This window comes from Bombyx mandarina, chromosome 15 (genome assembly GCF_030267445.1).
Source record: "Bombyx mandarina strain Sakado chromosome 15, ASM3026744v2".
Classification (NCBI taxonomy): domain Eukaryota; kingdom Metazoa; phylum Arthropoda; class Insecta; order Lepidoptera; family Bombycidae; genus Bombyx; species Bombyx mandarina.
In genome coordinates this window covers 13,826,692-13,887,639 of record NC_143221.1, presented here as the reverse complement: position 1 = coordinate 13,887,639, position 60,948 = coordinate 13,826,692, and the positions used below count along the sequence as shown (strand labels likewise).

The following is a 60,948-nucleotide window of genomic DNA, read 5'->3' as shown; positions in this document are numbered from 1 at the left end:
CATGGACTTCAGCAATGCCAGGGGCAGAGCCAAGCCGCTGCCTACTGGTAGCAACTAAGGTACCACCATTCCTTCTATTCAAAGTTTAAAGAGCGTAACAGAAATCTAGATTTTGTTAATCACATTGCACCAGATCGGCCTTGAACATTTTGGCAATTTGCCAGTTTAATACCTCCAATAGTTGAATAGATAAATTTTACAGCAAGCTCTTAATGAACACGTCGACTTCGGTGTGACTTGAAATGCACGACAAACGCTCGCGGAATACCACCGGCTTAATTAGACAAAGGTGTGGGTAATCCTTTAACACTAGGGTTACCATGACGGGCTTTGATCTGTTTTGAGATTTCAAGTTGAAACTCAATGTGGTTAAATTGTAAGTTTATTTAAATATTTATTTAAATATTTTGAGCTGTTCTAATAGTCTTTTGTCGGTAAATAAAATTGGAGATAATTGTAATTACTTGTAAATGAAACCGAAAAGTCCTTAAGGCACATTGCAATGCATTCACTATGCAGCATAACAAAAGGACATGGTTTGCCGACCACACATAATGCGGGTTAAGGACAAGATTGTTGTACTGAGCTAAGTAAGACCTTAGAACGCATGTCTCAAGGTGGATGACGGCATTTACGTTGGAGATGTCTATGGGTTCCGGTAACCACTTAACACCAGGTAAACCGTGAGATCGTCCACCCATCTAAGTAAAAAAAGAACATTATTATAATACTTGTACACCTTGTTCTAATCGACTTATATCGTCGTCATTGTCAGTCAAGTTTTAGCAGTAATGCGTTTCGTTTTGAAGGATGGGGCAGCCAACTAGTGTTAGGAGGTCTTATGAGTCGGCACGGGTAGGCAGTACGAGTATCACTCTGCTTTTTTCTGCCGTGAAGCAGTTAATGGGTTCGGATTCCGCACGAATTTCGGAATTCGGATTTCGAATTTCAGTTCGGATTTCAAACCCTTCCGTTTTGGTTACTATTTACAAATTTCAAACTACCATCATGCTTTCTTAATACAGTGTTATAAATTCCAGAGTTTTTTATATATTAATATACATAGTTATATAATATATAATTTCACACACTTAAAAAACTTTAAATTCAAGTAAATTTACTAGGTCCGTTTTATTCGAGCTTTCGCCTATTTTCCTTCCTTCAGTACGAAGAATAGATTGCCAACGTCAAATTAAAAATTTAACAAAACATAAATTTTAATGGGGGAATATTTTATAGGTTATGCATATCACGAAAACGAATTTTCTTCAGAATAAAAAATCGAAAATGAGAAAACAAAGTTGGGTATATACCAAACTTAATTTTAGTGAAGTATTTGTACGTACATTTTATATAACGTGAATGTAAATTAGGAATAAAATAAAATAAAAATGTCAGTTTGACAGGGTTCTTTAAAAAAATAGACGTTTTGTGCATATTTATTTTATTTTTATTTACATATTTACATTTAGTCATTTTCGTTCACAACCCTACAAGTTTTAAGATGCACGACGCGCAGACTCACTAATTTATCGGAAACAGCAATGGATTGAAGCATGTCATGTACTTTTCCTTATCTATGTCATTCGGTTTATGCTTAGTAATAGGTTTACATTATTTTTAGAGAAACTCAGTTAAAAGTTCAATTAACACAAAATGGAGTGCAAATATACCTTGTATTGTTTTCAATACAACTAAATGAAAAAATGGTGCACGTGCAACTGAGTCCACATAAAAGAAGTCAAACTTCTTTGGCAGTGTGTAGTATTGTGGTTTTCTTCATTTTTCATCCTTAAATCAAATTTCTCTTGTAACAGGGGATACTGTGTATAAGAGAAACGACCTCTTCAACATTTATGTATATTTTAAATCATTTAAAGAAAAATAGATAGGTATTATTTTAATCTTAATGTGTTATGTGTTTAATCTTAATCTTAATGTTTACTTTTAATGAATAAAAGTAAAATATAAGATAGTTTATATGTTGCTGCCATCTACAGGAGCAATGAGAAACTAATAACAAGCTATCTAGTGGCCGACGCCCGTAAACAGAATGTGTATAAGAGAAACGACTTAACTCGCATTGTCCTCTCCCTTTCTCCACGGTCGAGTGGTTTGCGAGACGCTCTCTGTATTTTCTCACTCTCACTCTACCTAAATTGGATCTTTTCTCTCTAGCCGTAATTAATCTGTTCCGAGTTAAATTTTACTCTCAACGCGCCGAAAAAGTTACAAAAAGTCAAATATGTTTGCGTGTCTATGGTCAGACACTAAACCGTCAATAGAAGTGTCAATTAAAATTTCAACTACCCTCTTCGCGCCGTTTTGTGACAAGAATTCATTAAAACGTTTGTGTAAAGTATGCAGCTACTAAATAAATCGTCGCCATCCACCCCAATTACTAATTGTCTCCACCATAGAGCCCGTATATCTAATTACCGGTATAATTGTGTCGCAGGCAGGTGTAGATAACGTTGGTACTAGTGATTATTAGATTTGTAATTAAGACGGATTGCTTTCATTAAATCCTATATAAATAGAACTGAAATACGTTCCAGGAAGAAATTGGGATGTCGAATGCTTAAGGCGTGGAATTTTACGTTGAAGCTATTAGGTGGCTTCTGGTAACAGATGACTCTTTTATTGCTTTAGTAGGGTAGACGAACTAACCGCCTACCTGGTTTTAAGTAACCGGATGTCTTAAAATTCCGACCACTATATAAGTTAATGCGGATTAATGCGGAAGTCGCAACAGTATAATAAAGGTTATTTCCTTCATGTCGTAACCGGACACTTCGCGGCATTAATAGGCAACTTATCCGGTTTTATAGCACATCCTTTTTTCGGGCGCCAGGGGCCAATCCCTCTTTCGGTACTGCGCCAAGGGAGCGCACAAGATATGTGGGACTAAACGGCTCTTGGTCTCACGGTCTATGGGCTTCAGTAACCACTTAACACCAGGTGGGCTGTGAGCTCGTCCACCCATCTAAGCAATAAAAAAAAATGCGGTTACTAAATCTAGAAAAGTCGTCGTGGCCTAAAGGATAAGACGTCCGGTGCATTCGTATGTAGCGATGCAACGGTGTTCGAATTCCGCAGGCGGGTACCAATTTTTCTAGTGAAATACGTACTCAACAAATGTTCACGATTGACTTCCACGGTGAAGGAATAACATCGTGTAATAAAAACCAAACCCGCAAAATTGTAATTTGCGTAATCACTGGTGGTAGGACCTCTTGTGAGTCCGCACGGGTAGGTACCACCACCCCGCCTATTTCCGCCGTGAAGCAGTAATGCGTTTCGGTTCGAAGGGTGGGGTAGCCGTTGTAACTTTACTGAGACCTTAGAACTTATATCTCGAGATGGGTAGCGCATTTACGTTGTAGATGTCTATGGGCTCCAGTAACCACTTAACACCAGGTGGGCTGTGAGCTCGTCCACCCATCTAAGCAATAAAAAAAAAAAAAACGCCTCTGCTCATCTTGATATAATAATATACCGACTTACTACACATGTCACGTGTGTTCAAGGTAGGAGAATTGGATTGCAAAAAAAAAAAGATGGCGTGGTTAAAAACTAGTGAGTAGATAGAATTAGTATTGCTCATTCAGACGTCTATTTTAAGTGAGATTTTTTATTATTATTAATTATCAAATGAAACAACAAAGGAGCATCAGAATCATTGTAATTCTCCACAATTACTTATGACAACTTTCGCTGAAACCGTTCCACTCTTACTGCCGTACCTCTCCATCTTCTTCATCACGTCCAAGCCAGAGATCACGTGACCGAACACCACGTGCTTACCGTCCAACCATTCTGTTCTAGAAAATGTGAAATCATTAATAAGACTCTGCAAACGCTGTGAGATATTTTTGATGAGAAACATAATTATTATTACACTAGCGGCCCGCTCCGGCTCCGCTCGGGTCTTTAACAAAAAATTCAACGATATTTGAGGTTGTTTTATTTTTTAAATAACACTTATTGCGGCATAACTACAATAGCTAGACATTTGTAATTAATAATGTGTTCTACAAAGTCGTAGTGCATTATTTTATTCTGTCATCAATAGTTTTCGCAGGGCACGCGATGTAAAGAATTTTTTAGGTAATTTTTTTACACCTTGGGTTAGATTATTGGAGTTTTAGTAAATATCCCTAATTATTTTTCAAAACATATTATGGCCTATGTCACTCGGGAATAGTGTAGCTTTCAAACAGTGAAAGAATTTTTCAAATCGGTTCAGTAGTTTCGGAGCCTATTCAATACAAACAAACAAATCTTTCCTCTTTATAATATTAGTATAGACAAAAATCGAAACTGACAAGGGCAATAAGAAAGAAAAACTAATAATGTTACTTACTTTGCTGTACAAAGAAAGAATTGTGATCCATTCGAGTTGGGTCCGGAATTAGCCATACTTAGAACCCCGGGGCCGGTGTGTTTTAATGTGAAGTTTTCATCTTCAAATTTTCTGCCGTATATAGACTTTCCCCCAGTTCCGTTGTGATTCGTGAAGTCTCCTCCTTGACACATCTAGGCTTTTAATTCAGGAAATCACTTTTTTTTTTTTAAATGAAAACTTTTTTAGCATCGTTGTGATTCGAAAGTTGATGAAACGAAAAAGCGACAGTAAAAAGAGACAGACAAATAAATTCATAAGATTTAACGTTGGAGAAAATGAGATAGACGCATTATACAGTATTTCTTATATTAGTGGTTCTCTTTGTGCTCTGCTTCGTACATAATATTGGTACTTAATACATTCTGAATAAATATATGTAATATATACGAATAAAATGTAAAATAATTATCAAGCTTTGTATCACTTGTAGCCTACAATTTATCCTCTTCCCGAAATTCTACATTCGTCTCATTATCTCGAAACCAAAATTATTGAAAGGTTCAATTCTACCACGTGTGGATTGCACACATGTTTTTTTTACTATATATTATGAGTCAGTAAGAGAATTTTAAATGTCTGAAAGGCGCAGTAATCAAATCTAAATTCTAACGTGGAATTTAATAGGTTGGGGAAAAGTTTCTTCGCATTTTTTAAGAAAATTCACAACATTTTTTAATATATTTTATTTACATTTAATTAAAGTATGTAGGTAACATTTTGTTCTATAACTTTTAATGATACTAAAACCAGCCAGATACAAATAGTATAGCCAAAGAGAATTTAGTACAAGTTCATTTTATTTATATACATATAAATAAAATTGTTTATATACATATAAATAAAATTGGAGTGTCTGTTTGTAATATTCAAATAACCGCTTTTTACTACATGCATATTTGCATATTAATATATATACGGTACATACACCAAAATAACATTTTTAACAATTTTTGTCTGTCTGTCTGTCTGTCTGTCTGTTTGTTCCTGCTAATCTCTGGAACGGCTGGACCGATTTTGACGGGACTTTCACTGATAGGTACCTCGCTGATGCTATAAGGAGTAACTTAGGCTAATTTTTTTAGACTAGCTTCACCTCGCGGCTTCACTCGCGGTACGACAATAACCGCGGTTAACATCGCGGGATTCAGCTATCAATAGTAAAATTTAATGTTTCCGAAGCGAAGCGAGGGCGGGTCGCTAGTACACACTATAATGCGAAAAGACTTTTGCCCTACCTATTATTACACATCTATGCATATTTTAGAAAATGACTAGACCAATGTTTATATGTTTGAAAAGGATACAAATTCTGGAATGATTCGATGAAAACTACTGCCCTGGTAACCGAAACCTTTCTCGTGTGTACATAAAGATCGAAAATTCTCCGCTGTTTTTGGAACGATGTCGGCTCGAAGCATCATAATTATACGGCCTATCTCTTGTTTGTTCACACTTATGTCGAAATACACTTGGGGATTGCGTTTCTCTATAGGTTTCGATGGTGTGACCTGAAAAAGTTTAATTCTAATTATAATTTCAATATTGGTTGGATCTGAATGTTGGGCGACGAAAGTAAAGCATGAAAGAGGAGCGCACGCGGCAGAGATGCGAATGCTGAGATGGATGTGTGGAGTGACAAGAATGGACAAGATAAAGAATGAGTATATCAGAGGAAGTGTGAAAGTAGCCCCGGTTATCAACAAGCGGACGATTAGCGCGGTATGGACATGTGATGCGTAAGGGTAGAGGTATGTGACTAGGAGATCTATGGAAATGGTATGGAAAAGGTAGAGGACGAAGAGGTCGACCGAAGTAGACATGGTTAGAGTGTGTGAACGACGATATGATATGAGAGAGAGGAATCAGTGTTGAGATGACGGCTGATAGAAGAAAATGGAAGAGAAAAATTTGCTGTGCCGACCCCACCTAGTTGGATAAGGTGGAGACAAAGACGAAGAAGAGAAGAATTTCAATGTAAATTTAGACACTTTGTTTTAGTATATTCATAACATCACTTGAAAACAATTTAATGTATGTGCTAACTCAATAAGCTCTTGACTGGAAAACTGGAGACAATACGAAGACATGGAGTGTATTATAGAACAAAAATTTATCATCATAATTTCACTTCCTGTGAGGTGAAGTTAAGATAATAGATATTTTAAAAATCAGACTTGTAATTAACTGACATAATACCAAATTACAAGCCAAACGTTTGACAGAGTTTATGTTATCTCAAGAATAGCAGTAGCTTTAACAGTACGGTAGCTTTAATGGTAGTCAGCAGCTTGGCTCTGTCCCTGGCATTGCTGAAGTCCATGGGCGACGGTAACCACTCAACATCGGGTGGGCCGTATTCTCGTATGACTACAAAGGCAAAAAAAAAACTATTACTAATGCTAGTGACAAAGTTATCACACCCCTTACCCAGAGTCTTTATACATTTGCTTTAAACGCTTTAGGCCTTATATTATGCATCCTTAAATTCAATCATCTCTATCAATGTTTCAGATAATATTTATTATCCTTTCACATGTTATGTCCAAATCATAACCATCTTACTTCTTAGTTAAAGATACGTTAGATTTCTTACACTGGCAGTTTCCGTTTTGTCTTTAGTTTCAGTTTCTTCACCGTCTTTGCTTAGTTGAAGAGTTTCCCCAGCATGTTTCTGCAGCCATGAGTCATCCGACCAGACAGGTCGTGTGGAGCCTTCTTTAATGCGTTGCGGAGCTGCTATGTTCACTCGTATTGTTCTACCAAATAGTTCTGAATCATTCTAGAAATAGATAGTTAGATTACAATTTAATATGAGAAAATATTACTAAACATGCTTAAAATTGGATTGCATTATTTTTTAATTATGCATTCCATAATATGTCTATATTTTTAGTGTCATCTATATCTCTATGGATGTCATTCTCTAGTAGATCAAATCTATTTTATAAAAGCTTATTTACTGTGTATATAATTTTTTTCTATTACAATATTTTACACTTTAGTTATGAATGGCAGTTTGTTAATGTATTAAGCTAATATTATTATATTAAACATTTTAGTGTTAGTTTAATTAAATAAATTATTTAAATAATCAAAATCTCCAATGGAATTAAAAAAAAACCTTTTACAACAATATATTATTTACTATAATAATATGTATTACAAATATAATTATAATATCAGTAAAAAGTATTTGCCAATGATGAGGTTTAAATTACACACAAATAATTTTAATTCTCCCTTCAATACTTTTATATTCAGGGGTGAAAGGCTATTTGCTTTAAGTGGCTTTTTTTTATTGCCGTATAGGCAGACGAGCATGCAGCCCTCTTGATGGTGAGTGGTTACCGTCGCTCATGGACGTCAGCAATGCCAGGGGCAGAGCCAAGCCGCTGCCTACAAACATTAGGGACATATTGACATTTTTGGAACTTAAAGGAATGCCATTTAAAGTTTAAAATTTGGAAAAAATACCATAAGAAATAAACTTCTTCAGCTTTTTTAATGGAATAAACTCAATTGAAGAGCAATTAAAAACATCGAACTGTTGTTGCTAATACCAAATAAAACACACCTTTAATTATGAAGATGAAGTTGTGTATTAAGCAAAATGTTGCTTATACCAAATAGCATTTCACTCTTCAATATAGATTTCTTTAGCTATGGTAGGTTTTGCCTGTGATAATTATGTACAAACACATGGCACCAGGTTTATGTAATTACAAGACAACAGCCATCAGAATGTGAATGAGACAAAAAACCCACCTTGAGACATAAGGTTGTAGTTTCAATTGTGGTTATTCCACTGGTGATGGCTACTGTGCCAATCAGAAATCATAAATAAACATGTTGGTGGTACCTACCCCTTGGGCTTACAATATACCCTACCATCTGTAATGAAAACTCTGGGACTTCCGAGTTATAACAACAATAATAACACTTCTTCACCTCTTACTATATTCGCTATGGACATTTAAGACCGAAAAAATGTAAGAATACAAAATGTCATATTGTAAAAGTAATAAATATAGACTTATATTTTTTTTGTCCAAAAAATAATTCCTGAATGTAATTTCACATTCTTTAACGATAAACAAAGATGTGTACCCTTCGTTTGTACCAAAATTAGCATTTTGCATCATGCCTACGGGCTAGAACTGAAAGAACCCATGTCCAGCATCTGCCGTGTATTTAGTTCACTGTAAAAGTACTGACCATGTTATCAATCGCTGCGGCAGCATCCTCAGCGTTTTCGAACTCTATGAAAGCGAAGCCCCGATGCTTCTCAGTCTCATAATCTAAAGGTATTTGAACATCAACCAAATCCCCGAAAGGAATGAAAGCAGCGTTTAAAACTTTCTCGTCGACCTCCTCAGCTAGTCCTCCAACATATATTGTCCGCTTAGAATTAGGCTTACTCGACATTTTCACGCGTGCTTATATGTTAATATATTAATTTATTCGAAATTTAAATGAAATTTAAGTAAAATAAGTATGTAACTATTTGTTTAAAAGCGGTTTGTTTATATCAAACACAACCTCAAAGAGAATGACAATGACAATTCAAAAAGTCAAATGTCATTTTGTCAAAGGAATTAAAATAAACAGCATAATCACTTAATATCTTTGGATTCAATGATTTTCAAATAAACAGTTGATTTTTACGTAATTTAAGGTAAGCTCAGAGTAGCAAATTACACAACAGATAAATATCTCATTCTCAGTTTCAAGTACGATACAATATTTTCCTATTCAATAGTGAGATATGTAACAAAATAGTTTTCTAGTTGTTTTTTGATTTAAGCTAACAAGTCACGAATTCATTTATTGGGAATATCGGCATTTCTCCTTTTTAAATAGGAATTTAAGATTGCTCTACAGCAAAAACAGATATAAGAGTTCGCCATTGGCGCCGTCTTGCAATCTTTGTATTTGCCACCAGTATATATCAAACAAAAGCAGTGATAAGAAATTAAACGTGAGGTAAAAACAAAATCCGTTCGTAAAGACGGATGGACATTATAGAAGTAAAATGCAAGGGAGCTGAAGGGGGCTGGTATACTTTTTTTTTTTTTTTTTTCTTACCACAGGAGAAAATCGCCGGATCCCCACCCGCACGGCAGGTGGGGTATGTGGGAGTCGAACCTCACTAAAAACTCCTGCCGCTCACAGCCGGCGCCCTACCCCGGACCGGGCGGAAACCCAGTCGGAGCTATTGAGACGGCGGGACAGGGTTTACGCAGAGCACATTACATCCATCCCGCCGTCCCCCAGACGCCGGACCGGCGGCCGCAGCAACATGACCGCCGGTTCCCTCGGTCGACGGGCCAAGAGCCCGATTGATAGTGCCGCGCTACACCTTCCCCCGGAGCGGTCGGGGGAACGCGACCTACCACGCCGCCCCACGCCTAGGTTCCTCCCCGCACAAAGCGGGTGGAGCCCGAAGCTCTTAGGGGGCCGGGTTACGGACGGGACCACGGTCCCGACCCCCTGCTCGGCGGCGGCGAGTTTCTGCATAGTGAGGAGAGCTTTGCCTCACTCGCCCCGCCGCCTCCTTCTGCGAGTGCACCATCTCGTGCATACTTACTGGTTAATATAATTTCAACTAGGTATACAGTTTAATTACAACTAAATAATCATTACATTACCTTACCAAAAGCCCTGTAATATTTTATAGCAAAAAGGAAAGGCAGTGAAAACCGTTAAGGTTATCATTAGGAAAGAGTTATACTGTGCGATTCTGACCTACTCAAACTCAAAATTAAATATCTCTTCGGCAGCTCGTTTCTTTTTTAAATACTGTGTTGGATAACAAAGGAACCAAACACCGGAGTGTAATGAAAAAAAATATATTTTGTATTAGTAATACATGTGAATGAAATTGAACGAAATATAATGAAACAATAAGATGGACCGCAAAGTTTTTCAAAAAACTGTCAAATCTGACGGTTTTGACAGATATAGTCTAGTCCTTTATGGTACTCAAAATAATCCACAGTTAATAAGTATTACACTTCTTATGAAAACAATCTACGAAGGTAATGAACGAATTCTTAAATGCCTCTAGAATTTCCATCTCTTCTTCAAACCTTATCCACCTAATGCTGAGTATAGGTCTCTTCAAATGCACTCCATTATTCTAGGTCTCTTGCCTATCGCATCCAGTCCAGACCAATAATAATCCAGAATGTCCATCAAGAACGACCAACTATTGAAGGGATGGCCCGCGGAATATGACGCCCGGTGCATTCGGATCGAGCGCTGCGTCCATGCCAGTAAAACTGTAAGATCTTATAATAAAAATCAAACCCGCGAAAATTATATAATGCGCAATTACTAATGGTAGGGTGACTTATACGGCCACAAGAGTAGGTAGCACCGCTCTGCTTTTTACTGCCGTGAAGCAGTAATGCGTTGGTTTGAAGGAACAGCCGTTGTACTGTAAAAATTTAGACCTAGAACTTATGTCTCATAGTGGATGGCGGCTTTTACGTTGTTGTTGTCTATGGGCTCCGGTAACACATAACGACAATTGGGCCGTGAGCTCGTCCATCCATCTTCAGGCTGCCTGAAGTTCAGTTCAGTTTAGTTTAGATATGGCACGACTGCCATTCTCGAGTCGTGCCATAAGAGCAAGTAAAGTAAAGCCTTCAGAGGCATCAAAAACGATTTACTGTAAGTCATTTTACTTAAATAAACCTCAACTCTTCAATATAACATCAATTAAGTGAAAGACAAGCGGAAAGCAACTAACATTAATGCGTACGGATGTTGACAGGCTATTCTGTATCTATTAACCGTTGGATACGGCTTTTTATCTTTTCTAAGTACATACGTACAGTCAAACACAAAATGACATTTAGTGAACATTGTAAGCGATGGCGATTAATCTCAATCCCAAATGTATCATGTATGTCGGCGCAACGTCATTAGGGATTTGGTTACCCAAGATTAATTAAATTTAACTGTATCCTTAATTTTACGCATGTAAACATCTTTTTAAGACAGTATTCAAGAGAATTCACGACTAAGTTACTCCTACTACTGTACTGTATTTATAATACGAGTGACTATTGTCGCACAAAACACACTTCGATAAAGCGGCACGACATGAGAATCCTCTCATCGTGGCCGCCGGAAACTACATAGCCGATTCTGCGGACCAAATGGTAAACAGTCGACGTCGCCCAAAACACGTCATTTCGGATCCTCCCGATCCACTAACGGTGCTTTTAGGTACCACAAGCACCGATCATCGCTCTCGTCGAACCCGTTGCTTACGACGAAGAGCTCGGCGAATAAATTAGCCCACAGACACAGCCCACTGAGTTTCTCGCCGGATCTTCTCAGTGAGTTGCATTTCCGATCCGATGGTAGATTTTGCGAAGCATGTCTCTTTCTAGGGTTCGTGTTAGCAACGGCAACGTCGTCAGGTTTGAGCCCCGTGAGCTCACCTACTAGTTAAGGTTTTGCTGATATGGTCTCTCTAGACTCTAGATCAGCTTAGATAGGAAAAAAAAAGTACGAAACATTCCGACTCAAGCAGCCCACTGAGGCCAAGCTCTCTGTTATTGTCGCTGTACGCTTAAGGAATGCAATAAATGGAATTCATTGGAAAAGTGAGTCTTAATTACCGTCACTATGGAAGGCAATGGAGATGATGAAGAGAATGGGGTCACCGACGCCATCGTCATAATTCTAAAAACCCCATGGAACCAGTTTAATCAGTCATATATTTGGAACATAATTAACCTAAAACTATTAGATAGGTAGTATTTGAGTTAGTAATACCTATCTAGTATAGTTCAAATACTCTGCTATTTCCAAGTACTCAGGCACATAGCACGGCTTTAAGAATGACTTTTCCCTTCCATTCTTCATCGCCAAGATAAAGTGTGATTTTAAGGTAATTGTTTGTAGCGTGACATATTGTGAGCTGATACGGATCACACAAGCGCCCCGTGTTTTTCTTATTTCTAACGAAAAGCTTTACGACGAGTCTCTATTTCAATCGAAATTAGACTTAATATTTTTAATTTAGGATTTATATCTAATTACAAGCTCTCGGAATTACAAGCCTTCGCTTCGGAAACATTACATTTTATTATCGACGCTGTTACTCGCGGTTATTGTCGTACCGCGGGTGACGCCGCGGGGCGAAAGTAGTCTAAAAAAAGTAAAAAATGTTATTTTGGTGTGTGTACCGTATATATATTCATATGCATGTCCTAAAAAGAGGCTATTTCAATATTACAAACAGACACTCCAATTTTATTTATATATAGATTGCCAGAAATCAGCAGATCGTGTTAGCACTTAAAAGTTCACAAGAAGGCGTGCACGTAATTGAAAAAAAAAATCCATTCAATTTTTGCTCCGACAGTACTACTCGAGAACACAGTGTTGGTTTCCGGTTATTTTAACGGTCCAAGCTCGATTATAAAGTAAACTTTGGTGTGTATCAATACGAATGCTGATGTACCGGGTAATTGAAATGTAATCTTGACTTTACGCGGTGAGACTACCGTAGCCTGACTGTGAGGTACAATCACCGCTGAACAAAGCTGAATTTGTTCTACGTTGTGCTTAAAAAGAGAATGAAAAAAAATATATTACGTATAGGTAAGAAGTTGCAATAGAATATTTTTGGGTTGTACTGCTTTTATCGCGTTTTGATACAATTGAGACTAGAGAAGTCAAGTAAGTAAGAATCTTAGCGATCCACGGATTCTTCTTGCGAATACCGGGTCCATCGTATTGCTGAGAGAGGAATATGGAGAATGCCAGTGGACTGGTGACTCTGGTGTAAGTTTAAGTGGCCCCTGTCAATGCGCATTAATCTCACCCTCATTCCTCGCATTCCATGCCTGGCCAAATTTGATATGAACTCACTAGTGCCCCTTTAGATGTTTCTTCAAGTATATAATTTACTAAAGTTCTTGACAAGCCAAGGTCTTTAAGTAGATTATAGAGAGACTTCGCTAATGTACCGATTATACTTCAACTCCATAAAAACTAACCAATATCGATTTTTAGTTAACTCATTCGTGAAATTATAGTATTTGTTTCAGCTTTCGTAACTATATTTGTTTTCCATGGTACAGTAAGCTGTACTATTTTTTTTTTTTTTTATTTTGCATCAGTATAGTATCAGTATAGTGACAACGGCTGCTCCACCATTCAACTTAGGAGGTAGGCAGCGGCTTAGCTGGTAGGCAGTGGCTTGGCTGGTAGGCAGCGGCTTGGCTGGTAGGCAGCGGCTTGGCTTTGCCCCTGGCATTGCTGAAGTCCATGGGCGACGGTAACCACTTACCGTCTGCCTACAAGAGCAATAAAAAAAGGACTCACATTCACTAAATTCAATGTACCGACACACTTTTAATTCTTAATCTGAATTCATTACGGTGATTTTATCAACTACCTACTCTAGTCGTGAGATACAAGAGGTAATCATATATTGTGCCACTATAATATCATCAAATAACCAGTGCTACCATGTTATGGACATACATATAGACCTAAGAGACTGTGCATTGTTTACCGACTACATCAAGAACAGGATTGGAGAGAAAGTATGCTGTCATCTAGATATAAATTATACTCTAAAGCAGCGAGATTCCACAAAATAGAATATTAAGTGTATATTATCTATCATAGGAGTTCTTGTTGCAGTCGCAGCATAGATTATACACATAATATATTTAGTCGCAGCCTAAGGTAATGAAATTATGCACAGCTGTCACGAAGCTGTCATTATACGTTTGACACTAAGTCTAGATGATTGACATATGCAGTAGTTTGACAGCTCTCTGAACGTAGGTAAAACACGTGAACTATAATAAAATAAATATAAAATAATGTTATTAAGCTCTTCGAAACGGGAAGGAGGTAATTTACTAGAACGCGAATAAATCTAAGATAGCGATTTCTTGGGACGTGGCATTTTTTTTTCTATTTCATAGCGTGAGAACGGATTTGTCGTATTTCTGTTTTTATTAAATGATTTGTAAAGCTATTTTATGGTTGTAGATTTCTGCCAATGAGCTCATAGGCCACTTATTAGTGGTTTGTACCAGAGTTCTCATGGTACCTTAAATGTTATTATTATGAGCGGTCAATCATAAAAATAAGATATGGCAGTGACAAACTCAAAGGACCACCTACCACTGAGCACACTGTATGACATTCGATTGAAGTTCATATTATTATTATTTTTAAACTTTTTTTTTTGCTTAAAAGGTTGGACGAACTCACAGCCCACCTGGTGTTAAGTGGTTACTGGAGCTTATAGACATCTACAACGTAAATACGCCACCCACCTTTGAGATATCATTTCTAAGGTCTCAGTATAGTTACAACGGCTGCCCCACCCTTCAAACCGAAACGCATTACTGCTTCACGGTAGAAATAGGCAGGGTGATGGTACCCACCCGCGCGGACTCACAAGAGGTCCTACCACCAGTAATTACGCAAATTATAATTTTGCGGGTTTCATTTTTATTACACGATGCTATTCCTTCACCGTGGAAATCAATCGTGAACATTTGTTCAGTACGTATTTCATTAGAAAAATTGGTACCCGCCTGAGATTCGAACACCGGTGCATCGCTCAACACGAATGCATCGGACGTATCATCGCTTAGGCTACGATAGCGATAGGCCACCTTCACGTCAAGGAGAACTTGAAATAGCCTCTCAAAGCTATCAGCATAGGTAGGAAAAAAAACGTATTCTCCCCCTCACAACTTAACGCTCCATTCCACAATATTTTCGTACGTACCGTTCTTACCAATCCTACATACGTGAGACATTCCTAAAATCTACACAGACACTGGAGTTTTTGTTGTAAACTAATATATTACATTGTACAGACGAACGCACAATTCCAGCGCTGTGAAGTTGCGCTGTCATTAACGCCATTGTTAATTACAAACGGGCGTTTCTTATTTGTATGTGAGAGCGTTTAAAGTCGCTCCATTAAATATAAATATTAAATATTCTTCTCTTTCGAAGCGAACGAACGCTAATACGATATTTATTTAGCTACATTTGCTATGTGAAACTTGACCACACTCTATTGAGACCAACGCCGGTTGTATGAAAAACGTTAATTCGTTGAAACTACTCGCATGCCCTCTATCGTATACTTCATCTTCTGTACTATGACAGAAGGATTCCTTGTGCCAACAACATCTGTACCAAGTTTCAATCATATTATAATTGATAATGCTCTAGGAACACATAGAGGACAAATATAAACGAATAAACTATGAAGTGGTTATCTATTTTAAAACTTAAAAATCTAAATAATAATTTTAGTGTGTTTTTTTTTTTTTATTGCCTTTGTAGGCAGACGAGCATACGGCCCACCTGATGGTGAGTGGTTACCGTCGCCCATGGACTTCAGCAATGCCAGGGGCAGAGCCAAGCCGCTGCCTACCGCTTAATACTCTCCACAAGCCTCGTTTGAAGAAGGACATGTCATAGCGCTCGGGAAACACCGTGGAGGGGAGCTTATTCCATAGCCGGATGGTACGTGGCAAAAAGGATCTCTGGAAACACACTGTGGATGACCGCAGTGGCTCCAGATAGTATGGATGAACTCTACTCCGGTGGCGGGCGGTGCGATGGTAAAAACGAGATGCTGGTATCATCTCGAACAATTCCTCAGAGCACTCCCCATGGAACATACGGTATAAAATACAGAGGGAACCGAAGTCCCAGAGGCTCCAAGCGATCCGAGAGAATGGGATTATCGACAATATAATAATCGAATGTTCAGAATAATTAATATAATGCAAATCGTATAACAAAGGACGTCTTGTGAGTCCGCACGGGTAGGTACCACCACTTTGCCTATTTTGCCGTGAAGCAGTAATGCGTTTCGGTTTGAACGCTGAGGCAGCCTTTGCTGCAATTGATGTCAATAATTTGAAAATTACAATTTAAAAAATTAATCCCATTTGTTTGTTGGACAGAGATATTTTATTAGTGGCACTATTAATTATTTCCATTGTAAGTAGCGTTTTCTTTCTATATTTCGACACTCGTCTGCAACTCTGCGTCCTATCCATGCGAATGACAACAAACAAACGAACAAACGAACGACAAAAACACGCTTGTGTCGTGCGGGATAAATACACTCAGAAAAATACAAGATCAAATTAAAACGCGAATGAATCTAATAACTAAAACAATAAAGTTAATTTATCGAAAGCAATTTTTGATAATGTTGAATGTTAAATAGTTAACTTCTTTACGTATTAGAAAAATGAGCTTTAAACAAAGATAGACAATTACTATTTTGGTCTAATTCGCTTTTCTCGATAAGAACTGGTGCGTGCAGTCTTCAAAGGAACTTCTATTTGATCCTCTATAAGTCGAATCTGGGACTTTCAAACTTTTTATTCTCAAAAACCTCTCCTCATTTAGAGTGGACTCGCAATATTTTCCGAATAAAACACTACGCAATGAAAGCCATGTTAAATCATTTGACTATCATATTTATTCGAATTAAATATCTAATAGACAATATTTTGCCCCCTTAAACGACGTGTCTTGAGTGCAAAGGGGAAATATCAAATATTAGCTATACAAAACATTGCGATAGGGCGAATAATTAAAAAAAAGATTCTCTTTCAAATTATTTATTTGATCTAATCATTTTTTAACAGGTTATGATTTCGCGCGTATTTTTGTGAACGCCTCATAATCGGAAGCGGCGTATTCGTTCTTTGGTATAATAATATTATTATTATAATATATAATAGTACGTATTATTACTATAGATAATAAATAATAAATAAATAAATATTTACTAACAATCACGCCACGTTAACTGGTCCCGTGATAAGTTCGTAAAGAACTTGTGTTACAGGTACCAGATAACGGAAATAAATATAAGATTTTTATTATACACATACATATATTTAATATACATCCATAACCCTGGAAAAGACATTTATATTTATCATACAAATATCTTCCTTTGGTGGGATTCGAACCCGCGACCCCCTTGTGTAGTGACCATGTCACTTACCACTACACCAGACGGCCGTTTTACGTATAATACATTCAATATTCAATAATCTTATAGAGCTGATGAAATAAAATAAAAGGCTTCGTAGCAAAAGATAAATAACCTTCAGGAGGGGCCTGCGATGTCTTATTATACATCAAATTATCGCGACGTCCTGCATTAAGTTTATGCCGTGGAAATCTTAAAGTAAAAAATAAACCAGTTAGGCCGGACACCTTGTTCCCGGCGTGTTTTTTCCGTTTCGCCTATTTACTTTAACAGGAAAGGGGTCAACGCAAGCTGGATCGGCTTCGGTGTAATACACACGAACGCTAAGTTTGCATGACTTGACTTTGTAATGTACAAAAATGTACACAAAAATTAAGCTTCGATTCTTCCAGTGCCTCTTCAATCCTGAAGGTTGGCCGTTAGTTTTCTGTATTCCTTTCTGTCAGCAGCCAGCCGGAACAGCTCTTCGACGGAGGCAATACCGGTCCACTCCCGGATATTCCGGAGCCATGACTTTTTTCTTCGCCCAGCACGTCTCTTTCGGTCCACTTTGCCCATAATTATCAGCTGCAGCAGCATGTATCGATCGTTCCTGAGCACGTGGCCGAGATACTCTATCTTGCGCTTTTTGATAGCAGGCAACAATTTCCGGAACATATGAACGCGCTAAAGCACGGTTTCATTCCTGACCCTCTGCGTCCAACAAATAAGCATCTATAATTGCATTAATGATCTTCATAACTCATGTGTCTGTCTGTATGTTACGAAATTGTTTATTTATGAAATTGTTATCTTAAAAAAAAAATTAGACCGCGTACTTAAAACACAGAATCTTAAACGTATTTCATTATGTTTCCCACCTTTAAATGCGTTGAATGAAATCTTCTTTTAAAAACTCCCATACACAGCTCTAGTCGCTATAGTGGCTCTTTCCCAATACAAGCAGTGCGATTATGGAATTCTCTTCCTCAACCTATTCGTGCTAGTTCCTCTCTAGAAGTTTTTAAGAGTCAAATGAAGAAACATTTCCTGTCACTTTAATTGTGTTTAAGTTATTGTTTTATGTATGTTTATTTATATGTATTTTTCATTTTATATTATTTTTTTTCTTTTTTAAAGCTTAGTTTAAAAATCATGCTTTAATAGCTTTTATATTGTACACTATTCCCCTCTTATACATCGTATTTCTCTCTGCTAATGGTTTGCTGGAAGAAAACTCATGAATGAGTTAAGCTCGCCTTTGTACATAGTTTTTAGACATTCTTTAAATCTGTTTTTATTGTATTTTCTTTTGTGTAAAATAAGTATAAATAAAAAATGAATTAATTGTTTACGAAATCCAAACTTTTTTTTCTAATGAATGCGGAAAGAACTGTTGACAACTATGTAAAGTTTCAATTAATACGTTCTGAGACCACACTCGATAGCAGCACCGTCGCCATCCTTCAGTTTTCTACATTCAGTTTCGTGTGAACCTTGTACTGCAAGACAGTGTACAGTGTTAATACATTGCGACCAACAATTTTAATTACACATGACCTCCGATTACAGCAACCTGTAATCGAATACCGGTGTTCGCTTTGAGACATGAAGTCTAGGTCTAAATTACTTCAGAATAAAAACTATGCTGCTCTTTTTTCTCCTACCTATTCTAGTAACCTCAGGGGGTCATACCAGATTCTCCGGGCGAGTAGGTGAGCTCTCGGGGCTCTAAACTAGGGGCGTTGCCAACACTAGCCCTAGCAAGAGCAGTGCTTCGCCGAACCTACCACCGGATCGGAAACGCGACCCACTGAGAAGATCCAGCGAGAAACCCAGTGGGCTATGCTGTTCAATGAACCAATATGCTTAATGCGAGTTTGCCCTACGTTTGCCGCTAGGGGCGCTGTTCCATCTCCATACAAAGGGGAATGCTCACTCTCCATAGTGTGCTAGGCCCAAGGTGGACATCAAATATTACTATAAAAATGGACTGATTCAAATTCTTAAAGGTATTAGATATCTAAAAAATATATTGAAATTGACGCCACTATTATAAAAAATATAATAAAAATAAAAACTCGTTTTGAGGTTAATTTTCTATATATAAATACTTCACACTTTTCTTTTTTTAATGTTTAAGATGTTCCTAATGTATTTTTATCCAATTGTAGTTATTAGGGTATAAAAAACACACATACTTCTTTAAATATCTATATTTTCTTCATCTTCATACACAATTAGTAAATCATCTAAAAATAGCACAGGAGAGCATATACACGGTTTTAAATCTCGGTCAGGTTAAAACCACAATTCACACAATGTTTTTCAGTCGTAGTATGAAACGTTATTGATAAAAGCAAAATAGATCGAAGAAAAATCAAAACACATCCATTTTGAACGCAAGCACAAGCAGCAAGCGAAGTGTCAGTCAGTCAGATTAAAATCAGTGTTGTCAGTATAAAGAAAAATAATTACATGAAATTCATATATCGATCATTTTTTTAAATAACCAATATTGGATTTATTTCTTAATCTTTTTTTTACGAGTACACATTATATTTTATTTTTTATGTTTTTGTTTTAGTTGTACATATTTAAATAAGAATACAAGTTAAGTTTTTTTTTATTGCTTAGATGGGTGGACGATCTCACAGACACCCTGGTGTTAAGTGGTTACTGGAGCCCACAAACATCTACAACGTAAATGCGCCACCCACCTTGAGATATATATATATAAGTTCTAAGGTCTCAAGTATAGTAACAAGTTAAAGTCCAATGGGTATGTCTTTGATGTTATGTGCTTATAATCGATTAAAATCGATTGATTAATGATAATACTTAAAACGATTTACTTATATGTTTTTTTTTTATATACTTAAAAAGTTTACTTAATACGTAAAAGGTTTTGATGCTGGCAATATTTTTCCCGCAAAAATAAAAATCTTGTTTTTTTCAACAGAGTTACTTTTTTTAAACTACTTATTGTAAACTGTATTTATTTATGACAAAATTAATGCACTAAGTATTTTTTCTCTAATCTATTGTCCGCTTTGGGCCTGAAATGGGCATTCCCCTTTGAGTTAACTTTTACGCGTTCGACAAGTTAAAAAACTCGCACACGAAACTCATTAATAATTCGACAGAAATATCTTAGAACGCACGTAATCGGAAAATAAAACTATTTTAGTTTTTTCACGTTGACAATTATTATTACGCTCGCATTTCTTCCCGTCGATGTGTATAAACGATGGAGCGAGTATAAAACGAGTAGGTTCGGTCGTTTCGCGTCTTCTCGTTGCCCACAAGGTCAAGTGCGAGCGTCCGAGTCCATTGCTCCTCGCGTGAGCATCGCCCGCGCCCGCGCTACGTACACTAGCCCTACCCTAGCTGGACGAGGTGAGTACATACAAAACATCACTATAACATTATAAACAAAGAAATAGAACGAAATCAAAATCTCATGATCTCAAAATACATGAGAATAGGTGACAAATTCGCCATCAAATGCTGGTCTGTCTTCTAAGATAAAAAAAGCCTAAATATAGCTCATAATAATCATTTTTTTATCATCATACACAGTATTTTATGATCGATAATTATAATGACTAGTGGTCCCTTAGTAGTGGAAATTCGACTATAATTAATAGAAATTATAAATTTGAACATCTATTATAATTCTATAATCACAGGTTTCGCTAAGACTAGACTATAGACAAATAATATTAAAGACAAAAAATTATAATCTATTCTCAATTTGACCACAGATTTAAACAATAACAAAAGCTTGACAATAAACAAAGAGTATATTTATATGTGTGTGTTGTGTCAAATACATGGTAGCGTGTGTGATGTTTTTTTATTGCTTTAATGTATTTTTTGCTTAATTTAAAAAGAAAATTAATATTCTGCACTCCTTCTCTATTTTCTCTATAAGTGTAGAAAATCATACTCCTCCGTCCGCACAATTTTCGTAAAAAGGGGTAAAAACTTTTTGCTTCACGTAATAATATATAGATAATTAGATAGTTAAAAAGTTAAAATAAGACGTAGGCAACGAATGTTTATTTAATTAAGCTGCGTTATAATGTTCATATAATTCACGAAGTTATTACTTATTTAACGTTTCACTCAGTTTCTCGCCTGATCTTCTTAGTGGGTCGCGATTCCGGCGGTAGATTCTGCGAAGCACTGCTCTTGTTAGGGTCGTATTAGCAATTCTCTCAGATTGAGTCTGTGAGCTCACCTACCGGTCCGTGCGTAGTTGGAGTATCCCTATAGATTACCAACTATTAGGGTAAAATAACTTATTTAATGGAAACAACTGTTTAAATCACTGAGAAATTAAAAAAAAAAACATTTCGCGTACAAATAAATTTTAAAGTTACATATCTCCAAAACAAGTTCGTTTTCCATCCTGATTTCTAATATGTAGGTATGCAGTTTTATTTGTAACTTTACTATAATCAAATTGACTTAGACCAACCATACTGTTTATATCTAAGGTCTTTAACAAAATTACTTGACAATTGAAAGTAATTTTTTATATTTTTTCTTTGTCGTCTTAAAAAGAAGACTAATTGCAACGGGCATTCTTTCTTAATCAAATTCCTAACTCTAAGGCTGGGAGCAAAGATAATATCTTAATATTGGGATTGATTTACTTATTGATACTATTTATTGATTTAAATACTTGATATTTAGATACCATAAAGATTGACGCTGCGACTTTTAGCCAAAAAGTAGATATTTAGCTACTACAGTAATAGGCAAATAGTTATCCCCTGTCCGAGGTTACATTACTCTACTCATGATTCGAAATAGGGGGTTGAAATTCGGCTACCTCTGGCACGGACAGATATGGAGCTAATAATAATTCCAACGCGTAATTTACCATCGCCTAGCTGACGAAGTATTTTATAATCTAAGTACTGTAAGGTAGAGTGAGTAGAGTAGTGAATTTGTAGGGTATATTTGGTATTCAGCTGTGCTTGCGTGAATCCTTCAATGATAAACGTGTCGATTGATTGGTTTTCATAATGATTATTACCATATTACTTTTTCTAATACAGTATTACCTGAAATAAAGTATGCCTTATCGAACCTGTACCATGTTACGTTATATTCGACGGCAACTTCACTATAACAGCCGTAATATAAATGTGGATAAAATGTCCATTTCGAGACATCGTGGAATACGCGATACTTATAGGAATAGTTACAATTCCACCACCCTTCTAACTGGAAGTGGCTTCGTGGATGCTTTAGCGAAAATATTACGAGTTAAAGCTCAAAAGTCTTCTTCCATTACGATTGTTTTATACATCTATACATATAAATAAAATTTGAGTGTCTGTTTGTAATATTGAAATAACCGCTTTTTACTACATACATATTAATATATATGCGGTATATACACCAAAATAACATTTGTTACAATTTTTGTCTATCTGTCTGTCTATCTGTCTGTCTGTTTGTTCCGGCTAATCTCTGGAACGGCTGGACTGATTTTGACGGGACTCTCACTGATAGATAACTGATGATATAAGGAGTAAATTAGGCTACTTTTTTTAGACTAGTTTCGCCCCGCGGCCTCACCCGCGGTACGATAATAACCGCGGGTAGCATCGCGGGACTCAACTATCAATAATAAAATTTAATGTTTCCGAAGCGAAGCGAGGGCGGGTCGCTAGTATATAAATATTATTTTAAAAATTATTTTAAAAATATTTGACTCAATTATAGCTATTCTATTCGTTTTGCTGCATTGTTCGGTTATAGGAACCCGTAAACGCAATGACAGACACAGTAGACATCGTGGATGCTGTCACCTATCTTAAGACATGAGTCGAAGGTTCCTTTGTATTGAGTCACAGCTGCCCAGTCATTCAAATAGGAATGAGTGAAGCTACGCGGCAGAAATTAGCACTTCATTCTCCCGCATAAATTGAACTAATTCTTCTGGAATATTGAATTGAAATAAAAAATAAAACCGAATTCAACAAAATAAAATGACAATATTAATTATCATGTAGTCGAAGTCTTAGTAAAGAAAAGTCAAACACAACTATTAAGATCTTGATACAATTTACATGAGTCCACATAAGATGCACCAGCTTTTAAATAAAAAAATCATAATGAAAATCAGTTCATCAACAAAAATCGAAATGGGAAAATCCTACTTTTTTTAAGTCAGCGAAATAGATTAGATTGGTATAGGTTTCATTAGCCTTATCTTACCTAATCTAAGATCTGCCCCTAATATTGGCAATCTACACTTTATTCTTATAAAAATGTCTCATTTTTACTTTACTTACAATTTATCGAAATATAAATAAAATTTAATTTAAATAAAAATTCTTTTTTTTTAGTGTTTATCTTCTATGCCAAACCATTCTGAGGAAAATTGATACAATAGTTTACGGCACTCCAAAGAAAAAAAATATCTCAGTATAGCATCAGAGTATACCACGATAGAGGGCATGCGAGTAATTTTTATCGATGTTTTTCATACCGAAGCAAGACCGCTAGTAAAATTATCCACTGGTGGTAGGACCTTTTGTGAGTCCGCACGGATAGGTACCACCACCCCGCCTATTTTTGCCGTGAAGCAGCAATGCGTTTCGGTTTGAAGGGTGGTGTAGCCATTGTAGCTATACTGAGACCTTAGAACTTATATCTCAATGTGGGTGGCGCATTGACGTAGTAGATGTCTATGGGCTCCAATGACCATTTAACACCAGGTGGGCTGTGAGCTCGTCCACCCACCTAAGTAATAAAAAAAAAAAAAAAACAATTAAAAAAAGGAAAATTAAAATGACATTTTTCCGGTCAACTATGCGTCCCCAAGCCCTTCAACTGTCCCTGATGAAACTATTACTAGTATTCCAGTGAAGATATCTGTAGACTTATAACATACTACAGACATTACTATTTCAACAGATGGGTTCATTTCTTCCGTATGCCGGGTTTCTTACTATTTCAAAACAAAGAACATCCTAAATAGCAAATAGAACCAATAAATTCATCCAATTGAGTTCAATTATCCCTTAAAATAATAATTCGTATGGCACAAGTAGCATATTTGTGGGTTCATTTCTTATGTATGCCGGGTTTAGTATTATTTCAAAACAAAGAAAATCCTATATAACAAATAGAACCAATAAATTAATCCAATTGAATTCTATTACCCCCTACAAAATAATTCGTACAGCACAAGTTTTTTTTTTATTATTGCCCTTGTAGGCAGACGAGCATACGGCCCACCTGATGGTGAGTGGTTACCGTCGCCCATGGACTTCAGCACTGCCAGGGGCAGAGCCAAGCCGCTGCCTACCGCAAAAGCCGCTGCCTACCGCCCAAGCCGCTGCCTACCGCATAGCACAAGTAGCATATTTGCTCAAAAAATCGAATTCTCGTTAACCTAACACTTTAATTAACGCAATAAACACCCGTTAAAAGTTGAATAATATTCAAATTCTAACGGTTTCATCGAATGTGTTGCTATTTGTATAAAATATTAACGAACCGTGACGAGGTTAAGAAAACTACGGTTATTTTAAACGCTAAAGTAAAATTAATTAAGATCATTTAACAGCAATTATGTGGCTCTGTGTTCAAAAATGCTTGCATGTCTACCAAAACCGGTTGATGGCAGGCCTGCTAAAATATTTAGCCACTTAACTCTAACACTTACTGGTGGTAGGACCTCTTGTGAGTCCGCGCGGGTAGGTACCACCACCCTGCCTATTTCTGCCGTGAAACAGTAATGCGTTTCGGTTTGAAGGGTGGAGCAGCCGTTGTAACTATACTTGAGACCTTGGAACTTATATCTCAAGGTGGGTGGCGCATTCTATTTCTCGCTGGATTTTCTCGGTACGTCGCGATTCGTGGTAGATTCAGCGAGACACTGCTTTTGTTAGGGCTAAAGTTAGCGAATTGAAGTCGTGGCCTGCGGGATAAGACGCCCGGTGCATTCGTATCGAGCGACGCAACTGTGCCGGTGTTCAAATCCCGCAGGCAGATACCAATTTTGACAAACGAAACACGTACTTAACAAATGTTCACGAATGACTTCTACGGTGAAGAAATAACGTCGTGTAATGAAAAATAAAACCCGCAAAAAATATAATTTACATAATTACTTGTGGCAAAGTGTCTTCTGAGCCCGCGCGGGTAGGTAACTGATCGTTTCTGCCGTGAAGCAGTAATGCGTTTCGGTTTGAAGGCAGGAGCAGATATTGTATGGAAAGAAAATTGTAACGGCATTTACATTGTTAACGTCTATGAGAGCCGGTAACCACATAAGAACAATTGGGCCATCCATCTTAACAATAAAAAATAACATAAAAAAGTACTCCCAGAATTAGTACCATGAGCTCACCTACTAGTGCGCACGTGCTTGAAATGGCCCGTAGGCTACCGATGATTTGATAGGGAAAAAATAGGCACATTTATCTTCAACCGAGCTTAGAACGAAATATTTCGAGGTAGGATATAGCAGTTTTATCCAAACTAGAGGTCCCGGAGTAGTCGAAATTCGGCTATAATTAATTGGAATTGTAAGTTTGTACACTATTGTGATTGTATTTTATACTTCTATAATCACAAATTTCGCCAAGACTACACTATAAAAAATATTAAGAAAGACAAACCTTATTCTATTCTCAATTTGACAACAGACGTCAAGAACAAAAGTTTGACAATAAATAGTATGCATGCCTGTGTGCGTCAAATACATGGTATGTAGTGTGTGTAATGTTTTCTTTATTGATTTAATGTATCTTTAATGCATTATTTTTAAAAAATATTAGCATTGTGCACTTCTTCTCTATATTCTGTATAAGTGTGGAAAATTTCATACTCCTCCGTCCGCGCAATTTTCTTAAAAAGGGATACAAAGTTTTTGCTTCACGTATTAATATATAGATATTGGTGATGCCCATGGGCAACACAGAGTTAAGCATCAGATGAGCACCCCATATATTCAGTAGGCAGACAATCCGTTTTCGATATTCAAGGCCTTATTTACCTAAAACAAAGACTATTTATAAGCTTTGTACATTGTAAAAGGTTTATCCCTATTATTATGGTATGGTAGAAACAACATTTTTTCGCGCCGTTAAAAAGCAAATAAAACACGCACCGACATAACTCAATTTTTTGTTGTTTAGTTTTTTATACTTTTTAATTTCAAGCACTTTGCACGTGACTTTCGTTATTTGCTATCGGCTTGAAGTTATCTGATCAAAACCAAAAGATCTTATAACGGCTTCATTGGGGAAAGTCAAAGAGATTCTATGCTGTAATCCGTCAGGGCTCATAATTCAATTATACAAAAATTTTCTACATCAATCACCAACAACTTTAACGTTGTATGTTTGTTTTTCGATTGAAATGCTATTTGTGATAACATTTAATTCTCATAGTACACGAAAATGAGCTATTTGTGAATTGAAATAAAGCACGTTGAATGTAAGTACCATAATTATGTGGTATAAAAATGAAAAAAAAAAGCATTAATGGCTAACGGAACTTACAAAACAAAAAAACTATAAACGGAACGTAAATATGCATTTTTTTTTCTTGAAAATGCTGATATCCCTGAGATGCTATATCAGCGTTGCCCTAGTGTGTAGGTGAGCTGTCGGGGCTCAAACTAACACTGGCCCTAGCAAGAGCAGTGCTTCGCAGAATCTACCACCGGATCGGAAACGCGACCCAGTGCGAAGATCCGGCGAGAAACTCAGTGGGCCGTATCTGTGGATTAATTTACTCGCCGAGCCCTTCGTCGCAATCGACGAGTTCGGCGAGGACAGTGACCGGTGCTTGAGGTACCTAAAAGCACCGTTAATGGATCGGGATGATCCGTAATGACGTGTTTAGGGCAACGTAAATATGTATGTATAATACAATAAATAAAGATAAATGCGGCGGGACCACGAAATATCTCGTACATTACAAACACTAAGTCTCTATGATCTTTTTTACTGTTCAAAACTAAGTAGTAGGTACATTCAACGAATTACATCGGAAAATAACTTTTATCGAATTTAAAAAAAAGCTAATACTTAATTTTTAGATTTGTCATAATATCGTTCTGATTCTTAAAGTCTTCAGTTAAAGTTACTGTTTATCCAAGTTTTAGAGATAAGTAAACAAACGTGATCTCTTCATTACACTTAGATACACTCCGAAAGTGTTCAGTAAATAGTATAGAGTAGACGTGAAACATTTCAAATTCGTGAGCTTTTTTTTTCCTACCTACGCTGATAGCTTTGAGAGGCTATTTCAGCTTCACCCTAACAGGTAGGTGAGCTCATGGGGTTCGAACCGGAAGTGTTGCTCACACTGGCCCTAGCAAGAGCAGTGCTTCGCAGAATCTACCACCGGATCGGAAACGCGACCCACTGAGAAGATCCGGCGAGAAACTCAGTGGTCTATCGTTTGCCAAACGGGCTGTTCCACTAGCTTTTTTATGTCTGTAAACATGACACCATATTCATATCCTACAACAGATTTATATATATCGAATAAATAGTCAATTTATGTATGTAGTACAAATAAAGGAATGTTAATAATTTTGTATTTAGTATTTAAAGTTAATATATTTTTGATGCGTATCGCCCTACAATTTTTGAAATCGCAATCGATTGGCGAAGTGATAGAAGAAACCTTGTGGAATTTAAATCGAGATTTTGGTCGTGCTCTTGCTTTTATAGCTGCCTTTGTTCGGTTGGTCTATCTGTCTATTTCTCGTGGATAACGATTTTAGTAATATTAATTATTATTTTTGTTGTTTTGATTATTATTTTAAATGATTTTTTTTTTGTTTTGATAAATATTACAAAAATGTAGGGTAGACGCCGTAACGCCAGAGTATAAAATGGTGGTACGTGGACAGAGTCGTCTCAGTCAGTCAATCTGTCAGTCAGTCTCAGGCAGTCAGTCGGTCTCAGGCACTTAGTCAGTCTCAGGCAGTCTTTTAGTCAGTCTCAGACAGTCAGTCTGTCAGTCGATCTCAGGCATTCAGTCAGTCTGAGGCAGTCAGTCGGTCTCAGGCACTCGTCAGTCTCAGGCAGTCTGTCAGTCAGTCTCAGGCAGTCAGCCTGTCAGTCGATCTCAGGCACTCAGTCAATCTCAGGCAGTCAGTCTCTCAGTCGGTCTGTTGGAACGAAACTGTAGGCTTACCCTGTCATTATGAAAATTATGTGTTGAGAGTTTCAATAAGTATTATTCAAAAGGCTTTATTGACCTTTATTGCAATTAACTGAGTTCTACCGAATACGAATGATGACGGAAATGCCGCTCAGCCATCCCTGGCGCCGTCGTATTTATCACGCCCTGCACCAGAAAGCGCTCAACTGAGTCGTCACCCCACCGCGACACATGCCCAAGGAAAGTGAGGATGCGACTTTGAACGATGGAGAATAGTCGCTGCTTGATGCCAAATTCCTGTAGAATTGACTGCCTCCCGACTGAGCCTTTGCTCGCCCACCTGTCCTGGTGAAACTGGAAAGGCCTCCGGGCCACCAGTAATCTTTCAATCATAAAAAAAAAAGAATTGACTGATTCGTTCTGAACTCCGTCCACGATATTTGCAGCATTCTTCTCCAGCACCGCATTTCGAGAGCATCTATCCTCCTTTTCTCACTTTCTCTTAATGTCCTCCTTGTGTTCCTCTTAATTTAATATTATGAAGTAAAAGTCAATGAATAAACAAATAATCATATTAAAATGTGTGTTCTGTCGTTACCGATGACAGCATCCTTGATACGTGTGTGCGTAACATACAAGAGATAGCTGGTTCGGAACTGGGCTTGTATTGCTATGAGCTCAGTTATCCTGAAAGTCACGTGTCCGATATCGTGCTATAAGTTCAAAAATACTCACCGTGCTCCTGACCTGTAAAAAGTATGTTAATGTCAATAATATCGACTGCTTCATCAAAACGTTGTCCATCAAAGAAAGCATAAAAATGATATTAATTTTAAAAAAATATTAATTTTCAGTATTAAAATAACAAGATGTGACACGTTACGTTGTAATAATTTATTTAGTTTTTTATTGTGGTGACTTTAATGCCTTGTGTCCTGGCAACTTTGAATATCACTCTTGATGCTGGAGATCGTTATGATTTATTAATATTTATGTTAAATAGCTTTAATAATAAATTTAACAATTATATGATGTACGATGTGAATCTTCCAATCCTGCAGTGGTTAAAAATCATTGTTCGTATTTTCGCTGCATACCATTCACGATTATCAACCACAAATGAAAAGTAATAATCACAGATAATCTACGCGGCCTAGTGTTGCCACATCAAAAAAATCTTGACACGATAGAAGCCGGAAGTTGTCCAATGTAATTGCAGCTCAGGCGTTTAATCAAACACGTTCAGATTATCTCAGTGTATTGAACTCTCCGGCTTCGACAATACACCGTTATATTAATTGCATAATTTATTCTTAGTTATACATTCCCTCATTAACTACACTTGTGTGTGTCTTGTCATAATCAAGCATATAGACAGTATAGTCTCTGACACTACAGTAACTGTACATTAAAAGCTTAAAATTAAAAAAAATACAGATTATCAAAAGTGTACTGGAATATCTGACAAAACTAAAACGGAAATAAAATTTTTAAGCAGACCATAAATAAAAAGAGAACAGTTATCATTGAATAAGCCCAGCGTAGTTCCTAAATACATTCGTGCCGCATTTCAATGACAAGGTGTCCGCCCTTTGTGCTTTGTCGAGAAGATTGACCCTACGCGTCAGCTGATTTTAAATTTATTACATTACATTGCGTGTTTTGTTGTAGTTAGCATTAAAATTTAAAAAATCTACCAAATGTTGCAAATGTTACGAATCACCGACACTTTCTATTCTCGTTTCCGACAATGCTTCCAATGAACGATGTGATATTTTGTGTATTTTTTATTTATTTAATTTTCTTAATGTAATCATTGATCTAAAAATTATACTGGTGTCGTCTCTCGTTCGAGAACCGAAATAACGACAAAAAAACTACATATTAAAATTAAGGTTTTGAAAAATTTAATACAAAATTGCGCTTTTGATATGCAGTTGCAAATTTTAGGCTGATTGTTGTTACTTGTTAAAATTATTATCATCATCAGCTTAGGTCTTGGACCCCAACCTGGTCCTGTATGCCTCTCTTCAGACCTCTCTATTAACGACTTACTCCTACCAGTTTTTGACTGCACTCCTTTCAGGTTCTTCTCTATGCCCTAATTAAAATTATTAAAAGTTAAGCCTTAAAATTTTCCTCTAGTTTAAAATTCGTCGGAACATCAGAAATACGTTTAAAATAATAAAACAACACGAGATAAAACAGTAAAAATAATTTTTATTATGTCTAGGACTCAGAAAAAAGAAAATAACGTGAGGGGATTTATGTGAAGACCTCTTCATAGAAGTTTGGATTTCGATATAATTTGAGTAATGTGTTCTTTATTATTAGTGTATACTATTACTATATTTAATATTAAATATTACGTTACTATACTTAGCTTCGTGATAAAATTGTCTTTGAGCGAATAATCTAAAGAAGCTTAAAGGTCTCCATTTCCCTAGCTCATAACAAAGCTACCGCGAGCTAACAATGCGTTACAATATACTTATAAAGATATCGTTTGAACAAATCATAACGATGTAAATAACGGGTACAGCAATTTGTGTAACTACTTGGTCTTCACACGGACGCGTTCTGAGCCTTCGAATGGAACGAATCAGATGTTATTTATAAAGCGGCTATGTATGAATGAGAATTTGAGCTTATTTGTACGGGTAGTACATTTTTTTAGGTTATGTCATAGATAATATATACGTTTAAAAACGGGTTATGTTCCACGTGCGATTCAGAGGCGGTAAATTTCCGAAAAAATAGGCTAGTATCGTAATATAGGTTATGTTATAGGTTATGTATATTCATTGGACACAATAATACTCAATAAAACACTACACGAAATATAATGTAGTCAATATTCGGGAAGTGCGCGGGATTCGCGTGCGCGGAAAGCGTTCGTCGGCCCTGATATATTCTTTATGAATTAAATTTATTCACCAAAAAACTCATAGCTAAAAATTCGACACCCATTATAACAAAAATATTTTACTTAACCAAATTTATAATTATTAGATACAGATTAAAAATCTATATTATGACCTAAAAGGTATTCGTGGTAGGGAAGTCTGTTGTTTCGATTTTGTCTCACGACAAATTATTTTTTGCTTCATCGAAACTCATTCTGACGTGATGGCGTGCCACTGAATACTCCATGGCAATTCAGAAATAAAAAACCTAAATCGATTATCTATGGGAACTTTTCGAATAATCGGAGAGTGAATTCACCTATCCGGAATCATTTTGCGGATATTAGTTCTTAATAATTTTAGGGTAACAGGCTTTTCACGCCATTTGTTTAGTTGTGTAAAAAATGCATCAATCAAGTTAAAAACACGCGAGACTTCGGATCCCGTCTAGTTCTTTGTGTTGTTAATATAATTGGTCGGGTTATTAATTTGCTATTTAATTAAATCCGAATAAAGAATTTCGCGGGGAATCGTCACGCCATGTAACAAAACTATATTGCCATCTTGAGCCGATATTTTCAGATGCTCATTAAATTTTCGGTTTATGATTCACGCCAACTAAAGTGCTAACGTATTTTATTAATGCCCTTGTAAGCAGACGAACATGCAGCCTACCTTTTTATTTATTTATTTTTTATTGCTTAGATGGGTGGATGACCTCACAGCCCTCCTGGTATTCAGTGGTTACTGGAGCCCATAGACATCTACAATGTAAATGCGCCACCCACCTTGAGATATAAGTTCTAAGGTCTCAGTATAGTTACAACGGCTACCCCACCCTTCAAACCGAAACGCATTACTGCTTCACGGCAGAAATAGGCGGGGTGGTGGTACCTACCCGTGCGGACTCACAAGAGGGCCTACCTTTTTTTTTTTTTATTATTGCTTAGATGGGTGGACGAGCTCACAGCCCACCTGGTGTTAAGTGGTTACTGGAGCCCATAGACATCCACAACGTAAATGTGCCACCCACCTTGAGATATAAGTTCTAAGGTCTCAGGTATAGTTACAACGGCTGCCCCACCTTTCAAACCGAAACGCACTACTGCTTCACGGCAGAAATAGGCAGGGTGGTGGTACCTACCCGTGCGGACTCACAAGAGGTCCTACCACCAGTAATTACGCAAATTATAATTTTGCGGGTTTCATTTTTATTACACGATGTTATTCCTTCACCGTGGAAATCAATCGTGAACATTTGTGGAGTACGTATTTCATTAGAAAAATTGGTACCCGCCTGAGATTCGAACACCGGTACATCGCTCAACACGAATGCACCGGACGTCTTATCCGTTAGGCCACGACGACTTCAACCTGATGCTGGCATTGCCATGAGTGGCTACCGCCGCCAGGTACAGAGCTAAACCGCTGCCTACCGTTGAACTTCTCTCGCGAACTCCTTTGATTATTGGTGTTACAACCATACGCTTTTGACAAAGCCCCATTCAATATCTACGAAGATCGACTCTTCACAAAATCATTTCCTAGTAGGAAAGAATGTGAGAGACTTTTAAAAATTCCGTTCAAGTTCATAAAAGTCGATTGACGCGTACAGCTTCTTCGGCGAAATGCAATGATCGCGGCAACCATGATTTTACGACCAATCCATTTATTGAATCGAAAGCTATATCAGCAAATCGTTGTTACTTCATTTTACTGCCCCTAAATAGTTTTCATAAAGTTTATCTCGGTGAAAAAGAAAAGGTTAGGCCATTGTTTGTTAGATACGTACGTACCTACGTGATGTATAAAAAATATTTATGAATGCAGTGACGGATTTACTCGTAGGCCTGATGCCGCCCAAAACCCAATTTATCGCGCCGCCCTTAATGGTAGGATAAATTTTATTAATTTTGATCCAATATTTTTATTTTAACTTTTAAAATAACTTTATAATGTTTTGTTTATAAAAATTAACCTGCACTCATTTTCAAAGGAGACTGACTGTCTTTACTTGCTTTCGTCTTTGAATTTTGGCATTTCACAAATTTTGTCCCCCGCCCCCTAAATCATGCCGCCATCCCCGGGCCTAGGAGTAAATCCATCACTGTGGATTTTCATAGTCGTGCAGCAAAATATCGTCCAGTAACTAAATGTAATTATAGACGAAGTTTCACACGCTTAGTTATGCAATATTATCATTAATATCGACTCGCTGAAACACGGTGCTTGAACCGGCGCAAATGCGTCAGGGTACTTCTCTTCGTTGCAGACGTTACCGTACACGCTGTAATTACTGTTCATATTTTGTAATTCGAACGGAAATTTATTTATTTAATTATACTAGAGGTCCCGCAGTAGTCGAAATTCGACTATAATTAATTGGAATTGTAAGTTTGTACACTATTATGATTGTATTTTATACTGCTATAATCACAGATTTCGCCAAGACTACACTATACAAAATATAAACAAAGACAAACAATATTTAATCTATTCTCAATTTGACAACAGACGCCAAGAACAAAAGTTTGACAATAAACAGTATGCATGCGTGTGTGCGCCAACATGGTATGTAGTGTGTGTAATGTTTTCTTTATTGATTTAATGTATCTTTTATGCATTATTTTAAAAAAATATTTGCATTGTGCACTTCTTCTCTATATTCTCTATAAGTGTGGAAAATTTCATACTCCTCCGTCCGCGCAATTTTCGTAAAAAGGGATACAAAGTTTTTGCTTCACGTATTAATATATACATTAATACGGGAAGCAAAAACTTTGTACATCTTTTCACGAAAATTGCGCGGAAAGAGGAGTATGAAATTTAACCCACTTATAGAGAGAATATTGAGAAGGAGTGCACAATTCTAATATTTTTTTATTATTTATTATTTTTATTATTTATTTATTATTTTAATGTATTTGACACACATACGTATTTATACTGTTTTGTTTATTGTTTTATTTCTGTCATCAAATTGAGAATAGATTAATATTGTTTGTTTTTAATATTATTTGACTATCGTGTAGTCTTGGCGACATCTGTGGTTATAGAAGTATAAATAGTCTTTGACAATAGAACCATAATAATGTTCAAACTTAGAGTTTAAATTAGTAATTATAGTCGAATTTCGACTACTGAGGGACCACTAGTTTAATTATTTTTTTCAATACGTTGACTGTCTGATCCGGTAGTGCAATAGTCGATTCCCACATCAGGCAAACATTCGTGTGATGAACTGGTTTGTTGGCTCTTTGTCTAGGTGTTTAAATATATATATTTAAATATAGGTATGTCTCTGGTACCAATAACACAAGGGATCCTAAATTGAGGCAAGATTACCGTGCGTGATTTGTTCCGAGTAACAAAAGTAACAATAAAGTACACAGTAATTAATACAGAATTGTAAATTCATAAATGTGACTTCAATTATAGGTGCCATTTAAAATGGAATTTGATGAGTGCAATTTGATCCTTAAAAAAATGGAAATGGAAAAAAGGAAATGATTCCCGGAGCTAACCTTGATAAATTTAATAGATAAAATAAGCAAATAGAACATACGCCTCGTATTTTTCTTTAGAGTATACTTTTTCCTGTGGTGCCCACTCTAATGGAATATCTTAGTACTAAGAGACTATTTCTCACCAAAACCCCTCGTATGCGTCATTGGTATATCAGGAAGAGAACTGGAATATCGCATAGCACACCAAAAACATTTGAAAGAAAATTCTATTTGGAACCAAGAACCAATAGATGTTTTAAAACATATGTTCGCTAAAAAATACATTAGTTAAGAACTGTGTAGTGGTTTTCAAGTGTTATTAAGCGCAGCCAAGTGATTTATTGAACGTTGCTGTTTCTTGTTATTTTGTTTCGTCTTTTAATTTCAAACCGGCGGCAGTAGACTAACGAGATCCAATATTATCTTTCACATCCTATTAAAAACGATTGAAGTGTACATCGGACCGCTTCGGTTTTCTATCTCCAATCTGGACGATCATTAAGCTTGAATACAACATTGTGGGAATGGGACTGTAGACAATCCCAATAATTAGATGTACAATAGCTTTTTGCTTTATTTTCTCATGATAAAAACGTGTTACATTGGTTACTTTAGACTTTAGAGTGACTACAATCAAATTGAGTGTTACACTTGACGTCTCGTTGCCACTAAATACTTTCCTGGTTTGCCAAACAATTATACTATTGCGGTAGGCAGCGGCTTGGCTCTGCCCCTGGCATTGCTGAAGTCCATGGGCGACGGTAACCACTCACCATCAGGTGGGCCGTATGCTCGGCTGCCTACAAGGGCAATAAAAAAAAATAAAAAAAAAGCCTAACTTAAAATATTGAATATCAAGAAGCCTTAAGAAGAACGCGAAAAAAAATGCATCTTGGAATTATTACTAACAATTGACGAGTGACAAGAGTGGACAAGATAATGAATGAGTATATCAGAGGAAGTGTGAAAGTAACCCCGGTAATTAACAAATTAAAGAGCGGACGGTTAGCGTGGTATGGACATGTGATGCGTAGAGAGAAGATGCATCTGACTAGGAGAAGTATGGAACCGGTAATGCAAGGTAGAGGGTGAAGTGATCGACCAAAGAAGACATGGAGACATGGAGTGAAAGACGAAATAGAAGAGAGAGAAGTGAGTGTTGAGATGACGGCTGATAGAAAAGAATGGAATAGAAAAATTCGCTGTGCCGACCCCACCTAGTGGGATAAGGTGAAGAGAAAGAAGAATTGCCCGATCGCCTACTAATTTGTATAATAATATGTATTACTAGATTGAAATCGCATCACGCTGAGAAGCAAGACTAAGCGGGCTGATGATATAGGCTGAGCGGCACATCGAACTCTTGGTGACCTATGGCTATTGCCGGTGTTAAAGCTGATAGAGAGAGAGTGGATGAGGCAGATGGACAAGTCTGGCCAAATTACAGTCAGCGTCGCTGTGTGCTGTTTATATTTAGGTGGAATACACGGATTTTTAGACATTGCGATATTTGTGCGAAGCAGCGTTAAAATCTATTGAAGTTGTTTAGTACAAACAACAAGTTACATTACAGCTGTGGGTGTGAGATCTCTCCTCCTAATCCAGGAGGAAATCCGTGTGGAGGACATCCATTGTCAATTGTGAATAGTTGCTTGTTAAAAGCAGCATCACAATAAATTTGGTAATAAATGCGGCTACTAACCTTTACGGTTAGTTGATTTCAAAAATACTTTTAACATGCATGCATTTCCCAATGTATTTTTTATCAACATTTATTTTATAATGCTCAAATATGTTTTCCTTTTCAATCGAAAATTATCATACAACTGTTTTTCTTTTTAAAAAATCGGTATAATTTTGTGTTTTCAGCGTCCCTCGCTCACGCACTCTTCACAATATAGGTATCGATTTGCTAAAATGATTTTTCAAACGTACTAACTGGAAATATTTTTTCCTTAACCATTTTAAGCACAGCTCAAAGTGTCTCCCGACTTTTTAATCTTTTTTCCATGCCCATTTTAAATACAGCTCCAACTATCTCCGACTTTTTAACGCCAAGTTATTAAACCCATTAGTACACTCAATGTGTTTATTTTACAGTCGGCGAGCGCCAGTTTTTCTTCCAGATTTATGGCATCAATTATTCAATTAAAACAGTGTGCATGAACAGTGGTAAATTAAAATGACTTAATAAAAATTAAGCATTTTTTTTAGCTTAAGCATATGACCTCACGCTTTATACTGAATGTCTTAATACCTAGAATTTTACTACCGGTATATCATTATTGAGACTAGAACCCATGAATGTGCGACCAGTTAAATTGGGACGTAATCGGGGACGACGATAATATTTTGATAGTGCTACTAAATAATAAATTAAAATCGAATAATAATTTGTAATCGAAAAATAAATATTCATAAAAGTAATTAGAAAGGAATAGAAAGAATCAACAGGTTTATCAGAAAAAGAACTCTATAAACGCTCAGTGATGATTCTGTGAAATTACGACCAAAGTTATGCGAATAGATTTTACTTAATGATTCTAAACTATTAACATTCTCATCGTCGTATAGTATTTAATTACAAAAAATATATTACGCACAGTCTTTTAATAAAATGGCAAGAATTTCTTCATCAAAAGTCAACTAGAAACAAGCTATCTTATACAACATTGTAATCTGCGATGTTTTCATACAAACGAGTTGTCGTATCACCTGCTCCGTGTGTCTGTGCGATTATAATTAATGCTCCAATGCACAAATAATGAAAGACGATTGCATGCAGCAGAGATGCGAATGTTGCGATGGATGTGTGGAGTAACGAGAATGGATAGAATACGGAATGAATATCTTAGAGGAAGTCTGAAAGTGGCACCTGTGACAGAGAAGCTGAGGAGTGCACGTTTGGGATGGTATGGACATGTGATGAGACGAAATGAAAATGAGGTTGTTAAGAGAGTGTTAACTATGAATGTGGAAGGATTTAGAGGAAGAGGTAGACCTAAGAAGAAATGAATGGATTGTGTGAAAGACGATATGGGTAGGAGGGGAGTGAGCAAAGAAATGGTATATGATAGAAGAGTATGGAAAGAGAAAACATGTTGCGCCGACCCCAGGTGACTGGGAGAAGGGCAGGATAATGATGATGCACAAATAATGAATGACAAGTAAAATAAGCTTAAGAAATTAGATTATCCCTCGCAACTACCTAGCCTTCTCGCATTTGCACAACCTAATACCTGTTTCTTTTAGCTAAATATCTAATATAGTTTCCATTTGCCAAACTGATACAGTTAGTTGTATTTGGTGACTAAAAAGTTTAATAAGCAGAGTAAGTGTGTTGTGATTTTAAAATTAAAATAGCTGTAGTGTTAGAATTGATATGTACATGTTTGATTGTGAATCACTAGGTGCGTTAACTTAAATTAGACTGCATGGGATAATGATACCTTTGCCTTTGCAGTTGGAAAAATAGAACTATTACTACTTAATTTTGACATTTAAGTGTCATGAGTTTGACAACAAAACCCGCTAGGATGAAACTGAAATAGCCTCTCAAGGCTATCAGCATTTTATTAATTACTAGCGACCCGCCCTCGCTTCGCTTCGGAAACATTAAAACACACATGAAACAAAAAAAAAATAAAAAAAAAATTGAAAAAAGTAGCCTATGTTCATCAGGGACAATGTCGGCTTCAAATGGAAAAAGATTTTTTCAAATCGGTCCAGTAGTTTCGGAGCCTATTCGAAACAAACAAACAAACAAATCTTTCCTTTTTATAATATTAGTATAGATATGCTATCAGCATTTAAAATTAGGAATTATTTTAAAGCATCATTTAAAAAAAATTACGTTCTGGATTTCTTTTCTTTATTCCCTATACGTGTGGGAAATTTCATACTCCTCCGTCCGCGCAAGTTTCGTAAAAAGGGGTACAAAGTTTTTGTTTCACTTATTAATATATAGATTATAGGTTTTTCATTGAACAATTGAGGTGGAATTGATATATTACCGATGTTACTGTAAGACCGTTAGGGCCAAAAAGGCTCACGAGAGGCGAACGCGCTTCGGAGAATATAGCGTGGGTAGACCTCCTACGATTTGGACCGACTGCCTTCTGAGTGTCGCGGGAGTCCACTGGATACAGGCAACGCAGGACCGGCCATTGTGGCGAATCTTGGAGGAAGTCTATGTCCAGCCCCGGACATCTGTTGGCTGATGATTATGTTGAGGACTACGATGATTTTTGTATTCAACTGGACCTATTGTGGGCCCTGTACTGTACCTGCCAAGTTCTATAGCGAAACATTCCAAACATAGATTTGCTGTTATCATGAGACATCAACCGATGTCATTGGACTGCAGTGTCCCGTCAACTCTTCTGTTATATTCAGGCAATTTATCGTCGAAATAGGTGTTTTAAAATAAAATCTTGTATACACCCACTAGACGATTCTATGCCTTATTATATGAGAGAACTCATTACGCAAGGGGCAGATGAGTGCGCGCCGCAAGGCCACGAGGTCAACGACCGGACCAGCCTCCAATGATTGATGGAGAAATATAAGCAAATTAACGTTTCTAAGCACAACATGACTTTTTGTGTTGTTATCTGAAGCTTAATGAAACATTAAACTTGAAATTAAAATTTGTTGAATGTAGGAAGGATCCCTCAAATGATTTCAGATAGCAAATTTATACATGAATCTAATAGAGAATTGCTTTTAGGCACGATCTTCACATATAAGAACACGACCAAGAAGAGACAATTCATACATTCAGTTAACCAAAAAAAAACAGATTGACACAAAGCTTTAGTAAAGGATTTAATAATAATAATAATAAGCCCATTTTATTTCCAAAAACAAAGAAAGAAAAAAAAATCACCTCATCAAATAAGAAATTACAAAATTAAATATAAGCTTGTGTTATTGGAACCCCATTCGGGTATAGGCCTCCTCCAGCTTACTCCACTCTTCCCTCGCCTTGGCTTTGTTTCTCCATTCTTTTCCAGTTGCTGCTATTATTTCGTCGATCCATCTGCTCTTTGGTCGTCCTCTTCTTCTTTTGCTTTTGCCTCTTTTTCTTTTTAGTAAAGGATTTATGTTTAGTAAAAACTATTTAAACGGTTTACTTTACGGCTTTCCTGGTCGCAAACGACCAAAGTGTTATACGTCGACATTTGAATATTGTACTTACTAGTTCTCTATTTATCTGTTATTTCTTTAAAGTTTGCGTGGGGAAACTCTACAGCCAACCATTACACTTTTATTAATGGTATTTTATAATATAGTTTTTATTAAATTATTAAAAAAAAGAACACCTAACCTAAAAGTACATGTTTTTATCCGCAACATGCTTCGTCAGATTACAGAAATAAAGTTATCAGCAACATGCTTCGTCAAAAAGTACAATACTTACTTTCAGCTGCAAGCGTCGTCAATTTTATTATACTGAGACTGTAACTATACTGAGACCTTAGAACTAATATTTCAAGGTGGGTGGCGCATTTACGTCGTAGATGTCTATGGGCTCCAGTAACCACTTAACACAAGGTGGGCTGTGAGCTCGTCCACCCATCTAGTCCATAGTCCTAAGAATTATGGCAAAAAAAAAATTGACATTTACCTTCTTATTATGGACTTATCTTTATTTGTTCTAATCTTCACGAGTTATCTGTGATACGAAAACTTTCCCGTACTCGCGCCAATTGTACCAAGTTTCGATCTTAAGTTTTTTTCCATACCTAATCGCTACTAACCAAAGGGCTATTCCAGTTACGCACGGTTTGTTATGTGAACATATGGGAATCAACCTGAAAGGACTTGCTAACATTAGACTTAGCAAGAGCAGTGTTTCGCTGGACATACCACCGTATCGGAATCACGACCCAACCAGAAGTTTCGGAAAGATACTCTTTTTTTTCTACTAAGCTGATGGTCTATGGAACCATATTAGCGTCACCGGGCTAATAAATGAGCTCACAGGGCTCAAACCTGACGATGTTGCTAACACGAACCCTATCAAGAGCCGTATTTCGCAGAATCTACCACCGGATCGGAAACGCGACCCACTGAGAAGATCCGGCGAGAAACTAAGTCGATTATATCTATAATAGACTATATGGAGTGGGTTGCGCGTCAAACTCGTCCCGCATTCGCCGAGAACAGTGACCGATGCTCGCATCGTCTAAAAACACCGAGTGGATCGGGAGAATTGAATAGGAAATGTTATTCATACGAGTATGAACCGCACTATCACTCACAAACAGGCATCTAACAATAACTTTAGATACACGATTGTGTATGATCGTTAAAATAACGGCTGCTATATTTTATTGCAGCGTCTGAGTGCTTCGTTTTATGTTTGCACTTAAATGTTATTTTATTGGTTGTATTAAAACTTCCTTTTATAATTTAGCACCAATTGGTTAATTCCGTATCGACTTGTTTTTTTCCTATTTGTTTCGTTAAACCAAAAAAAGGCCAGGTTTAATATTTATTGCATAGATGACCTAACCAACTCACGGCCTGTCTCGTTTTAAGTGAACGCGAATGTCTTTCTTTATCCTTCGTGAAACATTCGAAGTTTCAATTCGTCAAGTATCAAATTGTAAATTCACTACTTCACTCTTAAAACGAGAAAACATAATCGATTCGCAGGTCGCGATTCCGATCCGGTAGTAGATTCATTCGCTAAGCAGTTGATCTTGAGTTGTTAGGTCTCCTTTGGATGCGCTCGGGTAGCTGTTAGAAAATCTCGCCCCTCCTGGGTGAGCCCTTGCTCGCCCACATGTCCTGGTGAAACTGGAAAGGCCTCAGGGCCACCAGTAATCCTTTAAACATAAAAAAAAGGATTCGCGGCAGTAAATTGGCAGAATCGTACCTACCCATAGAAGCTTACCTTATATGCTCTAAAACCAGAAATTATAGAAAATTAAATTGCGCATTTGTATTTCATCACACGATTTTCTTTCTTCATCGTGGAAGTCGTTCGTAAATACAATACGTGAGTGTATAAAGAAAATGTAAAAAAAAACCTGTCTGCGGGATTTGAACACTTAACATAGTCGCATCGCTTGATATCAGTAAATCGTGTTTCGTATAATTCTATCACCACTGCAATTACGGTCCACCTAAGATTAGACAATTGAGAATAGTAAAATAGAAAATTATTACTGGTGGTAGGACATCATTTGAGTCCGCAGGGTTAGGTACCACCATTCCGCCTATTTCTGCCGTGAAGCAGTAATGCGTTTCGGTTTGAAGTGTAGGAGAGCCGTTGTAACTATACTGAGACCTTAGAACCTATATCTCAAGATTTATTACCTCATAACTTTTGACTGGGTGAATCGATTTTGATGATTCTTTTTTTATTAGAAAGCTGACGCTTTCCGTGTGGTCCCATTTCAATTTAGTCCAGTTCTGATTATGGTATCCTTGAGAAAACCATATAAGTCTTATATTTGCATTAAGTACGTGGGCGACAAATAGATAAATAACTCAATATCACGCCAACCGATTTCGATGATTATTGTTTTCTATTTGAAGTCGGTTTTTGTTAAAGCATGTCTATTTACAATAATTTTGTGTACAATAAAGCGTATTCTCTCTCTCTCTCTCTCTCTCTCTCTTTCTCTCTCTCTCTCTCTCTCTCTGTAAAGGTTATGTTGCATTATAGATATATGAGTCGTCTATTATCAAAGGCGGCAATCTGTACATTTGGACAAAAAAATTTTATTGATATGTCAATACAGATTTATTTGAATATAATCGTCTCCTTCAAAGAATACGGTTCAAAACCTGCATTAAATAAAGGTTAATAGTTAACCTGTTATTTATCTAAGATGTCGTTCCGAAGAGTTTTGTGACTGCCAATGGAATACAAAGTCAATAATTCGTTTTTCTGATTTACCAATCATTGTCCAAAAGTCAGATTGCCGCCTTTGATAATAGTCGACTCATATAACCTCTATATGATTTATGACAAATCTTATAATCAAGTGACATAAATGGTATTTTGAATATTGAAACCACAGATTATACACTTAATATTTGAATTGAAACATTAGAAGAAGAAACATTAGAAATATTAAAACATTTTTGAATGTTGAAATATAAAAACTAGTGAAGCAATAGCTTTAAATGTTGTTTCTCTTTATAAAGCAAATCAGTTGAGGGTTCGACGAGCGAATTAGCCCACAGACACAGCCCACTGAGTTTCTCGGCGGATCTTCTCAGTGGGTCGCGTTTCCGATCCAGTGGTAGATTCTGCGAAACACTGCCATTGTTGGGGCCAGTGTTAGCAACACTCCGGTTTGAGTCCCGTGAGCTGACCTAAATGCTAGGGCGAAGCTGAAATAGCCTCTTAAGGCTATCAGCATAGGTAGGAATTTTTATTTATTTTAAATTTGAATAAAATAATACATTATACATATTTACAGGTCAAAATGCAGAGTCCTATACTGATATTGTTAGCTGCCTGCGTCACCGTTCGCGCCATCGACGGCTCTGACAGCAAGTTTATGAAGGACTACGCCATGTTGAAGGTGAGTCCTTGCCAATGTAACTATGTACTAAATACTAATACTAAATACTATGTACTAAATACTAAAAAAAAAAAAGAACCAAAAACATATTTAAATCGGAAACCGAAGTAAAAATTAATTTAACCTTTTTGTTATTTTCCTGTTGATACTGATCAGGATATCAGAGCAAAAGTATGAAATTATTTTAATTATTGTTACTAGAGGTCCCGCAGTAGTCGAAATTCGACTATAATTAATTGGAATTGTAAGTTTGTACACTATTATGATTGTATTTTATACTTCTATAATCACAAATTTCGCCAAGACTATACTATAAAAAATATATTAACAAAGACAAACAATATTTATTCTCAATTTGACAACAGACGTCAAGAACAAAAGTTTGACAATAAATAGTATGCATGCGTGTGTGCGTCAAATACATGGTATGTAGTGTGTGTAATGTTTTCTTTATTGATTTAATGTATCTTTTATGCATTATTTAAAAAAATTATTAGCATTGCGCACTTCTTCTCTATATTTTCTATAAGTGTGGAAAATTTCATACTCCTCCGTCCGCGCAATTTTCGTAAAAAGGGATACAAAGTTTTTGCTTCACGTATTAATATATAGATATTGTTATATCTTCGATGCGTGCGTAAATTTTCAAGTTAATCTGACATTTTGAAGTCGGCAAAAATGACGTTCATAGATCCGCAATACATATATCGAGGGCTAAGGCTGTTTGGGTGAAGCGTCATTTTTGCAACTTTACAGGAGAGTCATTTAAAAGTTTAAATTGTGGCAAAAATATCATAATAAAAATATATATATTATAAAAGATCATATCATTACTGTGCGTAGGACGTCTTAGAAGTCCGCGCGGGTAGGTACTACCGCCCCGCCTATTTCTGCCGTGAAGCAGTAATGCGTTTCAGTTTGAAGGGTGGGGCAGCCGTTGTAACTATACTGAGACCTTACAACTTATATCTCAAGGTGCGTGGCGCATTTACGTTGTAGATGTCTATGGGCTCCAGTAACCACTTAACACCAGGTGGGCTGTGAGCTCGTCCACACATCGAAGCAATAAAAAAAAAAAAATTGAAGTTCAACTAAAGTTGTTGCAAAGTACCACTTTATAATTTCATTTTATTTTTATATTTATAAAAACATCGAACTGTTGATGCTTATACCAGATAAATCGCACACATAATTACAATGACCCATGTCGCTTAAACCAAATAGTCTTTCACCCCTCGATATCTTTGCACGTAATACATAGCAAGTTAATAAGAGCGCGTATTGGTCATTTTGAAATTGCTGAATTAAAAGGACATCTTCTTAACGTTGCTAAGCTTGTGATTAAAATTTTATTTATTATTTTTATTCATGAAATAAATAGCTACTTTTATTGGCGTTGATAAAAAAAGTAGTTTCAATATCAAAAAAGAATTACGACGCAGTCGGTAGGATTCGAACCTACGCTCCCAGAGGGAATCTGATTTCTAGTCAGACGCCTTAACCGCTCGGCCACGACTGCCACGTACGTATGGTATGAATTTACAATACCAATACTTTTTAATTTGTAAACAAAAAATAATAACTTATTTACTGTTTTACTGACATCTTAGACTAACTTCATGTCTTTATTAAGAAAAAAATCGCGCGGTGAAATATCGGTTTGCAGAAAACAAGGCCTTATTCCACGGACTTTTTCTTACGATTTTTACTATTACATTTTTACAGTTCGGTCGCGCAGCAAAATCCCTATCTCCTCCAAGCCTGCCGTAAGGAACTTCGTTCCAAAAGTAATTTACAATAAAGAATAAGTGTATTATCTATGTTTACAATCAAAATGTCATCATCGAAAGTTACTGTGCTGACCGATTGGTGTAAACTGTAAACATATAATCTATTACTTGATATAACACTTTCTGGTCCTAAGACGCACTTAGACATGGCGAAGCTTGACTGCCCAATTAACTTCAAAAAAAAACATTTTACTAAAGCTATACAAATATTACGTAACGACAACACGATTTGAAATTAGTAGTTTATCAGTAATTTGTACGTCAGAAATTTAAAACCAATTTTTAACGATATAACAAATTTTTAATTCTCATTCGCAGATCTACGAAAGCTGTTTCGGTTCTAATTTACTGAAACAGATCACAAAGGAACTAAGAGACGCTTACTCAAAATGTTCAACAGCGCCATCTATGAAGCAAACGCAGAACTCTTTGCCGTCTTACCTGAGTAACTTGGCGCCTGGCTTCGCTATGGATCCGACGCAGTCCAACGTCAAGCACACAGATGGCGCTATACAAAATGATGAAAATGATTTACCCAATCAAGAAGCTCCGCAATCACAGAAAGTCGGCGGGCTATTCGCTTTTCAACCTCAAGGGGTAAAATAATACAAAACGTTTTCACTAGCCGTGTGCCTCCTGTGAGGATTGAACTCACGACCCCTGGTTTACGAGACCAGTGCTCTACCACTGAGCTAAAGAGGCGATGAAGACAGCTTCGAAATTATAGGATAATTTACTAAACTAACTTTATTTAATCAATAATTTTATTAGGTTTTTTCTTAATATTGTTCTAAAGGTTTATACGGATGATTTTTTTCCACTAACTAATCGTTGGTAGCCTAAGGAGCTATTCCAGCTACTACAGCACAGACCGGTAGGTGAACTCACGGGCTCAACCTCCGAAAATTGCTAACACTGGTCACAGCAAGAGCAGTGCTTTGCTGAATTTACCACCTGATCCAAATCACGAACCATTGAGAAGGCCCATTGAGAAACGCAGCGGATTGTGTCTATTGGCTAGGTTACATGTCAAACTCTTCGTTGAATACAAGTCCATGCTTTGTGAGCACCTAAGAGTGGATCTGGAGGATCCGACAAGACATGTCTTGGGCAATGATGGGTTTGCGTTGCACCATCGCCTGGGTCGAATATGTAATTACAGGCGGCCACGATAAAAAGGTTATCATGAATTACAATCTAGCTATCAGATAAAAGAACAGAACTAACTACCTTGTCGGACAATATTATGTGCAAATGTAAAGTCAATAATATAATATGACCTAGAAAATGAACTATGTAGTAAATTAGTGATGTCCATGGACATCAACAAAAAAATTACATCATTACAAACATTGTTAATAGAAAACCGATTATGAAATACCAACCACGACTTCTGGGCATTCAGATAAACCATTGCACACGAACAAACAAAATCACAAGCATCCACGTTTTACAATATAACATTAATGCCGCAGGTTCCATTCCCCCAGCCCGGAATGTCGCCATTCATGATGCCGGCCGGGCCGCAGTTCCGCCCGTATAACCCGGCCATGTTCCAGCTGCCTTACCAGGGCTACCTGCCCCCGGGGCTACCCTACAACCCCTACTATCCTCCGTACCAGTTCTACCAGCAACAGCCCTACGTCGGAGCCAATCGGATGTCTGTAAGTTTTCAATAAGAATTGCGTTCAGAAAGTGGGACCAGTGAAATACTAGCATCATAGTCGGTTTGTCAATACTTTAATAAAAAAGAATTCCACATGGTCATGTGATAGATGTTCTCCATAGTTTGCGAACTGAGACTTGGCGCCGTTAATCCGGGATTTAGTAAGGTCTTGTTCTAGTATTGAAATACTAGCTTAATGCCAAATTAGATACCTGAGTACCAGGTTGCTTGGATCGGAAACGGTGGGCTCCACCAGACACCACTAAAAGATGCAACCCAAGCGTCCAATTTGAAGTCGCCGTGGCCTAAAGGATATGACGCCCGGTGTATTCGTATCGAGCGATGCGGCGGTACCGGTGTTCGAATCCCGCAGACTGTCACCAATTTTTCTAATGAAATACGTACTTAATAAATGCTCACTAAAAACTATCACGTTATAGGAATAACATCATATAATAAAAATCGAACACGTAAAATTATAATTTGCGTAAATTTTTTTTTCCTACCTAAGCTGATAGCCTTGAGAGGCTATTTCAGCGTAACCTTAACTAGTAGGTGAGCTCACGGGGCTCAAACCTGACTTTGTTGCTAACACGAACCCTAGCAAGAGCCGTGCTTCGCAGAATCTACCACCGGAGAAACTCAGTGGGCTGTGTCTATGGATTAGTTCACTTATCGAACTCTTCGTCGTAAGCGACGAATTCGACGAGGACAGTGTCTGGTGCGGATCCGACTAAACATGGTTCGAGTGACGGCGGCTTAGAATAAGAACTCCACATAATTATCGCTTTGTTTCCTATACGACGTGAAAAATAATTTGACAGCGCCAAATCGGTCTTCGAACTCGACTGGGACTCCACGCGCCGCGCTCCGTCAATCACAACGTGACCTGCGTGATGCAGGAACTGGGTTACGTGGACGACAACATGGAACCGAACTTCGAACACATCAGAGCGAGGATCGGCAGCCTACCGGTCTCGGATGAACTCAAAGGCGACATCCAAGAGGGCCTACAGTTCTGTCAGAAGTTTTCGGTAAAGAAATTTATATTAACAAACTTCGCCTGTTTTAAATTTGTTATTGAGCCCTTAATCCCTTCACTCTATGTCTGCTGCGATCTTATATTCAGACTGAAAAGCCTTATAAATAATTGAGACCTCATGTCTCAGTATAGAAGGCGATATCGTGATATCTATGGACATCAGAAACCAATTGACAATTAAAACAAAGATATGTTCTCAATGATACGCTTAACAGTCTTAGTTTTGACCCAAATAAAATCTAGGTACCAGTCTAGTCTTCTTCTGTTATTAATATAATTCTGAACAGTTTATTCGTACTTTCGCCAGCAATGCGTTCCGGAAGAGAAACGTGATATAGTAGCCAGACCACAGGAACAGATCAGATCGATTTTCTTCTTCAGATGCTACAAGGTAAGAATTATTTTTAAATCCTCAGCGTAATGTGTGATACGGCGTTTCTTAAATATGTTTCGATACACATTGACGCAAAACTAAAATCTGCCAGTAACTAAATCGATTTATTTATGTGTGGCATTAGCTATTATAGAACACAAGATATTTGACAAATGCCCAAATCACGCTGACGACATTTTCAAGATAAATTTGAATATGTAAAAATTCCGATAAATAGCATTCGGACCGTCGTTCTACTAAGCAATTACACTAGCTATGTAGAAGATCTTTCTTCCCTTTGTCTGTTGTTATTCCCAAATATGTTTTAACCACATCTGTTATCTGTCAACATTTCACTCAATTCATATTTTTTATATTTCGCCTACCTAAATACATTGACAACAAATATTTCGTACGTCGATTTACATACGACATAGGCTTCTTAGAAAAGGAGGGAGATTCGATTTCGGAAAAATTATCAAGAAAAAACCTGTAACATTTGTTTTCATTTTACTTCTTTATTTAATTTTTTCAAAATGAAAATATGAAGTTTTAAAAAATAAATAAATATTAAACACTAGCTGACCCGGCAGACTTCGTAATGCCTCAATCGATAAATAAAAGACCTAAGCTTTTGTATAAAATAAACTTAAAACAAACAAAAGGAACCCGTCCGACATCAAAGGAAAAACAAAATTGTTATTTTTGTTTAATTCCGAGCATCTTCATATTTATCTACCTTTTAAACCTTCTCTGGACTTCCACAAATAATTATAGATCAAAATTAGCTAAATCGGTCCAGCCGTTCTCGAGTTTTAGTGAGACTAACGAACAGCAATTCATTTTTATATATTATATAGATATAGAGATTTGTTGATATATATAATTAGTTATAAAGACTCTCTCTATTCTTTCTGCGTGCAAAGAAACGTAAACGTCAGTAAGCGTTTCAGTGTTTGACCGCGAAAACTGTACAATATAACCTATTTGAAACATTGGAAATCATAAAACGAGGACTTTTTGGCGGGAACGCGAGGAGTGAAGTTGTGTGATTTTGTCTATTTAGTGGTCCTTCAGGTTTAAATGTGTAATAATGGTGGTTTATTAACTGTCTAATATCTGTGAAAGTGCACAAATGTGGGAAAATTAAACAAAACCGCTGGACGTATCTTCTCTGGATCATCCAAAAAGTCTACTGAAAAAGTCTCAGTAAATGACCACCATTTTACTTAGGTTATATTTCATCCCATATCATTTCATCTCATTTCATATGATTTCATTTCATTATATGATTTTTCATTTAAAAATATATATAAAAGATTAGGCTGTATGGTACCTTTGCCTTTCTAATTGGAAAAAGAAACGACTACTACTCATAAAACGAAAATAATAATAATAGAATGTTATATAATATGTGAGGCGCGCAGAGGAAAAATATTTAGTACAATGGAAGTTGCACTAAATTTACGTACTCTTAAAGACCAATTTTCAACAGCACAAGAAACTAGAGGCGTGCATCATGAAGGACATCAATGAACACTTCGCCAAGGAATACGCTTTCGACCACGAGACGCCCGATTTCGCGTAAGTTCTAATCTAACTACTAGGGTTCGCTTTTTAATCGATATTCGACCTTTAGTATTACATTATTGGTGTTAGAATTTTTATGACATTAAAACTAGTCGATCAAAAATGAAAACCGACTTCGAAGAAATAAAATGAGATTATCGTGAATGTAGTTTCGAAGTAAGAAGCTCAAGAACCACTGATAAAATTTAAAATGGTACAACACGACCAACACGAATGAACTCCCCTCCACGGTGTTTCCCGAGCGCTATGACATGACCTTCTTCAAACTAGGCTTGTGGAGCGTATTAAGCGGTAGGTAGCGGCTTGGCTCTACCCCTGGTATTGCTGAAGAAAAAAAAAAACGATGTTTCAAAAAATGAACACAATAAAATCAATCCACCTAGAAAAAAATGGTGTCATTAAGTCATTTTTCCTACGTAATCGCGCGGCCGGGTAGGTGAGCTCACGGGCTCAACTTAAAAGATTAACACTAGCCCAAGAGAGCAATGCTTCACAGAATCTACAAGCAGATCGGAATCGCGACCCACTAAGAAGATCCAGTGGTGGCTGTCAGAAGTGTGTTACACAAAGGGTGCCAGAGACCCTTTATCTATTTAATTTTACATCCCAGAACTGTCTCACAGTACCACTAATATAATAACAAATATAACAAATGTTCTGTTCCAGTTACTCCCGTTCAGGACGCTCTGCTCGCGACCTCCCCCTCAGAGATCCGAGCCTCGAAGCCTTGGAGGAAATGGAGGTGTACCTGTATGATTATCTTAGCGGAGGGGGCGCCTTCGATTTTGACCTCTACATCTAAGTACTAGCGTAGTACTTGACCTCTACATCTAAGTACTAGCGTAGTACTTGACCTCTACATCTAAGTACTAGCGTAGCACTAAGGTACGATTACTGCTTCCTGAGTCGCGAAAGGCGAGCAATTCCCGACGACATGACGCCTATCCTGCAGTCGGTTTCCTGTGACCCTATCGCAAAATCTAATATTAGTTTCACGAAAAAAAAACAACAGAAAAAAGAACTACCTTTAGCCATTTGAACGCAAAAGCTATAATAGTTTAATAACAAGTAATATTGCAATACTCAAACAAATATTATTGTATTAATATCGGTTCTGATATTGTGAATACGGGCGATTAATATTGAGTTCTGTACAATATCGATTAAATCATGAATAAAATTAATTTTTCATCTCATCACGTTGTATTAAGAGAAATCGTTTATAAAATCATAATTAAATAAATCTTTGTATTATTATTTTCGTATTTAATCTACAAAATATTATCAATACTAATCAGATCTCAAATAAATTATAAATTCAAGGGTGAACAGAATATATTTAGTTTTGACGGAAAACTTTGCGTTATCAACATTAAAAAATCATTTTTTTTAAGTATGCTAAAAATCATCAATTAAGCTTAGCACATCATTCAAAATTCGTATCATTACAAAAAAAGTATATTTTAAAAACATTTTATATCATGCCATTACTTTCATTAGTTAGCATGCTATTAATAACAACTAGTTTGGAATGTTATTACATTAATTATGTCCCTTTAAAATTAGTTTTTTAATTAAATATTGTATTTTATCATTTGTAACGGTGTGGAACGTTTGCTACGAAATATTAAATTTCTAAATTCGTATTATGTAATATTCATAAAATAAAAACTGAATCAAAATGTTACCGTAGCAAATTTCGAATTAACTTGTCTCCAAAGCTATATTACGCAGCTTTTTAGATGACTTAAATTTTACTTATACGAACATTGCATTACAATTAATTTAAGTTAAAAATTTAGTTAATATTCATCATCATCATTCTGATCAAAAGTATGCCTTATAAATTAATAAGTACTATATACAGGGTGTAATAGAATCGTTCTCCAAGTTCAATATTAATTTATCTAAGCCAAGCGTTTTAGTGTAGAGAGCTAGTTTGCTCTTCTATTCTCAATCGAACGCGTATTTTAGTATTGACGTATTAAGGATTAGCAAGATCCGCTTATCTTCGTTTACAGAAGTGAACACCCTGTATAGAACATATTTTCATAAATTTAAAATTTAGGAATTTATTATCGGAATTACACGCGTGAGACTAAAACGATAATATTAATGTGCTAAAATAACTATAAGCTTTACGTACTGTTAGAATAGGCTCTAACACTTGAAAATGTATTAGTGCTTGCGCTCTGCAGTGTTGCGATCACGTCCTTACCGATCCACCAGATCCAATAACCCTTGTATTAGACGCCTTCAGCTCTAACATTAGAAGCAGACTTATGGACCCCGGTAACCGTACTCGTCGAACTCGACAAAGAGTTCGACGTGCAAGCTAACCCATGCATCAGCCCGCTGAGTTTCTCGCCGGATCTTCTCAGCGGGTCGCGATTCCGATCCGGTAGTAGATTCATTCGCGAAGCAGTTGCTCTTGAGTTGTTAGGTCCCCTTTGGAGGCGCTCGGGCAGCTGTTAACAAATCCCACCCCTCCTAGTTGACCATTTGCTCGCCCACCTGTCCTGGTAAAACCGGAAAGGCACCTGGGCCACCAGTAATCACTGATTCAAAAAAAGGTGTTGGTACACTTTTAATCAAACATTAAGTAGAAAGAGGGTAGACAGATTTCTCTGCTCTAAAGTCGCAGTCGTCCTACTACCCTCAAATTAAAAATCGTGTTAAGAACTCTTTGAATAATGGTATTTATTTAAAAAACTTATTAATTTAAGTAAGTAATTTAAATTCAATATGGACCTCGGTTTTTATTTTATTAGTAAATTTTATGATAAAAATCTGTTTGAACCCATATTCCCATTTGCAATATTTGATTAGCCTCAACAAGAAACTACTGCAAAACGACATTTAGCTAAGCAAATCAGAGTTCTAACAGTACGTAATTAGCGAAATATATACGTAATTAATATTAATTAGTTAATAATCAATGTACACGAAATGCATTTACTAATGATTAGAATAGTTACGTTTTGTATCATTAAGTTATAATTTGTAAAATTATATGAAAAATAAATGCTCAAATATCAGATTTACAGTAATTATTTTAAACGCTAATTCGCATCCCACAACACGACCCGAATGTTAACTTGGCAATTTAGAAGGAATGAAAACCCTTTGAATTTTCCCGGGATAAAAATTTGCTTGCGTCACTCTCTGATCCGTTAGCTACCTATCGATTTGCTAATATCTATACCTATATTAATACGTGAAGCAAAAACTTTGTATCCCTTTTTACGAAAATTGCGCGGACGGAGGAGTATGAAATTTCTCAGGCTTGTAGAGAATATAGAGAAGGACTGCAGAAAGTTAATATTTTCTTAAATTATGCATAAAAAATACATTAAATCAATAAAATAAAACATTACATACACACACTACCATATATTTGACACACAGACGCATGCATAATATTTGTTTATTGTCAAACTTTTCATAATGTTTAAAGTCTGTGGTCAAATTGACAATAGATTAATATTGTTTGTCTTTATTAATATTTGTCTGAATCGCAGTCTTGGTGAAATCTGTGATTATAGAAGTATAATAGTATTTGACAATAGAATCATAACAGTGTACAAACTTATAATTTCAATTAATAATATAATAGTCGAAATTTCGACTGCTCAGGGACCACTGGTATTAAGTAATGGTTCACAAAGTAGCCAGCTCACTGTCGTATTAATTATAGCAAATATACCCAACCTTACCCGGGTCTTGTCACTCATCAGATTAAAAAAGTATTTCATGTATCTATTAATATACTTAATTAATCAATAATCCGGATAATAAATTATCTTTGTGCCAAATTTAATGCGAATCAATTCAGCCGCTTATGTAATAATGTGTAACAAAAATTCGAACAAATTTACATATTTAAAATATTATTATTGATTCAACCAATGTTTGTTTGATTCGTACGATTTTCTATTATTTTTTTATTTCGACACACGCTCCTTGGGCCCGACAAATAGATTATTGTATTAATATTTCATAGTGCATGAAAGGGCACGTGTCGTGCAAAGGGACTGCAAAGGTCAAAACGTCTGAACCTTCATTAGCCTGTCAAACTGTTAGCGACGCATTGATATCAAAATTATTGAATTATAAACACGAATGGGCGGGTAAATTAAAGTACTTTTTTATAATTTTCCTTTTATGACAAACGGACATACGGTCCACTGATATAAAGAATGACTAATGCTGACAAGTCTCCTCAAATCTCATTTGAATATGAACATGTGACCGCATTTAGGAAACAGGTTTATAGGAAATTCATTCCAGTCAATGAAGAACTCTGGGAACAAACTATAATAGAAATATGCTCAGATGGAAGATGATGCAATCGTAAAAAGAAAACGATAGGATAATCTCAAACAATTCATCAAAGTACTTCCCATAGAACGTACGAGAAACAAAGATTACGTATACTCGTATGTACATTGCAATTGTGAATTCGCCTCAAAATAGGGGAAGTTATTTTGATTTACTTGTGGTAGGACCTCTTGTGAGTCCGCGCGGGTAGGTACCACCACCCCACCTATTTCTGCCGTGAAGCAGTAATGCGTTTCGGTTTGAAGGGTGGGGCTGCCGTTGTAACTATACTGAGACCTTAGAACTTATATCTCAAGGTGTGTGGCGCATTTACGTTGTAGATGTCTATGGGTTCCAGTAACCACTTAACACCAGGTGGGCTGTGAGTTCTAGGCAATAAAAAAATAAAAGAAAATGTAAATATGTGTACAAGCCACAAGTCACATATTCATGCGTCAGATTGCAAGACCTGAACTTATCTAAAGTAACCAATAATACCCACATCCAGAGAGTTGAAATTTAAATCAATGCCCACATCAGTCATATATAAATAAAAAAATAATAGAATAGTACCTACTTTATTCATAAAAAAACCGCATCTGTTGGTGAAATTCAAAACCCTTTTGTGAGAACTAAAACCAGACAGACCCTTTCTCCGAAATTTTTGCAACTAATAACCAAAAAAAAACCTACAAAAAAAAACTAATATGGCTGTGTTTGTTCGCAAACGTATTTTTGTAAGTACAAAACTTTCTTTCGGACCTCATTTGAAGTGGTGTCTCATTTTTTGTACGAAAAATATTACCTGCTCGTAAAGAAAGAGATGATTCGGTGAGAATATTTCGAAATTCGCAAATACGTATGTTAGGAAAGGCTACGAATTTTTTTTATTCGCTTTATCAAAGCCCTTTGAAAATTTGAAGGATCAGGCCAGAAATTCTGCATACTCGGCTTTTGCCACACGTGGATAGGACCTCGTTGGACATTTGTCGAGCTATTGAAGGCGATGCTCGACTTCTACGAGATGGGAACGTCGTAGAAATCTTGTAGTAGTAAACGAATGAGCGCGAACCCATCTCTCTCCGTATCGATTCGTCGTGTTTGACGCAAGAATGCCTTTAGTGCAATACTAAAATTGTCCTATATATGTCTATCGGATCCTCTGGATCCACTCTCGGTGCTTTTGGGCATTCCAAGCACTGGTAACGGTTCTCGTCGAAAGTAAAAAGTTCGACTTGCAATCTAAGCGATTTGGGTCCGGTGGTACATTGAACGATGCCCTGCTCTCGCTAGGGTAGATATTAGCAAATTCTTTCAGGCTGAGAATGTAAGAATATGCCCTCGATCATACTGGCAGATAAGTAGGCATACAAAAATGATTTATATGCTCTCATGTTAAGCAGCTAAATACCTATTAATCTCATAAATAAGCCGATATTGTAATATGTTCAATTCTATCTCAAACAATTCTATCTCTCATCAACCGAATGATCATTGTTCTATACTCTTTGTATATACTGTGTTACTTATAATATTTTGTATTCAAGTTTAACAATATTTTCTATGTGTATGTGCATTACTATAATTCTCATGTTGTATTTGTCATTTTAGTTATATGTTATTTGTTCTACACACACTCATCATTTTTAATTATTATTCTCATAATCCTCTCGCAGGTCTGCTGGAAGAGATTTCTGAAAGAAATAAGCAGTGCCTTTGTACATAATTTTCCTATTACTCTGTACTATGTCTTCTTTTCTGTTTGTACATAAATAAATAAATGTTCATAAAACTTAAAATATTACGTCGCATTTAGCTACATCACATTCTTCAATTCCAAACTTTTATGACACTCTGCAAATCAATTGTTTTGAACTCTCAAAAACAGAGTAATTTACGAAACTCGGACGTGGATCCAATGCAATAAAAACGACATGACACAGGACAGGATCGATTGGGTGCTTTGGTTATAACGTTTCTGTAACTTCGACTCGCAAAAGCTTGGAATGAAAACAAAGACAATGAAACAAATAGACCTAACACAATAGTAATGCACTTTCTCTTCTATTTAGGGGGGTGTTTTTATTCAAAGAATTTAAAACAGAGCAAAATTTTACAGTGAAAGTGGTCCTTTTGATACAAAAATGTTTAAGACAATATCACTGTTATATTTTGAAGTTTAACAATGAAGGGTAGCGGTAGTAAACTATTTATTAGTGCTCGTTTGCATTTGGTTGTGTTGTGAAGTTCATTGTTAAGTTAATTGCATTAACTTTAATATACAATATTGGTCGTCTTGCTGGTAGCTTAGCGTGCTTAAAGATCGTGTCTTTTGTACCACAGAGTATATTTGTTAACGTCATTGGTGATCGGGTACAGAAATCGAACTGCGTATGGCACGGTACAGCTATGGGTAACTCTAGAGAACAATCCTATACTGAGATCGCACTAATCAAAACATTCATTTTATTAAAAAAATATTATTATTAGCAGCAACTAGTTAGAAGTATTCTGGTGAGAGCAATTAACACCTTGGCTGCGGCAAGTAAAATCATAAACCTTCAGAGTTGCGGTAGCCGATTCTAATGTGCCCCCAACTATGTTTCCACCAATGCATGGCAGGTCTTTCTCAACCCATCAGCACTAGGGTAGATTAAAATGCTATCACTTGGCGAAAATATACTGTATACCATTTATAGTATAATATAGTAACTAAGTAAGTAAGTAATGTGCGGTTTTTTTATTTATGGCTTCGATAGGTCGACGAGCTCACAGCCCAACTGGTGTTAAGTGGTTACTGCAGCCCGTAGACATCTACAACGTAAATGCGCCACCCACCTTGAGATATGAGTTCTAAGGTCTCAAGTAAAGTTACAACGGTTGCCCCACCCTTCAAACCGAAACGCATTACTGCTTCACGGCAGAAATATTGGTGGTACCTACCCGTGCGGACTCATAAGAGGTCCTATCACCAGTCTTCAGCCCAGAACCCGTCTGCTCACCTTCATCCAATAATACTATAATACTTTGATAAGTTCCTTCTACCTAGTCGGATACTCTTGGTAAAGTAGTCGTGGCTATCGACGGACAGGGTTGCGTCTCATCATCACCACTCACATCCAAAGCAGTCGTACATCGAGCGATGGTCCTCTATTGGAGCCAGCTGTTAGAATCGCCAGCACGTTGTGCTACTACGGTGGCTATCGTAGGCCTAGTACCTATAGAGGTCAATCCAACGCGTGGCTCTGTATAACAAGTCATTCCATGGAATCTTCCTTTCTGGAGACGTGCCCAAAGAACATGAGAATTCGTAGCTGAACAGTCGACGAAAGTTTATAAGTTATTCAACTAGTAATACTGATAAATATTTTTTTTGACATTCTTATTTTTTGCACGCAGATGCGTATTAGCAAATAAACACTTATTGTAGAGATGCATTTATTATGTTTCAACGCTGTGGATAGTCAACTCGTTCGGTGCACCTTTTCTCTGATTTAGGGTGAATGGCACAATTATTTTTAGTACCGACTAATAAGAGATATTTCAGAGAAATTTTTTTTTTTTTTTTCGTTGTAAAAGCAAGTCAGCTATTAGGCACACCTGAAGAGAGATTGATTCTCGAGATTTGTCATCCACGATAAAAGTCTACCTTACAGCTATAGAATGTGCTAAAAGTCAACAATAAAAACTTCCTACTGCTTGTGTATGTCTTTCAGAAACATAAAAAACCAACCAAGACTTACAAAAGTGTGAGCGCATAAGAAGTCAACTCAATTACCACAGCAACAGAAAATATTTCTTGCTTCAAATGCAACGCCAAAAAATTTACGGCCCACCAAAATAGCGACTGGTCACCGTAGCATTATATTTACCTGTTTAAGCTTGATTTAAAAAAAGCTATGCCATGAAGTCGTCGTGGCCTAAAAGGATAAGACGTCCGGTGCATTCGTGTTGAGCGATGCACCGGAGTTCGAATCCCAGGCGGGTACTAATTTTTCTAATGGAATACGTACTTAACATATGTTCACGAGTAATCACGATTGACTTCCACGGTGAAGGAATAACACCATGTAATAAAAATCAAACCCCCAAAATTACAATTTGCATTTGCATAATTACTGGTAGTAGGACCTCTTGTCAGTCCGCGCGGCCCTGTCTATTTCTGCCGTGAAGCAGTAATGCGTTTCGGTTTGAAGGGCGGGGCAGCCGTTGTAACTATACTATATGAGACCTTAGAACTTATATCTCAAGGATGGTGGCGCATTTACGTTGTAGATGTCTATGGGTTCCAGTAACCACTTAACACCAGGTGGGATGTGAGCTCGTCCACCAATCTAAGCAATAAAAAAAATCATATCCTTCATGAAACATCTGAGTTGGGAGTTCATTTCAAATTTGGATGATCCTTAGCTAATAGCGGTAACTACCGAGAAAAGTGACAAAAACAAGCACGCTTACCCTAGCCGACCAAATATAGAACACCTTTCGCAGGTAAGCAAATAATGTATTTGTGTAAAAGAAATTTCTGTCAAATAATCGACTGCGCAAGTGTTGTGCGCAACAATGGGCGACAAAAACTATTCTTATGAAAGGATTGATGTAAGTCCTGCTTTGAATTCGTTTGGAATTGCGATTATGCATGACCGGAGGAGATCCGCACAAGGTGTTTTGTGCCATGTATGCTACATGTGTATGTCAAAGAAGAATATCTTATACGAACTTAGCCTTTAACTATTCACTCTGATGAAACATTCTGGCAACATTCTGGTATACATACTTTGTGCAAAGAAACGTTAATCGCAAAGAAATCTTGTTTTTTCTAGATAATTAGACGGTAGTTAGCAAAAATATTCACAACGACGACGACGAATAAAAAACGGAGACTTTGAATCATTCGGAACGTCGGAAATAAAATAAAAAAATATTTACAGAAAGACCGGAGAAAATACTAAGCTATGATTGCTTTTTGAATATTGTTAGTGTGTGGTTGAGATTGAGAATTTACCCACCTACTGTAAAGTGGTTACTGAAAATCACATAATATCACCTACCTTGATGCCGCCACCTGCCTTAAGATATGAGACCGTCACAATTGCATTGTACAGTGAATGTCCCATCCTTCAAACCGAAACGCATGCTTCGCAGCAGAAATTGGCCAGCAATGGACAGTAAATGGTACCTACCGGCGAGCAAACGATTACAAACAGGAAATTCTGGTTGGCGAATTGCAGCTGACATAATACTCACAGGACGTTGTTGACCCCTCTATCCTTTGCGACACCCCACTCCGACACCCTCGGAAAGAAACGTTCACGATTGACTTCCACGGTGAAGGAATAACATCGTGTAATAAAAATCAAACCCGCAAAATTATAATTAGCATAATTACTGGTGGTAGTACCTCTTGTGAGTCCGCGCGGGTAGATACCACCACCCTGCCTATTTCTGCCGTGAAGCAGTAATGTGTTTCGGTTTGAAGGGTGGGGCAGCCGTTGTAACTATACTTGAGACCTTAAAACTTATATCTCAAGGTGGGTGGCGTATTTACGTTATAGATATCTATGAGCTCCAGTAACCACTTAACACAAGGCGGGCTGTGAGCTCGTCCGCCCATGTAAGCCATAAAAAAAATAAAAAAAAAGATGGCCTGATGCTAATTTTTGACACCGCACAGCCAGCCAAACTCGACCAGTGGATTCAGAGACGTTGTTTTAACATTCCCTTCACAACGTTTGTAATAGCAGTATCTTGTCACTTTGTCGATCAATCAAAGATAGTATTCTTCCACCACCCTTAATATTCAGCTAGCTATAACCACTAATCGGGTACAAGGCTACACAAATGAGTAAGATACTTTATATTTATGGCGCTAAGTTATCTGTGCTAAAGGTTAGGGAAGACATGTTTACAGTGCTAAGATTTCTGCCTCTCTTCTCAAAGATGGAATCAGCCATAGAAATAAATCAAATCTTGATATTATTTCTGTGGAGTCAGCAATGACAATCTGGTGTCCGTTGTCTTCGAGAACGATTGAGTATCGTATGAATAGTAACGTCGTCAGAACAAAAAAATAACAGAGTATTAATTTATTGATCATTTTAATTTAGCAAACACATAAAATATTGAAACTACTTAAGGTTTTTTTTTGCCATTAATCAAAATTATTGATGGCTTTTTTTTCACATAACGATAGTATGACGTCCACGCAAAAAACCTATGTAAATAACACAAAATATTTATTTATTTTTTATTTATTTATTACACCTCATGTAAAATTTACATTGGCGGACTTAATGCCTAAGGCATTCTCTACCAGTCAACCAAAGGTAGTGCAGAGTAAATAGTGGTAGGAGCAATGAAATTTAGTTTAAATTACAAATACATACACAAAAAGAATATATATATACACAATCACATATACATACATACATACATATATACATACATATGTGGCGGGTAACCATCAACAACGCAAGATAATTGACAGATGCCTGAATCTCGCTTACGACATTTTCAAGATAAAGCGCATATATAAAAGTTTCGAACAACAACATTCGGACTTTGGACCGGTGGAAGATCTTCCCTTTGTCGTCTAAGCATCCCCAAATATATAATAGTTTATATACTATTAAAAT

The 60,948-nt window shown here is 36.7% G+C and overlaps 2 protein-coding genes and 2 non-coding genes across 4 annotated transcripts; 1 reads left to right on the top strand and 3 right to left on the bottom strand.

The window, feature by feature from the left end:
- Positions 1–3,668: 3,668 nt before the first annotated feature.
- On the bottom strand, positions 3,669–8,969 carry cyp33 (peptidylprolyl isomerase cyclophilin-33). Its single transcript, XM_028181853.2, has 5 exons — positions 8,624–8,969; positions 7,002–7,187; positions 5,713–5,916; positions 4,367–4,539; positions 3,669–3,824 (listed from the first exon to the last, which is right to left on the bottom strand). The coding sequence occupies exons 1-5, from the start codon at positions 8,831–8,833 to the stop codon at positions 3,680–3,682; spliced, it is 918 nt and encodes a 305-aa protein (XP_028037654.2). The 5' UTR covers positions 8,834–8,969; the 3' UTR covers positions 3,669–3,679.
- Positions 8,970–20,691: 11,722 nt separating this feature from the next.
- Positions 20,692–53,031, top strand: LOC114248597 (uncharacterized). Its single transcript, XM_028181880.2, has 8 exons — positions 20,692–20,813; positions 43,428–43,532; positions 45,641–45,919; positions 46,798–46,986; positions 47,813–48,022; positions 48,338–48,421; positions 49,899–49,987; positions 50,660–53,031. Exons 2-8 carry the CDS (start codon positions 43,434–43,436, stop codon positions 50,793–50,795), a joined length of 1,086 nt encoding a protein of 361 aa, XP_028037681.2. The 5' UTR covers positions 20,692–20,813; positions 43,428–43,433; the 3' UTR covers positions 50,796–53,031.
- TRNAS-AGA (transfer RNA serine (anticodon AGA)) lies at positions 44,970–45,051 on the bottom strand. The gene has a single exon. It is a non-coding gene; the product is annotated as a tRNA-Ser (tRNA).
- TRNAT-CGU (transfer RNA threonine (anticodon CGU)) lies at positions 45,953–46,024 on the bottom strand. The gene has a single exon. It is a non-coding gene; the product is annotated as a tRNA-Thr (tRNA).
- Positions 53,032–60,948: the final 7,917 nt, after the last annotated feature.

What these genes read in the sequence shown, in the direction of transcription:
- LOC114248597 (XM_028181880.2), top strand. Translation starts at nt 43,434, where the DNA reads ATGCAGAGTCCTATACTGATATTGTTAGCTGCCTGCGTCACCGTTCGC. An exon ending in TCGCTTTTCAACCTCAAGGG is followed by an intron (nt 45,920 to 46,797) that starts GTAAAATAATAC and finishes TTAATGCCGCAG; the next exon opens with GTTCCATTCCCCCAGCCCGG. An exon ending in TCTTCTTCAGATGCTACAAG is followed by an intron (nt 48,422 to 49,898) that starts GTAAGAATTATT and finishes AATTTTCAACAG; the next exon opens with CACAAGAAACTAGAGGCGTG.
- cyp33 (XM_028181853.2), bottom strand. Translation starts at nt 8,833, where the DNA reads ATGTCGAGTAAGCCTAATTCTAAGCGGACAATATATGTTGGAGGACTA. An exon ending in ACAAAACGGAAACTGCCAGT is followed by an intron (nt 5,917 to 7,001) that starts GTAAGAAATCTA and finishes AAACTTTTTCAG; the next exon opens with GTCACACCATCGAAACCTAT. An exon ending in TTCTTTCTTTGTACAGCAAA is followed by an intron (nt 3,825 to 4,366) that starts GTAAGTAACATT and finishes CACATTTTCTAG; the next exon opens with AACAGAATGGTTGGACGGTA.